The sequence below is a fragment of the Brachyhypopomus gauderio genome, unplaced genomic scaffold (genome assembly GCF_052324685.1).
Source record: "Brachyhypopomus gauderio isolate BG-103 unplaced genomic scaffold, BGAUD_0.2 sc161, whole genome shotgun sequence".
Classification (NCBI taxonomy): domain Eukaryota; kingdom Metazoa; phylum Chordata; class Actinopteri; order Gymnotiformes; family Hypopomidae; genus Brachyhypopomus; species Brachyhypopomus gauderio.
In genome coordinates, this window is record NW_027506982.1 from 145,229 (window position 1) to 217,317 (window position 72,089).

Consider the following 72,089-nt stretch of genomic DNA (forward strand, 5'->3'; position numbering starts at 1 on the left):
TTTACGTTGTGTATTTTTACATTAAAAATCAACAAAGTTTGTCATATATACAAGTATAGAGAATATAGCAGTATGGTCTGCAGTATGGTCTGTTTATAATTTGTTCTTAAATTGTACAGGAAAATAGAATCATATCTGCATAGCATGGAAAGGGAGATTTTGCAGAACACAGCAATTTCAGCTATTGCACAGGTAGGCTCCTGCAGATTAAAAGTCAGATTTTATCTAACATATTATTGAGTCTGTGAGGCATGTTTATCTTTAAATGTGAATTCATCTATCTATTAACTTTTGTATTAAACTTGTTACTTAGCTACATTTGAACAAACATTTATCTTGCCCTGCATGTTTTATTTGGTCTTTCACCTCTTTCAGGAACATGTGTCACACTCACTGGTGGAAGAATGGAATTCTGTCTCCACAGATACACAGGTAGTCTTTAGTTTCTGTTGATGTAATCCTTGTTTGTACTTTGTTATTTCTTAAAGTGTGTATAATAGCCTTTAAAACAATTGAGCCTTCTTTCTTCTAGGATTATTTGTTAGACCACCCAGATAGTACAGGACAGACTCTTTCCACAGAAACACAGGTAGACGTTTTCTTCCCAGATACAGCTGGCTATATTTGAACATGTATTTCTTCCAGTTATTAAATGTTGTTCTCACCGCTTCTAGGATGAGGGCCCTGTGCCACACTTACCAGAGACTACAGGACACTGCACCTGCTTAACAGTACAGGTAAGTGAGCATTTTCCACTAGACATTCATTCAGTAAATGTTAAACAAAAGAGGCTTGAAATATGTCACATTACAAGTAATTTATATAAAACATATTGTTGTTTATCTAGATGCAATGCTATTATATATAACTGTTTCTTTTAAACATTTAATTTTTTTCAGGATCATATGTCACACTCCCTGGTGGAAGAAGGAGCTTCCATTTTCACAGAAACACAGGTAGACTTTTTCTTTTCAGATAGCAGCTGTGTTACGACCCGTGACGCCACAAAGGTGAACTCAGGGGTCGCACATATGCTGTTACTATGTTCTGTGTTGTGCTGGCCAGAGAACCCACATAAGAATAGTAAGACACGGAAGCCAAGGTTGGAGGGATCAAGACTCAGTGTATTGCACGTATGCAAGTAACAGCTCAAAGCGCAATACACAACCCTTCAGCCCTGGGCAATGGGCTAGGAGCGGTGATGAAATAAACCAAACCAAACAAAACACCTATACTAAACCTTATCTCCCAACAACCCATCACATACAACATACAAAACCACTCCACACTAACCTGCTATACACATACAATAAACACATCACCGCCGCTTACCTGAGGTGTCTAGACAAGAGTTCAACTACGTGATGTTAAATGTAGGAGTGCACTCATCTACTCTTGCCCAGCCCAGAGCAGACAAAAGAGTAACAACCAATCACCTCTTCTCAATGCAACAAAAACAAAGAAAGAGACTAACAAACAAAGGAAGTGTGCATAAAATCAAACAAAAGCACAGCAGCATGGCTCTCCTCCTGCTCTCTCCTCTCTCCTGGTCCTCGTCTGCTTTTATCCATTAGTCCTGATTGTAAGCCCCGCCTCCACTCAGGCAAGCCTGCAAAATAAGAGTCATGCATGCAAAGCAAACAACCCTTACCAGAAGGGCGTACCAGATCTTGGCACGTAACAAGCTGGCTATGTTAGAACATGTATTTCTTGCAGATATTACATGGTATTACTTCCTCTTCTAGAATGAGGGCCCTGTGTCACACTTACCAGACACTGATGAACAATGCACCTCCTGCAGCTCAGACAACTGCAAGGTAAGTGAGCAGTTGTCTGAGCATTCATTAATTTATCTTTTCTTAAATTTAATAGATTAGAAACTACTGCTTAAATGTTTAGAATCAGAATCTGATGCAGTTTTATTGCCATTGTCAATGAAAACAGGTTTCACGGACTAGGAATTTGCAGGTGCAGCAAAATTAAGTACACATAAATAAATACTCTAAAAATATAAAATATAGATAGAAAAAATAAAAATAAAAGACATGTACAACAGTGCAAATGGAGTAATACAATGCAAGTAAAGTGACCAAGGCAGAGTTATGAAGTGTTAAAGTTACATGATGATTATGTAGTGTTCATGAGTCCAATGGCAGAGGGGAAAAACTGTTCTTGTGGCGGGAGGTTCTGGTCCGAATGGACCGAAGCCTCCTGCCTGAGGGGAGTGGGTCAAATAGTCCATGTGCGGGGTGAGAAGGGTCTGCTATAATCCTATCCGCTCTCCTAGGTCAACTAGCTGCACCGATTTTTAGTTCAGAATTAACGAAACTAGAAATATTTTCACATTCACATATTTTTCTTTTTTGTTAATGTTATTAATCATTTTGATAGTATTTCATTCTTTATTTCTAAAATTTTATGGCAAAACTGGCAAACTGCATTGTCAGGAGATCATGATTTTGAACTGTGGCAAAGTCCGAGTCTGTGGGGGAATTGGAAAAATCTTAAATTATTTAAACAGTTACCGGTAATAAAGAAGCAACCACATTAATCATTTTTAAGTAAGCTCACTTGTAATGGTTGCCCAAACAGAGATGCAGTACTAAACATGAGTTGGAAAAGCTTTTGACTAAATTTTCTTCAAGCTGTAATAATTTTATAAAGCTATCCAGCAGTGTGCCTTAAAATATTGAGTTTACCTGTATTATATAATACATGCATGGAATTTAGTGGTGAAATCATATAAAGTTTTAGGTATCCCTGTACATTTGTAGATTTCAGATGCCATTAAATCTGTGTTATGTTTTTTAGTAATATATATATTAGCTTAAGTAAATTAATACTAGTTACCATAGTAGTTTAAATTGCAAGCAAGAACTGGGTACTGCCATAAATTTTGTATTGTAATTTTTAAGTGACAAATTATGATTAATCATGCTGTTACTTTCTTCCCATAGGAGGGAATACAGCCAACATCAGAGCAAGTAGCAATGGACGGATATATGGGCCCCCCAGTTGTTCCTGTTGAAGATGTTAGTTGGCTGACCATCCTTGCATTTTCCCTGAAACACAATGTCACAGGTGCATTAATGGAGGATCTTTTAAAACTGTTAAAGTTACATAGTCAAGGTTCTGTTTCTATCCCTGCAAGCAAGTATATGTTAGAGAAGCCTTTTACTGATTTTCTAGACAAACCTGAGTATCATCATTATTGTGGCGTATGTGCCAACTATCTTGGGTCTTCATTGTCAAAAGAAAATGAATTGAAATGTGAGTACTGTTCATCATCCAAAACTGTGAGACAAAGAGAATGGTGAGTTTTTCATCTATGTATCATTGAAGGATCAACTGAAGGATCTTTTGGAGAATCAAAATGTGCAGTACTATTCCAGTGAGCATAGCAGTCATACCATCTCTGATATTACAGATGGAGAAATGTACAAGAATTTGAAATGTACAAGAAATTTCCCTATCATTTAATTGCGATGGTGTGCCCGTTTTCCGGTCATCTAGATTTAGCATTTGGCCTTTACTGTGCTCAGTGAACGAGATACCCCCAGAAGAGAGGGACAAACATGTCCTTCTGTGTGGATTGTGGTTTGGCTCATCAAAACCCAATATGACCAGCTTCTTCAAGCCTTTTGTTGAAGAATGCAACAGTCTTGCACAAACTGGTGTTCAGTGGCAGGATCCAAATGATCAGCTGGTTAAAACTGTTAGAGCCTTTCCATTATGTGCCATCTGTGATGCTGTTGCACGACCATTACTCCAAAACTTAAAGCAGTTTAATGGGGAGTATGGTTGTGGGCATTGTCTTCATCCTGGTATGCAGTTACGAAAAGGCAATGGGACTGCACGAGTCTACCCTTGTTTGGAACAGCTGCCAGATAGCAGAGATCATAATACAACTGTAGAGATAGCAGAGATAGCTCAGATCGAAGAACAAATCATATTAGGCATTAAAGGTCCATCAGCAATTGCAGATTTACGTCATTTTGACATAATAAATGGAGTGGTTCCTGATTACATGCATTGTGTGTTGCTTGGAGTGTGTAGACAGATCTCTGCATTGTGGTTTGATTCCAAAAATTCCACTCACCCATGGTACATTGGTTTAAACACTGCAAGAATAGATGCAAATCTTATGTCAATTAAGCCTCCAAGCACTATTTCTAGAGTCCCACGATCAGTCTTGGAACGAAAATTTTGGAAGGCTCACGAATGGCAAAACTGGCTTTTGTATTACAGTGTGCCAGTCTTGAAGGGGATACTACCAAACAAATATCTCAGTCATTGGGCTTTACTGGTGGAGGGCATTAGCATTTTGCTTGGCTCAGAGATTACACAAGAACAAATTGACCACGCTCATGAAGCTCTCATGCTCTTTGTTGGATCCATTCAGAGTTTGTATGGCATAGATCAGATGTCATTCAATGTGCATTCACTCCTGCATTTGAGCCAGAGTGTAGAGAATTTGGGTCCACTGTGGGCCCATTCTGCATTCATGTTTGAAAACTTTAATGGCTATTTGCTCAAACAAGTAAAAAGTTCAAATGCAGTGCCTCAGCAGATCTGCAAAAGAGTAACATGGTCTCGTAAATTACCATGCATAGCTAAACGCTATTTATCAGATGACTCCCCTGAAGTGAAAGCTTTCTACACAGAAATGACTTCCATTAGACACAATGTAAGAAACTGTGCTAGATTTGATAGGGTGACTGCTCTTGGAGTGCCAAAGATGAGGTTGGTGTCTGAAAATGACCTTTGTGCTCTACATGCAGTACATGAGGTACCAGCAAACTCAGTTGGGAGTTACTATAACAGAATATCTGTCAATGGAGAAATCATTCACAGCTTAACCTACACAAAGAGCAAGAAAAGAAACAACTCCATTGTAATCTTGAAAGATGGTAGTATTTTCAAGATTTCACATTTCCTCTGTGTCAGTGACAACCAACAGCACCTCTATGCAATTGGCAAATTTGGTAATAGTACAGTACAGAATTTGGTTAAAGGACACACAGTCAGGATATCATTGTCCTTTATGAAGTCTGTACATTTTCCTACCGGATTTGAAAGAGCCATTGACACCAATTATATTGTGAGACCATGTGTTTACATTAACTCTGAAAAGTCAGGGCCTATTGTGTGTAGCCAGATCAAGACCTATTATAGTAAGTGAACAAAGCTGAACAAAGCTTCCCCATTTGGTTAAACCTTTAATGACATAGGTCTTGTCATTATAAAATGATGTGATGATGTTCTACAATTTTACAGCAGGCCTACTTTCAGGACCAGTAACAGCTGCCAGTTTACAGTATATATATGAACTTTTCACACATATTTTTGTTTCTTTGTTTTTATCTACATGATGTCTGTAAATATCAGTAAAAAAGTTTGGATTTTAAGAACTAATGTGTCAAAATGCACATAAATAATAAAGAATAATAATATCCTGTGAATGTCATCTTGTTCAAATACACAGTAATAAATAGTTTGTTCTTTGACTCATTGTATTGTTTTTTCATGAATTTCTGTAAGATTAAAAATATTAGAATTTATTTATTATTATGTGACCTTGGGGTGGAGGAGGGGGTGGAGTGTGGATGGGGTCATAAATGCCTTGGCACCTTCATATACTTTTATTACATGAAGCTGAATCAGACAACGTTTGTGTAAACTCAGGGTACATTGATAGAGATCATTTACAATGTAGCTTAGGAAGACATATGCTACATTCATATCTCATCACGCTAGTTTTGTTGTTATCCATCCATGTTCATTCTATATGATTTTACTCTAACTTTGTAAAATCTTGCATTGTCAAGGACATATGTTGGGCAATATATTGATTTAATACAGATTGTACATGTATGTATGACATATATGTCTCACAGTATGTTAAATTAATATGCATTGTATATGGATTTTTAGTGTCATACACTAAACTTATATGATTCAGGAAAAAAACATAAGAATCATATGTGTTTTTTGAAAAACTTTTCCATATGGGACGGCGCACAGAAAACAAACACAAGCACACAACGTGCAGACTATAGACAACGACGAGCACAGGACACTGCGCGAGCGCACATTAAATAGACAAACCACAGTAGCCCCACGTAATCACGAGACAATTCACAGGTGAGACTTATTAATCACACAACAAAACCCTAACCACGTATATACACTGACGCAGACAAAGCACGTGGATAACGTTGACACACGCCCAAAAGGGAGGGGCCGGGGTCCTCAACGTGACAATAAGCAGTGTGATATTTGAAGGGCTGGCTGTTATGTGACAGTATGGGTGACCAGCACAGAACCGTGTGTCCTCAGGTGTAATTAACTATAAAACATTAGTCTCGTATGTAATATGGGAATACTCCCTCATTCGTATTTAATTTATTCAGGTTTCCCCTTTGGTTTGGTCCCGCATATATTTAGTATCAGCTGTATCTTTGTGTCTTTGGCGATTACGTTGAGTATTTATCTTAGATGTAAGTAAGGCTTGTTGTGGGTCATTTTGTATGATTAAGCCTATTATATCTGTTTCTGTTCCATCATGCATTGTTTGCATATTGTATATAAGTTCTCCTTGTGTCTGGTCGGTAAAGTTTAGTGATTGTGCATGGATATTTTCTCGTCCTGAGATTACTTGTGTTTTACTTCTGAGTTAAATTTCTCAATTTCGCACCCTCCCCTAGTCTTAGACTATACTTTGTAGGTTCATAGATTGTCATTGTTTGAGTGTTGAAGGCCAACCTTTAGTCTAAAACTACACTTTAGGGATCATAAACCAAGTCCGGTTGTTAATAAGTTCGTGTGTCGTTTATTGTGTTGAATAAGTTGGGTTCGCTATGCTGACGGTCTTTAAATGGTTGCTGGGTTTGTCCTGTTAATGTCAGTTGTTTCTCTGTATCCCATATATATATTGGCTATAAGTCATCGCTTCAATTTCTTCCTTCGTTGTTTAACAAATAGCATAGTATGTGCTTTGTCTGAGGTGTTCTAGTTTTGACTGTAAGTGGATGTATTTAATTTCCTCATAATTTCTTATATCTAAACGCTAGGTTATGTCATTTAGTATTGAAATTAAGATTGTTTGTACACAGTATGGGTGTTGTCCCTCCTCTGTATTTAGTAACTAAGTAATCAATCTTAGTTGGACGTCTTGAGAAATGCCTCAGCGCGTGCACCTGTTGCGTAGGGACAGTGTGGCTAGACAAGCAGACTAGCGAGCAAAAAGTAAAATTTCATTCGTGTATTTGCCTCCGCCTCTTAACCGAGAATTGTTACATCGCCGCAAAATAGACCAACTGGCTAAAGTGCGCACGTTTAACTCGTAAAATTATAGATTGCGCATACAGATTCTAGAGCTAACGGTCCTTGAGGAAATGACGGAGTAGATCGGCAGACTGCAAACCGGCAGAAGGCGGAAGCGTTGGAACATGGCGGCAGGCTGCTGCTAACAAACTTATCAATTATTATCTTTATTATCCGCTAGCTTAATTTAAGACAACTAAAAAAAAAAAACAATAATATATATATATATATTAATAATCATCTCTGTGTTTTTTTTTTCTCTCTTACTTAATACATATATACGGAGCCCGTAAGGTGACATCATGTAAAAAAATAATAACGCGTGGCCACGCCTTACTAACGCGTGGCCACGACTTACTAACGCGTGCGGACGACTTACTAACGCGTGGCCACGATTTACTAACGCGTGCGAACGCCTTACTAACGCGTGGCCATGACTTACTAACGCGTGCGAACGCCTTACTAACGCGTGCGAACGAGATAATTAACGCGTGCGAACGAGATAATTAACGCGTGCGAACGAGATAATTAAGTATTACTTTATATAAAGCCAGGTTTATCTTCCTTGGGCAGTCAGTTAGTGTACATCCCCTCCTTGGCAGTCAGTTCACGAACAACCCTGGGATCTACTTGTTTTGCTGTGAAAAAATTAACTTTGTTGCCGCGCGTGAAAGGCGACATTAGTATCTCGTTCCCACGCCTTAATGATCTCGTTCCCACGCGTTAATTATCTCGTTCCCACGCCTTAAATATCTCGTTCGCACGCGTTAGTAAGTCGTGGCCACGCGTTAGTAAGTCGTTCGCACGCGTTATTTTATTTTTTACATGATGTCACCTTACGGGCTCCGTACATATAGGCGAAACCAACCACTCAGACAGAAAAGAACCACACCAGCAACTGGAACTGGAGATTAAATACATCATTACTTAAAGAACAAGATTTCATTAATTATTTCAAAAAAGAATGGGCAACATATTTAGAATATAACAATCTACCAGGAACCTCACCGTGTGTTCTTTGGGAAGCAGGGAAGGCAGTAATGCGGGGGAAAATAATATCCTACTGCACACATAAGAAAAAAACAAAAAAACAAAGGTCTGCCTCACCACAAGAACACACACTGAACAAGCTGAGAAAACTCAAACTGGAATTAAATGAAATAATAGATAAAAAGACACAATTTTTACTGCAAAGACTGCGTTGGCAAAATTTTGAACATGGCAATAAATCCGGAAAATTCCTTGCTAATCAGTTAAAGCTTAATAAGGAAAAAACAACTATCTCCTCTATTAAGAACTCAATAGGTAGCATTATTCACGACCCACAACAAATAAATAAAGCTTTTGAAGAGTTTTATAAAGCTTTATATACATCACAGATTAGTCCATCTGATTCAGCTATTGAAGAATTTATTAATAATATAAATCTGGATTCACCACTTGCTCTGCCCGAATTACATGAAGCCCTACAGCAGCTACCAAATAACAAAGCTCCAGGACCAGATGGATTTCCGGTAGAATTCTACAAAGAATTATGGTCTGTGCTAGAACCAACCTTTTTTAGAATGGTAAATCTTGGTAAAAATGGTAAAAATGGTGAAAATTTTGGGTTATACCGGCAGACCTACTTCCCGTCTAGCGTTTACCGGGTAATTCCACTGTGTCTGTGAGGAGTTTTTTGCTAAATAAAAATGAATGTCGGCGCGAGCGTTTTTCAGAAACACGAGGGGGGTGCTTCAGAGCATTGTTCGGTACCACTTTGCTCTGTTTCATCTCGGTACAACTCGGTGGTGAGTTTTCATTCTTTTCCTGAGGACGAGACGCTTCGGAAGAAATGGCTCGTCAAGATCCGCCGGGAAAACTTTGCCGTCACGAAGCACACTAAAGTGTGCAGCACTCACTTTACGGAGAGTGATTTTGTTGTGGGCACTAGCCGGAGACGTTTAAAGAAAGGCTCGGTACCGGGCGTGTTCGAGTGGAACCGGCATACTCAAACCAACCCGCGACTCAGTGTTTGGGAAAGAAGAGAAAGGCCATGTAACGTGAGCTCTCTGGATGACGGCTCGGCGGCGGAGTTACTGGACGTGTCATTACAACATCATGATTACGATGCGACGCCAAAACCCGGAGCCGTAGATCTTCTCATTATGAAAAATAAGGAACTTGAAGAACAACTGCAGCAACTAAAGGCAAAACTGGAGGATCTCTCTGTCAAACAACGCTTTGGTCTGCAACGATTTGTTGGAACAGACGACGACATTCGTTTTTATACGAGGTGAGTTAATTATTTACTATTAGCAAATTTCCTATGTTAAAATGGCCATTTATCTCAAGAGTTATTATTATTATAGAATTATTATTGATTGCATTTTGCACCAGGTGTTTGGAGCAGGGAAAAAAAACCTTAAAGTACAGGCTTAGGATTATAAAACACTGATTTAGCTAACTTGTAGCTGTGTTTGATTAGATCATGACCCAAATAGCTCCCCACTCATTGTGTAGTGCACTAAATAGAATACAAAATTCGTTTTATTTACAGGCAGTTAATGTACTTTAAGTTTAGCAGGCGAACGTGCAGCAGTTGCTTCAGTCCTAAAATATATCCCTGGTGTATTCAATGCACTATTTGGATGTTGAAAAGACTGGCTAAAATTCACTTCATGTCATTATTTTGGTACTAACAAATACTTGCATTTTCTTAAATCAGGTATTTCACCCTTGCTATCCATGTTGACAGTTCATGTTTTTTCTCCCTCACCCAGCTCTTAACACACCCTTACAATGTTTATCCGTAAGAACAATATGGTAGAGGTGTGTTGAGAACTGGATTAGGGAAACACATGCACATGTCTGGTGGAGTGCAAGGACCGACTTAGGAATCAGTGTTAGTTATATATATATATTTTTTTACCACACACTAGATTTGCCACATATGACCATCTAATGGCCTTCTGGAGTCTTATTGAGCCATCAACATCCAAAATGCTTCGTGTTGGTCAGGCCAGTGGAGGCTCCCACTTGAGTGCCCTTGAGGAAGCGTTGTCAAGACCCACTGTAAGTACAGCTGTTTTTATTTTTCTTTCTCATATTTAATGTGTCATCTATACATGCCAGTCAGAATATTATGACCACCTCCATGTAAATCAAGTCTTTGTGGATGTTCTCAGTTGCACTGATCATATAGGTGAACTTTAGGGTGGTAGATCTCCAGGACCAGGATCGAGCACCCCTGATCTACAGTATCAGACTGTAGTCAGTACCTTTTTGTATACTTTATTGACCCTATTTAAACACTACAGAGCAGCTATTATTCAGGATTGGATCAGATAAAGCTTGATCCAATGTACATTTTTAAACACTGCTTGCTAAAAAAAGTCCACTAACCCAGTGTTTCTCCAAACCTGGTCCTGTGCATTCCCTGAACATGAGTGCTTTCACTACTTTAACACCCCTTGCAACTTGAAGTGTGCTGGGAGCAGCGAAGACACTAAAATGTAAAGGACAGGGCGTCTACAGGATCAGGATTGCACTTACCAATAATTTACAGCCAAAGGTATGTGTGCAGTGCTCTGTGAACACTGATGAATATCTAGATGACTTAGAAACTGTGCACAGACAGATCAGTTATTGTCTCTGACTTTACACCTACAAGGTGGACCCACATAGTAGGTATGCCTAGTAAAGTGGAAAGTGTGTGGACAAAGCCACATTACCACACCACTACCACATCAGGGTCACGACAGTGCTGGCAACGCTCACCCAAACAATAGCTGCTATTTACTGTAGAACAGGGCAAAATCTGGTTAATAAAGTATACAGAGAAAGAGACAGATTACAGTCTGATTATTGTATAACTACAAAGTGCTATATGATCTGATTCTATATAACCTAATTAACTGAAAACATCCACAAAGAGTATGGTTACAAGGGGGGTTCATAATGTGACCGGACTGTGTATATTATTTTAATCTTTTAAAAATATAATTTGTGTATGTTTTCTTTGTTTTTGCCCAATCCAGAAGCTAACACCAATTGATGAGCTGTTCCTCTTTCTGATGTACTTGTCGGTTGGCCTAAAACAGAGGGATCTTGGGCACAGATTTTTTATTCACCGCACCACTGTGAGCCGGATCATCATTACGTGGGCCAACTTCCTTTACACCCTGCTGGGAGCCGTGTGTATCTGGATGCCACCCGAAGTCATCAAGGCTCACCTGCCCAAGGAGTTCTCAAGGTACCCAGACACACAGGTAGTGATTGACTGCACAGAGCTTCGCTGCCAGACTCCATCATCTTTACTGCTGCAAAGTGAAGTATTTTCAACATACAAGTCCCACTGCACTTTCAAAGGTATGTTGGGGATGGCACCACATGGAGCTGTGACATTTGTATCAGCACTTTACCAGGGGTCTATCAGTGACAAGGAAATCTTCAGGCAGTCAGGCATCACATCTCTACTGACACCTGACATGGCCATTATGGTAGACAAGGGATTCCTTGTTGATGACCTGGTTCCTTGTAAAGTACACAGGCCTGCTTTCCTGCACAAGAGAACACAGATGCTAGAAGATGATGTGAGAGAGACCCAGCATATTGCACGTCTAAGGGTACATGTGGAGAGGATGATTAGACGAATTAAAGAAAACAAACTATTTGACACTGTAATACCACTCTCCATCACAGGAAGTATCAATCAAATTTTTACTGTGGCATGTCTTCTCTCCAACTACCAGAATGGTCCTCTTGTCAAGAAATGGGCCTCGGATGGTGGAAAGGGCTGTATGAGTACAGAATAGATAACATTTGCTCTTTCCCAAGGATACTTTTTACATTCATGTACAGGGCTTTTTGTTATCATTTTAGAAATGTTACCGAATTTCCCCTGATGTTTCCCTGCTGCAATTAAGGCTTTCATGATTTGAAGTAGGTTTACTAAATAAGGAAAAACAGCAGGGCAATGGTACTCCAGGACCAATGTTGGAAACCTGTGATAAATATTTAAGGGTGCATATGCATGTTATCCATGTATTTACTTTTCATGTACACTTCCTGCAGTTTGAACTATGACCACTTACTTTTTGTAAATAGTTACTTCACATCTAATGGGCTTCACTTTTAATGTTTAATATTTAATATAAATTTTTCACTTGTTTGTACTTAAGCTTGAGGAAATGTAAAACAATGACAAAGTGAAGGAAAATAAATACTTTTATTTTGAAACAAAGTACTTGTGATTTGTCTATCGAGTTGTTTTTTTAAAATATCAGAACTGTGCCAATGACATTCAAATGTTTTTCTATTCTACAGATCCTTATCAGGGTTATAAGAACATTTTAAACAAATACAACAATATATACAAACTGAATTTATAGACATCTGGGCATGTATATGTAAAAAGGTGTATGTCCACCTTTTGTTTAATGGTGTTAATTACCTCTGCATCTTTCAATATGCGCTGCACCACCATGTCCTCCTCAGCAAAAACAACAAAGTCACACCAGTCCATTCCGGTGATGAGCATCTGTCCCTGGATCTGCCAGTAGTAGTTATGATGACGCTTCAGCTGCAGTGTGCCGTGCTTTGCTTCTAGGTAAGAGCAGTCAACATAACTTTTGACATTAGGGCACTTTACCTCAACAAGGCCGTACTGTGGGTTTTCAGTGGGGTCATACACAAGACCATCAGGAGAGGAGCCCATCCAAGGTGCATCTGGGTGAACCACAAATCCACAAGGGTAGACGTTGACATGTCTGGTCTGGCTGTATTCTTGAAGAGCAGCTGGCTCCATAGCAATTCCTCTTCTCATAGCAGAGGTTTGATAAGATCCTTTCAGGATCCTGTCAGCCAGATGCTCCCCTGAACTTTGTCCTCTAATGGAACAAATTTCCCGGAAACGTGAGGAAGTTAAACGTGGCTTTCTAAGCTGATGCCATTCTCCACATTCACTTTGCTTTCTGGTTGCGCACTCAACTTTATGTGCCATTTCCCATGTCATGGTAAGATACTTGAGGTGGAGCTGTTCTTTTTCACTGCAAACAAACATGCAGTCTGAAGATGCCAGTCTGTAAACAACCAAAGGAACAGCTGGAGGCAGAGGTGCATCATGGCAGGGAGCAATGTAATCTTTAGCCACTGGCTGCTGGTAAGACAGGACTACCAGCTTGCACCATTCCAAATGCACTCTCAACCAGTGGATGGTCTTGGGAGATGCCCATCGTAGTTATCAATGGTGCAGTTTGAGGAGGAAAATCTCTGTAAACCTCAGACACACGGAGGACAGAGAGGTCTGGCAGATCTCCACACACTGCTTTGTAAAGTGTGCTCCTGTGAAAAAAGAGCGAGAGTTTTAAATTCACTCCTTATCAATTTAGATTTACAAATATTATTAATTTGCCATCTCATTCTTACCGTACACCCTCAAAAACAGCTCTTTGCTTAGGTCTTGCTGAGAGAACTGCCATTTTATCCACAGGCCCTGGCTTCACACCCTGTTTAAGATACATATCTAATGTAAGTGCTTCTCAACCCTGGTACTGAAAGCCTATGATCTAAACATTTTAGTGTTTTATCTGCTCCTAACACACCAGATTCAGCTAACCACCTAAGAAGCCAGTCCTTCTTGGGCTAACGTAGGTGTGTTAGAGCAGGGAACATTTACAGAGCAGAGGATCCTAATGATCAGAGTTATATCTACAGAGATCACTATTTATTTATACTCATACTGCTAATGTGCATGGTTGAATAACTCAACCTGTACTGTGGTATTTTATATTCATTTGTATGTTACTGTAATGATGCATACTAACGTTTGTTTATGCAAAACAGGACTTCCGTTATGGTGAGTAGGTATAATTATTGGCCACTTTAGTTTGCACAATACTTTTCAGGAAAGAAAAAAAGATCATTCAATTTCTCTGCATAGATTGATTGTCTTAACTCCACTCATCTATGGCCCAGACCACCCCTGAGGAGATATTATATGGGTGGTGGATCACTGTCAGCAGTGCAGTGACGTATGTGCTTTTTATTTTTAAAATCAATTACATTTTGCAGTCTTAATATCCCATATGATGTCTTTGTAATTTAAAATAATTAGTATATGACTGCATTCTGTGTTTATTGACATTTTTCATAGCACCCTACATTTTTACACAAATGTACAAAGTTTAGAATATTATTACTTACCAAAGTTCTTGGCTTGTGCCATTGCTGCTCACTCTCTGTGCAGCTCAGGACAGGAGGAACAGCAGGAACTCTTAGTTGTGAATAATGTGCAGTTTGATAAAGCAATGCCACCACATGATTGCACAAAGTTGTCCCAGCAACACATGAGCAGGAGCAATGAAGCAGTGAAACTGGTCTCGAATCATCTAAACAAATCTGCAAAAATACAAAATGTAGCAAATACAATGAAAAACAGTATCAAGTGCAATTTAATTAAAAAAATAATAAAATCAGCCAGGAAAGGCTATATAATTAGAATACACTGTCACTAATAGTCTACAGTGTTGCCTAATGTGGCCCTCATTTGACATCAACAATTTACTAGCTTCAATAGTATGTACAATAAAGTAAATCAGGAAACATCTGAACAAATATAGTTTCTGGGGGTTTTGCTTTTAACATTAACTTTTCCTGACATTAAGTCATACTCACATTGCCAGGTAACATTACTCAAAACATTACTCATGCATTTTCACCAACCAAATGTTTTTAATCCCCATAAACATAAATCTAAAAACAACATTCATAGCATTTAGCTTCTAAAGCACTGTCACCCTACACTCAAGCTGTGTGGCTTCTCCGACTTCTTCATTGACCTAAAACAGGTCGCCCTCACACATATCTCTCCTGTCACCTGATCTTTGTTCGACACTAAAATGCAAATAAAAGAACAGACTTAATCACAGTATGTGCTTAATAGTCAAGTGAGATAACTCAGTCCTGAGACAGGTTAAACGGCAGTTTAAACCGCTGTTTAACCTAGTCATGGCCAGGCTAAACAAAGGAATCTGCCGGGTTTGTATTTATCTTGAGTTTAATCTGTTAGGAAGTTTAGTGTTCAGACACGACCAGCTAGCTAATACACACACACATAATGCTAATGTTAACACTACGTGTAGCTGTGTGCTAGCGCTAACAGAACACTCACCTTCGTAGTTGTCAATATAACTAGATATGTACATCTTGAAACCTTTCTCTTTCTTGCTCGAAGAAGCCACGGCATGTGTTTTGACGATCCGATGAACATCATTGACCGTCATCCGAGGGAGGTCTTGCAAACACCGCGTGTAAAATGTCATTGTTGATGTGTCTCTGCAGTCGCGCCTGAGATAACCGGAAATGATACTGCCGGTATATGCGAATGCGGAAGCGTTACGTGCACAGAGCCAATTCAAAATGATCACGTACTGTCCCCAGACATGAATTCTGCTAACATTAGCGTACTTCTTAAGCCAGGCAAAGACCCTACACTTCCTTCCAGCTATCGCCCCATTTCACTCATAAATGTAGATCTTAAAATTATTTGCAAAACACTTGCCGGAAGATTAGAGAAAATCACCCCACTTATAATACATCCAGATCAAACAGGTTTTATCAAGGGTAGACAATCGGCCAACAATACACGCAGACTAATAAACATAATAGACTACTGCACAGTTAACAAATTAGAATCTACCATTGTATCTTTAGATGCAGAAAAAGCATTTGACCGGGTAAACTGGAAATATTTATTAGCAGTTCTACACAAATTTGGATTTGGCTCATCCTTCATAAACTGGATCAAAACCTTACATAGCTCTCCCAATGCACGAGTTAGGACAAACGATATCACTTCACAAAGCTTCACTCTGCAGAGGGGCACCAGGCAGGGCTGCCCACTATCACCCTCACTTTTCATTCTCTTCATTGAGCCATTAGCAGCAGCAATTAGACAAAATGCTAATATTACAGGAATTAACACAGGAACCACAAACCATAAGATAAGTCTTTACGCAGATGATGTATTACTTTTCCTACAGAACACACAAGCTTCTCTTCCAAATACAATCAAACTTATAGACAGCTTCTCTTCTATATCAGAATATTCCATTAACTGGGGTAAGTCAACAGTTTTGCCTATAAATTGTAGTTTTCAGAATACGACCACCACTCCACTACAATCAGGTAATATTAGATACTTAGGCATACATATTTCCGCTAAACTTTCAGATTTAGTGCAGTTAAATCATATCCATCTGTTAAAAACAATAGAAAATGATCTCGCACGTTGGAATGCTTTACCTATATCACTCATGGGGAAAATCGCTACCATTAAAATGATGGTTCTACTAAAAGTCAACTATTTATTCTCACTAATCCCAAATAAACCCTCTGCTGCTTGGTTTAAATCCTTAGACTCAAACATCTCAAAATTCCTATGGAAAAACAAGCCACCAAGAATAAGTCTGAAAACCTTGCAAAAGCCAAAACTCAATGGTGGCTTAGAAATACCAAATTTTTATAATTATTTCTTAGCCAATAGATTACAGTACATTTTTAAATGGATCAAATACGACTTAATAGACAGCCCATGGTTGGACCTAGAACAAGCATTCTGTAGGAAAATAAAACTCTCAGACCTACCTTACATTAGCTCCAATATTAAGCGTCAAGACTGTTTTAAAAGCCTTAATATAAAAACTTTACTGACAGCCTGGTGGGAATTTCTAAAACTAACTCGGTCCCCACTCATCCCATGCAAACTAACACCCATTTGGAACAATCCAGACATTTGTCAGTATAAATAAGTACTTAATTTCACATCATGGCATGATAAGGGAATAGAAAATTTAGAACATGTTATTAAAGATGGGTACTTTGTCACATTTCAGGAACTTATATCAGAATATGGAATAAGCAACAGTAGATTTCTTGAATATCAACAATTGAAATAATCATTCAACAGAGATTCAACCGCAATCAACTGAATCTAGAAATATCAGTATGGGTAACTGAATTTTTAAATCTATATACTCCTAAATTATTATCAAAACTATATAAATTATTGTTAAAATTTGATGACTCAATTTCCCTTCCGATAGCCAAATGGGAACAAGATCTCTCTATTAACCCTTATATGGTCCAAGGGTCTGTGGGACCCATTTTTAAAAAATCAGCTTAAAAAAATTCTACAATTTTTTTTTTTTCAAACTGAGATTCATTGGTCCTTGGCTCATTTTCTGTGAGCAACATAAATCAGAAAATATTTTCAATGACCACCCCCCCGTACCCCCCCCTTCACATTTGTATTACATACAGGGTCCAGGGTCCACTGGGCCCTGGGCTAGTCAAAGTGGGCAATCAACATTGGGTTGGGTAGTTGATAGTCGTCTGTATGACTTTAAAGGATATACAAACAAAGGACAGAGGAGTTTGGCATGCAAAGGTGAGCAACCATCAACACTTTTGATGGTTGTCACATCAGGGGTTGATTGCATATTGTCAGACAGCAGACGAAGAATCTCTATAGAGACAAAGGGGTGAGATCTGAAAGAAGCATCTTTTCTCTCAGCCCTCATTATCCCTCCCTCCTCTCTGGACCTGTGTGTGTGTGTGTGTGTGTGTGTGTGTGTGTGTGTGTGTGTGTGTGTGTGTGTGTGTCTATGTGTGTGTGAGTGTGTGTTTCATCCAATCATGGGGACATGATGCTATAAATGCTAAAAATGCTATAAAAGATGGCAAAGCAATTCTCAGTTCAGACTGCCTTACAGCTGCTATTGGAAGAGACAGAGGATTTTGATGGTGATTCAGAAGAAGAAATTTCAGGATCACATTTCTGAAATATCAGAGTCTGATAGTGATAATGAAAAGGAGGATGAGCAGCAGCCAGCTCCGTTAGCACCAGCCCGTCAGCAGCTAGCCATAGGACCAGCCTGTCAGCCAGCATGATTTATGATTCATTTCCTTATTGTGTTACATTTTAATAAAAAAGTAACTAATAAATAAATGAGAGCAAACTAATTTAACATATGTATTGTTTATTTTACTTGCAATTGGGCTAAATCTGCTGATTATTTTAACAAAAAATGCAATGGGTCCCCCACGCCCAGCTGGACCCCAAGAAGGTAGACCACGCCCGGATCTCATCAGGGTTAATCCAGATCAACACTTTTGGACAGATATATGTACAAATATTTTCAAAATAAGTAAAAACCCCAACTTACAACTTATACAATACAAAGTCCTTCATAGAACACACTATACAGGACAAAGGATGTTCCAAATGGGCCTAGCACAGTCAAACATATGCACCCACTGTACAGCCAATATAATTGATCACTATATGCATGCTATATGGGACTGTAGGCCTGTCCAGGAATTCTGGCAGAAGGTATGTGTAGACTTGTCCACGTGGTTTAAATGCTGCATCCCAACTTCACCCAGACTGTGCATCCTAGGAGACGTCAGTGAATTGGCTATGGAGGCAAACTCATCACACATAGTTCTTACTGCTCTATGCATCGCCAAGAAAACCATTCTCATGAACTGGAAAGCAAAAAAGGACCTGCATATTACTCATTACAAAAATTTAGTACTCGATCACATCTGTCTAGAGAGAATATCTGCTTCCTCTAAAGACCAGTTGGAGGAATTTAATTCTTTTTGGTTCCCACTGATCAGTTCCATTAGCTAGTTGGGGTGGTTGGCTGGGGCATCGGTCCCCGGGTGGCCTAGTTGGTGGCCGGGGGTCGACTCCGGGGGACTGCTCGTGCCGGCCACTTTCTGGGCGGGAGGGCCGGGACTGCCGACCTGGGATGTTCGTGTGCCTGTCCTGGCTGGCGGTGGGGGGGGGGGGGGGGGGGTGTGCTCGGGTGGCGCTGCCTCTGGTCTCTGGGGTGTGGGGCTGGGGGTGTGGGGGGAGCAGGTGCTGGCCCTTAGGGGGGTGGCCGACCTCCCCTGCGGAGCTAGGTGGCGGGACCCGGGCGCACCGCTGGGTGGGGTGTGTCGGTTGGCCTTGTGTCGGGGTGTCTGGTCTGGGCCTTGGGGCTCTGAGGTGCCTGGGTGGTGGGGGTGGGGCGGTGGCTGGTTGGGGGTATCTGGGGGGGCTGGGTTCTGGACTCAGACCAGCATATCTTCACCGTGTGGATGTCTGTTGTTGTATGATCATTGTGCGATAGGTATGGTGGGGGGTGCCTGCATGGGTGAGATGTGCACATGGCACAAGATGTGCGGGTGTATATGCGTGTGGAGATGTATATATGGTATGAATGTGTGTGGGTGTACATATGGGAGGAATATGTGTGGAGATGGATATATGGTATGAACGTGTGTGGGGGTATACGTGTGTGAGAGTATGTGTTTAGGATGCCTACCCTCGGCGGTGGGGGTGGTGGGGGCCGGGATTGGATATGGTGACGGGGTGGGATGTCCCCCCCAGTCTCCCCGGGTTGGCCGCTCCCTGCCTCAGGTTGGGGCAGCGAATCAATCAATCAATCAATCAAAGTTTATTTGTATAGCGCTTTTAACAACTCAAGTTGTCGCAAAGCAGCTTTACAGGGTTTACAAGGTTAACAATACTATGGGTCCAGAACCCTAATGAGCAAGCCAAAGGCGACAGTGGCGAGGAAAAACTCCCTATGATGGTGGGGAATAGGAAGAAACCTCGGGAGAACCAAGACTCAAAAGGGAACCCATCCTCCATTGGGCGGACCGTTAACACACAAATACACAAGTCACACATAATTCACACAATCAGACTAGGTAAAAGGTAGAATTGAATAAATATATACATATAAAATTAACCTTTCTTGAGAAGCCATCAATCCCTCCAAAAATGACAAGACCATATCTGTTGAACCATAAAAAAAATCTGTGTAATTTTGTTTCTGATGCAAAACAAGAATGTTGAGAAAATGTGAAATGTATTGACGTCCTGTATTTAACCAACATTTTACACATGTAAACAGAATCTAAACATCAACTGTGTACATTACCTGATCAGTTTATGATTTGTGTCGATATGCACCAAGTGCAGTGGACCCTGAACAGAATATGTCCTTCTTGCAACACATCCCATCCTAGTCATTCTTGATAGTACACCAACAGGGTCTACACCAGTGGTTCCCAAAGTGGGGGGCGCGCCCCCTAGGTGGGGCGCGGAGCTATTGCAGGGGGGGCGCGGAGCTTGAAAGTAAAACGTGCACATGTGTCAATATTAGGGATGCACCGATTCCGATATTAATATCTGAAAAAATTCTAGATCGGGTATCGGTGACAATGTGACCGATCCATAAAAACAGATCTATTCAGTCTAGTTCTATGCTTATATTGCTTGCTTTTCGGAGTTAGTTCAACCTTAATACTCGTGCTGGTGGTATTCCACTTAGTCCGTTTATTTGCTGGTTGACCAAAATAAACCTGGGCTCCAGCAATACTTCACTGTTCATACATGAACTGGTGAGTTGTCCAAATCTCATTTAATGCGTTACTTACAGAAATGAAATAAAGAGCAGTGGTCTGACTCGGCAGAAAGCTAAAAAACAACAATATTCCATACGCGCACGCAACTCGCTCCCTTAAAGAGACAGTACACATATTTCTGGCCGTTACATGCTTTGTGCTCTGCGTGATGTCTGCGCTTGCAAACTAGCCGCATATGTATTGCTGTTTCTCTTATTTCATCTCCTTATTTATTTTAAATTATATTTAGAATTCTTGAACCATTTAAAAGGTTTCTTGCAGTTTATTTTTTTCATGTTTGACCAAAGTTGTGAACCTATTGTTTTTGTAAGTTTTCAACATATCCCTAGTCAATATGGGGGGGGGGGTGTAGGGGGGGCGCAAAAATATTCTCATCTACTAAAGGGGGGCACGGCAGAAAAAGTTTGGGAACCACTGGTCTACACGATGCATGCATGAAAACACCCTTTTCCACTGGACACGGTGACCCATGGCCTGCAAGATACCCTTCATCATTCTGTAACCAACATGTGGTGACCTGGCCTTGACTGACCTCACCAAACTGTCTAGTTGTTCATCGGTAAGATCACTGTACGTTTGCTTTACGGAAAGGCCATTCTCATCCATCCGCCGTTTCAGTGTCTTTTTAGATACACCCAGAAGTTCTGCGATGTGCGACACTGGGAGGGATATCTGTACTAGGTGTTTTAGTTGCTGAGGAGGTACACAATATTTTGGCCGACCCATATGTCCTTGCAACACTGGCACTTGAGGGACATGATTACCATTGTCCATTACACTGAGAAGCATTGACAGCTCAGTCAAAGAACTTACGATATCCTCTGGCATCTCAACCTGGCCCAACAACGATCTAAAAATAATCATCTCCTGGTTGATGACAAACTGTAAATAATCCAAATCTAGGGGCAGTCTTTGCATGACCCAGGAAACATTAGTCAGTAGTCTCTGAAAAAAGTCCCTTTTCAACTGCATCTACAACAAAAACAGAATTGTACATTACTGTACTGGTTTGAAACAAAAAATATCAAACACATTAGAAGCAATAAGCTAAGTTATTACTTATTATATATGCAAAGTGGGTAAACGTGAAAGACACTGACCATAACATAACTTGCTCAGAACCAGAGTACCAGAATAAAACTGTACTGTTGAGGGAAGATTGTGTTGTGTATGTTATACTTCTTAAAATCATCCCACTGTATGATGTGTATATCATTACATTAAATAATATAATCTCATCTCATCTTCTGAAGAGTTTGGTGTTGTCTCAGAATTAACGTTTAACAGGTATGCATAGAAACCAAAAGCGCACTTATTAGGCTCTGTGCAGCTGCAGCGACTGCTGAATTACGGTCGACATTCTGGCAGACAAAATGTTTACTAACTAACACAACACATTAAAAGCAAACACGTACGCTGAACAAGTGTAAGGAGTGTAGAAGTCATGAACACTAGCAACTAACAGGCTGAAGTAAGTTAGTGCCTAGCCCTATGCTTAATTTCTATCTTTGGCACCAATTCCCCGATCCAAACCTACATTGGCAAGTGTTTTATTTATATCCGCATGTCACAAAATAACTTTAAGATTGTCTGTTCAAAAATGACCTAACACTACTTTACCTGTGTGCTGGATCCAGCACCGTGTCCTGGTGGAGCAGACGCCATGGCGAGGAGTCACCGCGCTGCGTTCAAAACAGTGACGAGCGCGAAGTGCTAGGTGCAAAGCTGGAAACATTAGTCTGAACAATCATCACAGTGTATCTAAGTTATTAACATAAATCCTTTCCAGACAGTCTCGCTTAACAGGACTCTTTCATTGCTGCATTTATTTCAATATAAAGTGTAAAAGACTGTCATTTTTTGATCAGGCAACATTGTGGAAGGCTCTCAGGAATGATTTGCTGTGCTGTCACTCGTTTGGCCACGCCCCTATCCGTTAATACCACGCCCCTCACGTTAGATCGGGGCCAAAAGTCTGAACTGAAAAGAAGATCTGAAACTGAAAAAAACAGCTTCGAAACTTGAAAAAAATATGTGAAAGTGAAAAAAAAGATCCGAAACTCAAAAAAATAAGATCTGAATCTGACAAAAAAAGTCTGAAATCTGAAATACATTAAACCTCAAATATCAAAATATACAGCAACCTGAAACTTGAAAAAAAAAATAATTTATTCAAAATAAATACAGAATTGAATCAAAATTGTATTTAAACTGAAACAACATTTGCTTCACTTATTTTTATTTTGAATCGATTGTGGTATTTTTCGATGTTCAGGCTCAACACTATAACTTTCAGTTTCAGATCTCATTTTCAAATGAACAAAACATTTGTCCCCAATTTAACACCATAGGATTGGAGCTGGAAGGCTATTCCATAATTGAGGGGCTTTAAAAGAGAAAGCTCTGCCTCCGGCTGTAGTTTTACTAATTTTTGGAACTAGGAGAGTTCATTTTGGGAGCGCAAAGGGCGAGATGGGTTGTAGTAATCAATGAGTTCACTCAGATATTGTGGGGCAAGACCATTTAACGCCTTATAGGTTAACAGGAGAACATTAAATTCAATGCGATATTTAATCGGCAGCCAGTGTAGTGCGGCGAGAGTGGGACTAATATGATCGAATTTCCTAGCCTTGGTTAGGACTCTAGCTGCGGCATTTTGTACAAGTTGTAGCTTCTTTATGGACTGTTTAGAGCATCCAATTAGAAGACTATTACAGTAGTCCAATCTCGACGAGACAAAAGCATGAACTAGCTTCTCTGCATCAGCTAATGAAAGTAAGTGTCTCAGCTTGGCAATATTACGTAAATGGAAAAAGGCAGCCTTAGTGACATTGCATACATGTGTGTCAAATAAAAGATCAGAATCAATAGTGACACCTAAACTTTTTGCAGTAGATTTTGGTGTTACTGAAAAACCATCTAGGGTAAGGGGAATATCAGCCCAATTGCTTCTAACAGCTTTAGGCCCAAGAATCAGTACCTCAGTCTTGTCAGAATTTAGTTTAAGAAAATTAGACGCCATCCAGTTTTTAATATCCTGGACGCAGTTCTCAATCTTGAGAGTTGTGGTGGTATCATCTAGATTAGAAGATATATACAACTGAGTATCATCTGCGTAGCAATGGAAGCTAATACCATGCCTACGAATGATAGTGCCCAGTGGTAGCATATATAATGAGAATAATATGGGGCCCAGTACAGATCCTTGTGGGACACCATACTTTACTTTGGAATGCTCAGAGCATTCGTTATTTACTAGCACAAATTGGTAACGATCTGTCAGGTAGGACCTGAACCAGGAGAGTGCTTGACCTCTTATGCCAATGAGTGTCTCCAGTCTATTAAGTAGAATATTATGATCAATGGTGTCAAAAGCAGCACTGAGGTCTAGCAGTATGAGAAACGAAATGTGTCCTTTATCAGAGGATATTAAGAGATCATTCAGTACTTTAGTTAGTGCTGTTTCAGTGCTGTGATGAGCTCTAAATCCAGACTGAAGGAAAAGAGTTGTGAAGAAACTACTTTCTCTAAAATTTTGGATATGAATGATAGATTAGAAATTGGCCTATAGTTGGACAGTTCTTGGGGGTTAAGACCAGGTTTTTTAATTAGCGGCTTGATGACTGCAAGTTTAAATGAACTGGGAACGTAGCCCAGGCTCAGAGAATAATTTATTATAGTAAGCAACGATTCTACATTGCTGTGCAGTAATTCTTTAAGTAGATGTGTTGGTACAGCATCTAGTATGCATGTGGAGGGTTTAGCAGATTTCACCAGTGAAATAAGCTCCTCACGACCAATTGGGGAGAAGGACTCTAACAGGGTATCAGAGCTGACCAGACAGCTGTCAAGGTGCATTGGCATGTTGACAGGCTCTGAGATAGCACTACTAATGTTTTCCCTAATTTTATCAATCTTATCATTAAAGAATTTCATAAAATTGTTACTGCTACACTCTAGTGGAATAAGAGAATTGTTTAGTTCATGACTCCTCGTAAGGCTGGAAACAGTTTTAAAAAGGAGTCCTGAATTGTTTTTATGTTTTTCTATTAAGGCCGATAAGTATAAGGACTTTGCCGTATGGAGGGCATGCTTATATTCAATAAGGCTGCTTTTCCATGATAGTCTATACACTTCTAACTTCATATTTCGCCATTTACGTTCCAGGATCCGCGCGGCTCGTTTGAGGCTACGCGTGTGCTCATTGTACCATGGCGCTATTCTTCTCTCCGTGGCTCTCTTATATCGTAGTGGTGCAACTTTGTCTAAAGCTGTACGAAGGGAAGTCTCGACATGCTCGGTGAAACGCTCTAGTCCTTCCGGAGCTACAAGTGGATCAGTGTTTGTCAGACCCGGTAAAATATCAGTGAGCGCGGCTATGGTGCTGGGTGTTATAGCTCGTTTAATTTGATAGCGGGGTGGCCAATGAACACAGTCAGTTAAACACAACTCGTACGTTATGAGGCTGTGGTCAGAAACAGCCTCACTCTGAGGAAGAATTGCTAAACTGGATATGTCAATACCAAATGACAAGACCAAGTCTAAAGTATGACTACAGTTATGCGTAGGACCCACCACATTCTGAGTGATACCCATTGAATCAAGAATTGCTTGAAAATGAATGCTAAAAGAGTCACACAGATTTTCAAAATGGATATTAAAATCACCCACTATAATCACCTTATCGGCTGATAGCACTACATGAGACAGGGTGTCTGAAAACTCCTGCAAGAACTCAGAGTATGAACCAGGGGGGCGGTAAATAGTAATTAACATAAACGACTGTGACACTTTGTTGCTTGTTAAATTTGAAACATTTGATACAGTGAGGATGAGGTGTTCAAAAGAATTAAACTTGAAGCCAAATTTTTGAGAAATGCCTATATCCGAGTCATATATTGTGGCGACCCCACCTCCTCGACCATTTGGACGGGGGTTATGGACATATCTATAGCCAGAGGGAGAAGCTTCATTTAGGGCCATATAGTCGTCTGGTCGGGTCCAGGTTTCCGTCAAGCAAAGCATGCATAGATCATGATTGGTAATCATTTCATTAACAAGCAATGCTTTAGATGACAGGGATCTAATATTTAGTAGTCCTAGTTTCAGATTTAAACTGCTCTCTGAGGGAGCATAGTTGAATTTAACATTGATAAAATTTTGTCTACTAACTTCACGAGAATTATTTTTTGGTACTCGAGGAACAGACACCGTTTCAATCTGGTGTGACCTAGGTGACGTCTCTTTGCAGCTCGCAGACAGTCGGTTTAGCCTGTTTGTCTGCTGCCTGGCCTCGGCTCTGGTTTGTCAATCCCCATTAACTACACCTACACTACCACTATTAAGCCTACGAGAAATGAGAGCAGCACCCTCCCAAGATGGGTGAATGCCGTCTCGCTTCAAAAGGACAGGCCTGCCCTCAAAACGTGACCAATTATCTATATAACCCACTTTGTTATCTGAGCACCATTTAGACATCCAGCGGTGCAACGCCCATAACCTGCTGTAGGTTTCAGCGCCACGCCGAACTGGAATGGGACCAGAGCATATTACGGCATCTGACATCGTCCCCGCTAACTCGCACACCTCTTTAACATTATCCTTGGTGATCTCAGACTGTCTCAATCCCACATCATTGGTGCCGACGTGTATAACTATCTTAGAATATTTACGTTTAGCCAGCACCTTAAGATTAGCCCTGATGTCAGGCGCTCTAGCCCCCGGGATACACTTGACTATGGCCGCTGGTGTCTCTAAACTAGTCGCTACGTTCACGTGTCTGAGCTGTGAATCTCCTATCACCAGAGCTCTTTTAACAGGTCGCTCAGTCGGTGTATTACTGAGTGGGGCAAACCTGTTTGACACGGGAACCTGAGAAGGACGGTGCTCAGCCCTACGGTTATGCCGCCGAGACGTCACCCATTCGCCCCGCTGCGAGGGCTCTAATGCCGGAGCTGAGGGCTCGCTAGCTACAGCTGTGCAACCCGGGCCTGCTACGCTAGCTGCTGTAGCTGGTACAAACTCTCTAGGACTTTCTAAAGCCCGGATGCGCTCCTCTAAAAGCGAAATCTTCTCCGTCATACTAATAACTAACCTACACTTCACACAAATATAATTATTATTATCACTACTGACGGAAGAAGAGTAGCTATACATGCCACACTCAACACAAGCAACAAGCAACTCAGACATGATGAAATACTTAGCTTCGGTTAGGATGTCAAAATGTCGAAGATGTTTCCAGTCGAAGAGAGTAGTCAACTGTCTTGATAGTGGAAGCACTACCTGTAATAGTTGTCTAGGGAGGCAAAAAGTAAAGATTAGTACGTAAACAGATTATCACACTTTAGAGAAACAATCAAAATTCGCTCCGCAACAGCGTCGGCAGGAAGCAGCGTCGGCAGGCGAAGCTCGGTACCTAATGAGCCAGCTAGCAAGCAGGCTCTCCTCTTCCAGAGAATTAAACTTGAAGCCAAATTTTTGAGAAATGCCTATATCCGAGTCATATATTGTGGCGACCCCACCTCCTCGACCATTTGGACGGGGGTTATGGACATATCTATAGCCAGAGGGAGAAGCTTCATTTAGGGCCATATAGTCGTCTGGTCGGGTCCAGGTTTCCGTCAAGCAAAGCATGCATAGATCATGATTGGTAATCATTTCATTAACAAGCAATGCTTTAGATGACAGGGATCTAATATTTAGTAGTCCTAGTTTCAGATTTAAACTGCTCTCTGAGGGAGCATAGTTGAATTTAACATTGATAAAATTTTGTCTACTAACTTCACGAGAATTATTTTTTGGTACTCGAGGAACAGACACCGTTTCAATCTGGTGTGACCTAGGTGATGTCTCTTTGCAGCTCGCAGACAGTCGGTTTAGCCTGTTTGTCTGCTGCCTGGCCTCGGCTCTGGTTTGTCAATCCCCATTAACTACACCTACACTACCACTATTAAGCCTACGAGAAATGAGAGCAGCACCCTCCCAAGATGGGTGAATGCCGTCTCGCTTCAAAAGGACAGGCCTGCCCTCAAAACGTGACCAATTATCTATATAACCCACTTTGTTATCTGAGCACCATTTAGACATCCAGCGGTGCAACGCCCATAACCTGCTGTAGGTTTCAGCGCCACGCCGAACTGGAATGGGACCAGAGCATATTACGGCATCTGACATCGTCCCCGCTAACTCGCACACCTCTTTAACATTATCCTTGGTGATCTCAGACTGTCTCAATCCCACATCATTGGTGCCGACGTGTATAACTATCTTAGAATATTTACGTTTAGCCAGCACCTTAAGATTAGCCCTGATGTCAGGCGCTCTAGCCCCCGGGATACACTTGACTATGGCCGCTGGTGTCTCTAAACTAGTCGCTACGTTCACGTGTCTGAGCTGTGAATCTCCTATCACCAGAGCTCTTTTAACAGGTCGCTCAGTCGGTGTATTACTGAGTGGGGCAAACCTGTTTGACACGGGAACCTGAGAAGGACGGTGCTCAGCCCTACGGTTATGCCGCCGAGACGTCACCCATTCGCCCCGCTGCGAGGGCTCTAATGCCGGAGCTGAGGGCTCGCTAGCTACAGCTGTGCAACCCGGGCCTGCTACGCTAGCTGCTGTAGCTGGTACAAACTCTCTAGGACTTTCTAAAGCCCGGATGCGCTCCTCTAAAAGCGAAATCTTCTCCGTCATACTAATAACTAACCTACACTTCACACAAATATAATTATTATTATCACTACTGACGGAAGAAGAGTAGCTATACATGCCACACTCAACACAAGCAACAAGCAACTCAGACATGATGAAATACTTAGCTTCGGTTAGGATGTCAAAATGTCGAAGATGTTTCCAGTCGAAGAGAGTAGTCAACTGTCTTGATAGTGGAAGCACTACCTGTAATAGTTGTCTAGGGAGGCAAAAAGTAAAGATTAGTACGTAAACAGATTATCACACTTTAGAGAAACAATCAAAATTCGCTCCGCAACAGCGTCGGCAGGCGAAGCTCGGTACCTAATGAGCCAGCTAGCAAGCAGGCTCTCCTCTTCCAGAGGACCATTTCCTCTGGACCTACGCATTTACACCCACCCACCCCCCCCACACACACACACACACAGTCCTTTTACATTTTGGATCCTGGGGGACAGGCACGTACCCAGAGGTTGGCGAGGTGGGCCTGCTGCCATGGTTCACCCGTCTCCTCACCACTGTCTGTCCCTCAGTTTTTACTGCACTTTAGACATTGAGGGCCTTTGAGGGGACGGTGTGAACACGCATTGTCCAGTGGCCCAGGCCCTTGCCCACGTTTGTCCCAGCACCTGTCCCCTCAATTTTAACTGCACCATAGTATCACACACTACCACACATGCATATACACCAACACTTACACACAACACAGTACTGGGGGTGGAGGGGTGGGAAGGCCTTCCTTCACCCGTTTCCTGCTCCCTGCTGGGGGCGTCCTGGGGCTGCTGCCGGTCCTTGCTGGTCCGGCCATTTGCCCCCGCCGCAGAGAGGGTGTTAGTTTGGATGAATGTGTGTTTTTGTCCTTGTCTCTGTTGGTATAGGTAGATGAGTACGTGTTGGGTGGGGGGATATGGGGACGTGTGTATCCATTGGGGTGAATGTGTGAGTACATATGTGGGGGTATATATGTCCGCAAAAGTGTATATGGGTGTGGGTGAACGTGTGTGGGAATGTATGTTGAGGTGAATGTACATGTGTGTGTAGGTGTAGATATGTGAGGGTCTACATATGAGGGTGAGGATGGGTGTAGGTGTATACATGGTAAGGGTGTATATAAAGGGTAGTGTGCAGGTATGTAGGGGGTGAATGTAAGTAAGAGTGTATGTGTGGGGCCGGTTGGTTCTGGGTCTGGGGCTTATTGTGCCCGGTCCTCTCCCGGCTGCTCCCCTGTGATTACTGCTCTACTCCAGAGGAGGGGTGCCTTGGGGTTCCGGGGCCTGGATTGGTGCTCCGGCGTGGGGGTGGTTGGCCCGCTCCCCTGGGCGGTTGTGGTCCGGGGCAGCGCGGAACTCCTCGGCGGGATGGGGGCCCTGCCGGGTGGGGGATGGTTCCCCGGGGTGCGTGGCGCTGGGGCTTTGTTACTGGCCCATGGCGGGGGGGCTCTGTTTCCTCTGGTTCCCCTGGACCTGCACTCCTTGGCTGGGGGGGCGCTGTCCGGGGTCTCCCTTTCCCACCCGGGCTGGGGCGGGCGTGTGGGGGTCACCGGGAAGTGCGGTCCTGGGACTCCACAGCTCCTGGGGGGGCCGTGGGCGGGTGGGATTCCCGGGCCTTTCTCTGCCTACCTCTGGCCTCTGTGGGGAAGTTGTCGCAGCTCTCTACCCTCGCTGGCAAGTACATTCTGTACATTTATCCTATGTTGCACTTTTGTGTTTCACATAAACACACATTCATACATACATATACATCAGTCATTTGTGCTGTATGTCTTGGGTACACTTTCTGCTCTACTTTGCAGTGGTCATTTGAGCTGGTTGGTTTTTTTTTTTTTATATATATATCTTTTTTTTATATATATATATATATATGCGTGTGTATATATATGTATATATTTGTATATATGTATGTATGTTTTTTTTTCTTCCCCGCCCTTCTCTTTTCTCTTTTTCTCTCTCTCCCTTCTTTTCTTTCTATATTCTATCCTCTCATGGTCCACCTAAACCCAATAATTGTCATCACTTTATTATACAGAATTGTTATTATTTGATCTATTATTTGGTATTAAAACAAAGTTGTCCTCCAAAGATGGGGGGGTGGAGGTGGGCCAAAAAAAATAAAAATAAAATAACTCGTAAAATTATCAAACGCTGAGAAGATTTAGCTCTGTGACACATGTACAAATACTGTTTGGGGGTTGTTCATAACCAACTAGAAGGAGTTGGGTCTACACAACAGATATTCAGGAAGATACACCACAGCCACCGTATGAGTTAAACTCGGTAATGCCCACTAACTAAGTTATCCAGGAATTAATGTAAAAACAGGAATCGTACAAATAGATAAAATCGAAGACGTGGAGTTTAAAACGCGCGAGTTACCCGTGACACTGGATATTAGTATTTAAGGCTAAAAAAGGGAACGCATGCCGTGGGGTGAAGTGTAAACTGCATTTTAAAAGAGACTTGGATGGAGTAGTTATAAATAGCACACACATACAGCGAAGTGACTTGAGTGAGGTAGACATGCCAGTGAAACGGAGAGGTATTTGGATAGCTAAAACTGGACAAGCTGACAGCAGCTAGAGAGCTTGGCTCTGGGACACTTAGAGGAGTGGTGGTAATTATAAAAATAATAAAAATAAATCCTTGAAATTGTTTACACTGTGGGCCTTGAAAATATAATCTAGGAAAGTAGCGTCTCACCCCCAAGCTCATACGCCTGCCAAAGCACAAGCGGCTCACCTCCAAGCTCATACAAAGCACCAAACGTGATACTTCACGAAAAACTTGGTTACAAACAAGCAGACTGTATATGTTACCGATCCTACAACAAACAGCGGAAATTTTGTAGACTCGTGTTTCAAAAGGTACAATTCAAGCGCACGTAGAGACGACAGTTTCTCAAATGAGTCCCGTCAAACAATAAAAATAAATAAAATAGTTTGAACCTCTTTGTATATTGTTTGAAGCTCTTTGTATATTTACTACACTATATAATATTTGTTACACTTTCTGTTTCCGCGTTTGAATTCGCGTTTGAAAAGCTAAGAAATTATATGGCGCAATTATATAAATGTTGTGATCTAAACAGCAGACTGGAAAAAGAGAGGAAAAGACAGGAAGAACAAATTCATGTGCTGTAAAACAACTTTATTTTGATCAAACATGGATGTCTATTCCGGGTTTCTTGAAGTGGAATGTCAAGAAAGTTGAGGGTGTCTTGAAGTTGAGGGTGTACTCGCCAGATGCACTTGCCGCATGCAACACATGCGTTGATGCTGTGGAGAACAATTCAAAGTACACCTTACATTTTGAATAAAATCTTTCAGAAGACAAAAATACGTAACATATGTGGTGTTACGTATGTAGGCCTACTTATCAACGTACCTTCATGTAGTTGTAGCCAACAGTTGCTACACAGCCAGGGTGTACTCGCCGCATGCAACGGGCCACCGGCGTGTTCCTGCACGCACTGTGTATGCACGCACCTTCATGATGTCTGTCAACGGCGCACTGCAAAGAACAAAGTACATGTTATATTTTGAACGAATTCATTCTTGTGTACCAGCCAGGGACCCTCTTTCTTACATTTGTGGCAGGTTCATCGTTCATCGCTGCCAAGGTCAACGGGCCACCGGCGTGTTCCTGCGCGCACTGTGTATGCACGCACAGACGTACATGTTATATTTAGAATGAATTCATTCATGTATAAATTGATTCTGTGAAAATATCACAGGCATGGGTCATAACAGAACGGGAATCCAATTCCAGCAACCATGAGAAAAATAACCAGCAACCACCACGAGAAATAAACAGAGGACTAACACGGAAACAGACATGAAATGGCAGGAGATGCGGGGCAGACCGTGACACCGGGTTTCATGATGTGCGACTGTGGAACAGAAAGAGAAGAGATTTTTGGTTATGTTCAAATAATAGTGTGTGTGTGTATATATGTGTGTGTGTGATTGGTTGTCTGTAATGTAGCTGTGTTAACAATTGTAAAGCGCCTTGGGTATTTAGATAAGGCGCTATATAAATTGAAACATTCATTCATTCATATATATATATAAATATACTTATCGACGTACCTTCATGTAGTTTTAGGTACACAGTTGCCACACAGCCAGGGACACTCTGCCCTACACTTGCGACAGGTGTACTTGCCGCATGCAGCGCACGGGGTTATGCTGTGGTTCCGGTTGCAGTTTGTCTGCACCTGACACGTAGTCTTCTTTCCAGGAGCAGGCGAAGGACGTGGCGTTCTCTTCAACTCCTTTTTCTGTAGGAAACGAAGACGGAGTTCCTCAGCAAGAGCACACATAAAAACTCTCCTACTCTCTGTGGACCCCGTACATGCCGTGTACAAAACATGCGCGTTCATCGCTGCCAGGTCAAGTATGTTATAAAACGGGCAACGGGCAACTGCAACGGGCCACCGGCATGTTCCTGCGCGCACTGTGTATGCATGTGCCTTCTGGTCCATGATGTCAACGGCGCACTGCAAAGAACAAATACAAAGAAGTACATGTTATATTTTGAATAAATTCATTCATGTATGATAAATTGATTTATCAATGCCAACACATGCATACCTTCGTCCGGTTGTAGTCCGTCACAGTGTTTGGCTTCCTTTTGCGGTCGTCTGCAATCTCCACGTGCGTGTGCATAGTGCTCAGAACGCAAACTGTTTTGTTGGGCTTGGAGGCATACACCGTCAGAAGCGCATCATCGGATCTGTACACCTCCATTGACAACTTCTCATGTCCCTTGGCGTTTTTGGCTTCCAAAGGAACTTCTCGGCGAATCTTGTTCATTGTCCCAAGCAGAGTCGTGTTACATTCCAGCAGCTTCTTAGCCAGGGAAAGAGATGTGAAAAAATTGTCTGTGGCTACAGTTCTGCCCTTGCCCAGGTATGGCTTCATAAGCTTCATCACCACATTCTCGGACACTCTTTCCCCCTTGGGACGATCGGGGTCCTTTCCAAGTTATGGAATGGCGTTGCACATGTACTTTGTGTTCAACTCAGAAGCAACCCAAAACTTTATTCCAAACTTGTCTGGCTTTGAGGCAATGTACTGGGTGAATGGACAGCGAACCTTGGTCGGAAACAGCTGCTCGTCGACTGTCAGTTCCTTGCCTGGGGTATAGCACAAAATGCAGTTGTTCACAAATCGCTGCCAGATGTCCGAGATCGCAGCAAATCTGTCGTTCTTTGCACGCTCCGCACGGGTGTCCTTATTATCAAAGCGCAAGTACCGCATGATTTCTTCGTAGCGGTCCCGTGCCATTGTCTCCTGGATCGAAGGCACAGCGAACATTGCCGACCAACAGTCCGACATCGCTCCAACTGGACAGAGGACTGCTCGTAGAAATAGGATTGCTACGAATGCCATGAACTCGCTGACCGACAAACTCCAGCTGCTGTCTGTTCTGCGGGCTTCATGGACAGTGCAGTCTGTGATGATTCGCAGCATCTCCATGTTGAGCAAACACAGAAAACTCTGCAGTCTGCTTGTGATCCTACGCTGTATTAGTAAAAGTAAACAAATGACGCTAGGTAAATTACACGTACTAAATATCATTCAAACACAAGCAGAAACACTGGAAAGAAATATGAAGTTACTATACCTTTGCATGCTCTGTAGGCCCGGACGGCTCAACGAATGTTGAATTAGGCGAACAGCTGCTGACACGAGAGCGTGCGATGCCAACCTTCTCCCAAACAGTTCCATCTTTTGCCCGTACAGTTGGTGCAGGTGTGGTGTCAGCCTGTGTCCGTCTCTTCCTTGGAGGGCTCTGTTGTACCTCATCTGATGTACTGCTTCTTTCTTCATCGGATGAATCGCTGGTCAAAAAACAGGAGGGTCCTTCTCCCGCATCGGACTCACAGCAGTCCTCGTTGGTCAGCAAAACCGCAACTTCTTGACCGGTGAACGTCCTCTGTCTTGCCATGGTGTTTTGCGTCGTCTCCACACAGGATAGTAGTGAAAATGTAAGTCGCCTGCCTTTGGGTTTCAGCTTTTATCATGACTCTGAAGAACACACCCACAACAGCGCATACTAATTATACTTTATTATAATAGGTGGCGCTTCACACATAACGCCGAAACCGAAACCGGGCTAATCCCATGCATACACGGGAACAATAAAAGGTGATTGGACCCGTGATAATGGTTCACAGCAATCCGTGAATATCAGTCAAACACAAGCATAAACACTGCAAAAAAATATTATGTTACTTACTATGCTGTATCAATCAAATTCAATCAATCAAATTTTATTTATATAGCATATATAAAATAGGATGGGGTACATGTAACTTTGTTATCAAAGCCGTCTTGACAGGTTTATTGCCCCCCAATAAAACTTTATGACCCCAATAAATTTTTATGACCCCTCCCCCTTATCGTGTTCTGTACATAGTGGGGATGAGATCTAATAGTAATTGTTTTTTATCAGGAGTCCCTAAATGCTCCTCTTTGAAGTAGTGTGTGTGTGTGTGTGTGTGTGTGTGTGTGTGTGTGTGTGTGTGAGGGCACGTGTCTATGTGTGTGTGTGTGTGTGTGTGAGGGCCTGTGTGGGATGCCGGAGCGTCTGAGTGGGGCAGCGTGGCAAGGAGGGTGTTGTGAATGGGGAGATCACCGTCTCCATTGTGCTTTAAACTATGTTTGTGTGTGATAGGTAAGAGCGTGGATAGCCCCCCCCTAAACAATTGACTCCCACCAATCTAATGTATTAGGGATCATCCTGTGTCTGTAACCAGATAGTGATCCTGTCTTTGATGCGTGTGTGTGTGTGTCCAGGTGTGTGTGTGAGTGAGGGCGCGTGCCTAGGTATGTGAGGGCACGTGCCTATGTGTGTGTGTGTGTGTGTGTGTGTGTGTGTGTGTGAGAGCATGTGCCTAGGTGTGTGTGCTATCCAAAATCATATGGTCTTTTGAAGTATGAGCTGTGTGTCCCAAACCAGAGTGTCTCTAATTTAAATTAGTTGATTTTTATCAGAAACATATGGCTGTAGAGAGTCGTTTGATCAGGACCATCGTGAGACCCCTTTATCTAAATTAGTTTAGATGGTCTGAGCCATCTAACGCAATTACCATTTCAATCACCTGTCTGCACCGACTTCACACAGATAGTGTCTTCCATGGAAAATATTTTAGAGAAATAAAGTTTAATTACCTTAAAATATTTACAGCCTAAAACGTCCTGTGGTTCATAGCTGATATGGGTGTAGAGAGCCGTTTGATCAGGACCTTAGTGAGACCCCTTTATCTAAATTAGTTTAGATGGTCTGAGTCATCTTAACGCAATTACCGTTGCAATCACCTGTCTGCATCAACTTCACACAGATAGTGTCTTCCATGGAAAATAAATATATTTTAGATAAGTAAAAAGTTTAATTGTCTTAAAATATTTACAACCTAGAAAAGTCTCGTGGATCGGCCGTTATCTTAATCAACTGAGTTCATGCAGTTTAATTCATGGGGGAGTGGCTTCTCGCGAACAAAGCAGATTTTTTTACGCGGGATTTCCCCCGTAAAACCTGCGTGGCTTTTCTGTATAAATTCGTTACTAAAAAGCAAAGAGAAGTGTATCTTTTTTCCTGCGTTGCCGAGAACGAAAAAGCGCAAGAAAACCATGGCATCTAACAGCGTTAACGGTAAGAAAGATTTTCACTATTTACTTTTATTTTCATTGTAGATGGTCTGATTAATCTTTTTTAAATTTGCAAACAACATTTTATTTATCAATAACCAACCTCTTCCTAAATGCTATGTTTCTCACTGTTGTAATATATTGTTGCAGGGGGCGATGATCGTATGGTGTCAGAAGTTGCTCGCGATGCAGCGGGTGAAAGTAAGTATTTTATTTAGCATTTACTTTTTAAACGTTTACTTAAAAAAAGATTTTAAACGTTTACTTTTTAAAAAGATTTTAGAAGTTCTTTTCAACTTTTCAACTGTTCGTGAAGGGGGTAGTGGGGGGGTGTGGCGTGTGTATCGCCCCAGAATGCAATGCGGGGGGCTGGGTGATAGGCGGGGTTTTGGGGGGTGCCTTAAGCCTGGTTTATACTCGACGCGCCGCGAGCGGCGCGAGGGTCCGCGCGGCGAAAATGACGTAATCGCTGTGGCTCCGCCCGTGCGCGAGGGCCTCGCGCGCTGTCGCGGCGCGAGGTCGTGCACCTCTAGAATTTTGTAACTTCGCGCGCGCGCCGCGCTTCAGCGCGATGGACAAAGTCATGTTTGCCGGGTTCATACGCCTATACAAGGTGGAATTAATGCACTTGTACGTCACTTTAAAGGTCCATTTCAATATTTCCCAGCACGTTAAACTTAATTAATTTAAATATTTATACATATACTCGAAATGAATCGAAATAATTCGCTTTTTTATCACATTATTTAATGGTTGTTTATTTTCAAAACGCCCAATCTTAACGTCTTCACGTTCTCTCATGTTTCGTCCTGGAATTACAAGAGGCTCGTATTTGTTAACGTAATTTCAACATTTTAATGTACTTTAGCCTAAATTCCAGCACTTTTCAAACCTGAAACACAAAGCAACATTAAAATGCGTCAGGTAAATGTTCATTCCCTTTTTTTTGAGGGGTGTTTCTTTATACTACCACATATAGTTTCGGACAACATTTCAAAGTCATATTTATGTTTGATGCCTGGTGTATATATACGGTCTCTGGTCAGGTAAAATGTTCTTTCACCGGTTTTGCAGGGGTTTTTTATTCTCCACTGCCACCTATCGCCACCTATCGTTTCGGAGAACACTGCAGCGACGTTCGCGAAAGTATAAACGCCTACACCGCTCGTGCAGGGTCGCGCGAGGTGGGCAGGGCCGGGCGCTACAGTCACTCGCGAAAGTATAAACCAGGCTTAAGTGTGATTTAAACTCGACGCGCGTTTCTCTTCAAAACAGCTCTATGCAATTGCCCGTGTTCCTGCGGACCGCTTTCAAGACGTCGTAAGTTAATTTACACATCGCAAAAAATGTACTTAGTTTTTTCGATTACTGAGAGCATTTTGTATTTTATTTACAGCTATAGTGTTTGGAGAATCTAGCGTGGTGAGGCCGGTGGCAATAGTGACGCCCAGAATTCGTTTAACCCTGCAAGTACCTAGTAAGTAAAGAGAAAATAATTATTTTTAATTATCAGTGATTTGTGTTGTTAACTGTAATGAACATTTTACATATTTTCTTCATTAGATACGCCTGTTGAAGAAGAACCATCCGACGAGGGTAATATTTCGGATATTAATATCGATCCCGAGCAGGAGGGTTACGGGGCTCCGGATAATATCGAGGAATACGACGCAGGGTACACGCCTCCCGGTAAGATTTTTAAAATACAAAAAACTAATTTTATTTTACCTTTTACGTGGAATAATCGAAACTCATTTCTTTTATGTTTTGTTTTCAGCATCGGACTCCGAAGACGGATATACTGACGAAGAAACCGAGTCACCCTACGTGATTCTTTTGGGGAGTGTAGAGGAGTACCCTACCGAACTTTTTATTCAATTCATGCAAGCCAAGGACGCAGTGGTTTTCGCTTTGGAGGACCTGGGTTTTAGTGAACGGAACGGACCATCTGAAGCGTTATCGGGGGAGCTACACCGCAGTTTGTTCGCAACTATACGCCTTGTTCAGGAGTTTTGGCGCATCATTGATCACATTCACACGCGGTAGGCTCGAGCTTATTACCTCTTGTGTTTGTTTTTTCTGAGTTTTTTTTATTTTAATCTTATCCTTGTTAGCAACATGTCTGAAGAATCCAACTATGTAAATACCGATTTAATCAATGTTGTAAATGAATTACCGAATGTAATACTGCCTGCTACAAACCACCGGGGTTTTGATGAGCCGCATAGCGTGCCTGATGAGTTGGATCTAATCAACCAGAGTTTGCTCAGTTTACAGAATAGTGTTGTAAATGCACCGTTTGATGTCTTTGACGAAATAAATCAGAATTTGATGACGATGGATGTTGAGAACAATATTGTTTCTAGTTGTGATTTTTCTTTGGGTCAAAGTTTAAATGTTGACGCTGATGAGGGTTGTTCTAATTGGACAGCAACCAGGTCTTTGCATGGTACACTAAATGAGCCCGCTAACTGCACAGAAATATTGTCGGATACACCCGTAGCTATTAGCCCCAGTTATAATGAGGCAGATTCCTTCGTCGAGGAGCTGTCAGATATTTTAAATGATATTGACGGGGTACCGGCTGATCTCTCCAGCGATAACAGCTTGTTTGACCAAATTGAGCGTATGTTTGATAGTATTGAGGAGGCCGAGTTGATTAGCAACGAGCCTAACGCTCAGCAGAGTGGGTGTGGCTCTAGTTCAGCAGATTCTGACACCCGTATGGTGAAGAGACCGCGTTTTAATAACACCGAGCTTCGTAGAGCTATACATTTTTCAGCTCTGCTACAAAACGTTGATAGCTTTGCTGAATTTTTTGTAATGGTTTTGGAACAGCTAGAGGGGTTGTTGGCCGAAGCTAACCCCTTAATTTCTGCCTGTGATGCGATTACTGTAGCAATACGTGGTGATACGATCGATGTGGGGTCACGTGTACCTGTAGTCAATGGCAGGGTAGAAATGGATCATTTTCTGGCATTATTTGAAAATGCAATTCAAAGTAAAGTTGAAATATTATCGGATGATACATTAGAAATCGTTATTCAAATTGTTCATGCCCCCAGAGGCGGAGCCGGAAGGAAGCGTAAATTAGCTGATCTGCTGGAATCAGAAATTGTTTGTAAAAAGTTTAAAGAGTTGTATGTTTTCCATAACCGGAATAACTTGTGTTTTGCATTATGTGTAGTGCAGTTATTGAATCCAGAAATGAACATTGTAGACGTGGAGGCGTCTGCTAACAATTTACAGCGTGATGTCGGTCTAACTGCTGAGCATATGGTTAGTTTTGCTGATATACCTTTGTTTGAACAGCATCTGGGGTGTAAAATTGTGGTTCTGTATCGTGACAGGTCAAAGAAAGGATACAGTTTTTTTCAAACCAGCGAGTTACCTCATGATAGAACGATCTTCATATATCTGCAAAATAATCATTATTACGGTGTAAAGAATGTCAAGGCCTTGTTGGGTAGTGAATATTTTTGTAAATTCTGCTATGCTACATACAGTCGTAAAATAGGTCATAAATGTGTTTACCACTGTAATGTTTGTCTTGACGCTGAATGCTACAAACGTAGTGAGGATAAGTTAACTCGATGCATGGACTGTCAAAGGTTGTGTAGGTCACGTTATTGTTATGACGCGCACAAACGACAGACGGGTTCTGTGGAGGGTAGTAGCTTGTGTAGCAGAGCGTTTTACTGCCGTAACTGTAACAAGGTGTTTGACATACCATTATCAGGCCGCATGAAACATAAGTGTGCGGAGCCGCGTTGTAAGCTCTGTGGCGAGACAATTGATTCGTCACATGATCACCAGTGCTTCATTCAACCACTGCCTGTGAAAGAGCCTAGTGAAAAGCTCATCTTTTATGATTTCGAATGCCACCAAGAAACGGGTAAACATGTCGCTAACTTCATCTGCTGTATGGATTTTAAAGGAGATACGTGGACTGCTGCTGGAGAGGATTGTGTGAAGCATTTCTTCACTAGGTTTAGAAATAAGAAATTTTCAGGGTACACGTTCGTAGCTCATAATGCTAAAGGGTACGACTCGTATTTGTTGCTCAACTATCTCGTCAAGCAGGGGGTTACTCCCACCATCATTGCGCAGGGCAGCAAGGTGATGTGCTTTACCGATGATGCATTCAATCAGAGGTTTATTGACAGCCTGTGTTTTCTGCCTATGAGGCTGGCAGCCATGCCGCGTGCGATGGGGTTCGCGACAGAAATCAAAGGGCATTTTCCCCACAGATTTAATATTCCTGAAAATCAAGGGTATGTGGGGCCTTACCCCGCCCCCGAATTCTACGATGTTGACAACATGATGAGGAAAGACAGAGACGAGTTTTACCGTTGGTATGAGACTGTAAAAGATGGTGTCTTTGATTTTGCTAAAGAGATAGAATTGTACTGTGTAAACGACGTGAAGATTTTGAGAAATGCATGCATGATCTTCAGACGGGAAATCTTAGAAAACTCAAACGTTGATCCGTTTAGCTGCATCACTATAGCTAGCGTGTGTTTAAAAATTTTCAGAACTCTCTTTTTAGCTAGGAACACCGTAGCCATTCCTCCTTTGGACCTGTATATAAATAGACAGAAGACGTTTTCTACACCCGCTATTCAGTGGCTAGAATTCTTAATGCGCAGCCAGAACATTCACATACAACACGCTCTCAATGGCGGTGAAGTATGGTTCGGCAGATACGCGGTAGATGGTTATTATGAGGCAGGAGATGGGTCAGGAAATGTCTTTGAATTCTTAGGATGTTTTTATCACGGATGTTCAAAGTGTTTCGCGCCACACGCCCAACATCCCTTATACAAAGACATGTCTTACGGGGAGGTGAGAGAGAGAACACAGGACAGAATCCAATACCTGAAACACACCCATAAGGTACAGGTGACTGTATTGTGGGAGCATGAGTGGTTGGAAATGAGAAAATCTGATGATGATGTGAAATGCTTTCTGAAATCATTCGACATGCCAGAACGGCTGAACCCACGTGATGCGCTGTTTGGTGGGAGGACGAACGCACTCCACCTCCACTATGTGGCACAGCCGGGCGAGAAGATCGAGTATTACGATTTCACCTCACTTTATCCGTTTGTGAATAAGACAAAAACATATCCCGTGGGGCACCCAACGATCATTTTTAAAGACTTTGAACCGTTGGAGAATTACTTTGGCATTTTCAGAATCAAAGTGCTTCCCCCTAGAGGTCTGTGGATGCCTGTCCTGCCATTCCGTGTGGGGGGGAAGTTGTTGTTTCCTCTCTGTAGAGAATGCGCGATCGCAGGGATGTCAAATTGCCAGCACAGTGATGCTGAACGGGCTCTAACCGGTACGTGGTCGAGCATAGAAGTTTTGAAAGCTCTGGAGCTGGGGTATACAGTTATCAGAATTTTTGAAGTGTGGCACTTCCCAGCAAGCTCTTCAGAACTCTTTTCGGGGTACATCAAGATGTTTTTAAAAACAAAACAGGAGAGCTCAGGCTACCCGGCATGGGTCAAGAACGGTGATGACGAACGCGAGTACATACGTCTGTACAGCCAGCGTGAAGGCATCGTGTTGCAGCCTGAAAATATTACCCAAAACCCTGCTAAGAGATCTGTGGCGAAGCTGGCTCTGAATTCTCTTTGGGGTAAGCTATGCCAGAGAGCTGACAGATTAAACACTACCCTTGTTTCAGAGCCTGAAGCATTTTTACAGTTCATGTTCTCTGAAATGTATAATGTCAGCAACTTCACATTTGTGACAGACGATGTGGCGATGGTTCAGTGGCGATATGCCGATCAGAGATGTTTGGATCCTGGTAATTCAAATGTTTTTATAGGTCTTTTTACCACTGCCTATGCCCGGTTGGAGCTCTATAATGTAATGGAGAAGCTTCAGAGGCGCGTGCTGTACACAGACACTGACTCTATCGTTTTTGTCTCTCGCGATGGTGACTGTAAACCTATGCTCGGAGATTTCTTAGGCAATCTTACTAGCGAGTTGGCAGATGGTGATCATATTGTGGAGTTTGTGAGCGGCGGTCCAAAGACCTACGGGTACCGCACGGCTCAAGGCCAGACGGTGTTGAAAGTTAAGGGGATCACATTAAATTACAACACCAGTAAAATAGTTAACCTGAAATCTCTTACGGATCTGGTTGATACGCATGTTAAAGATCCGAGTCAATCAAAAGAGCTCATGACATCACGAAACCAGATATGGCGAGATAAAAACGGTTTTCACTTAAGAAATAAACCATTATTGAAAAGATTCAGAGTCGTGTATGATAAGCGCGTGCTTCTGTCTGATTTCTCCACTGTGCCTTATGGTTTTTGACATCTCTAGCGGTCCTCAGTGTGTGGTAGGCGTGTTTAACTATTTAAGGCAGGTGGTAGGGAGAAACCCCGGTGTGTTTAATATATTTTTATTTTAATTATTTTTAATTATTTTTAATTGTTATTGTTCTCTTTTCTGTACATTATTGTGTATATCTGTAAATATGAATCACTGTGATGGTTTTGATGTTAGGTTACAACATCCTTTTTCATGCATTGTAAGTGGGCCTAGCAATAGCGGGAAATCTTTTTTTATTAAAACATTGTTAGATAATTGTGCTGTGACATGTACACATGTTCCTGATAACATTGTTTGGTGTTACAGTTGCTGGCAGCCGCTGTATGATGATTTGCTGAAAAAATTAAATATTAATTTCATCGAAGGTATTCCAGCATCTCTGTGTGACGATGCGCTATTCCCTGTTGAGAAGATTAACTGGTTAATTATTGATGATCTGATGGAAACGGCGTCGAAAACTCCTGAGATTCAGAGGGCGTTTACAAAGTATATTCATCACAGGAATTTAAGTGTACTTTATCTGGTGCAAAATTTGTTTTATCAAGGAAAGGCGACAAGAACTATTAGTTTAAACACTAATTATATGGTTCTTTTTAAAAATCCGAGGGATAAACTCCAAATTAGTATACTGGCGCGACAGATGTACCCGAATAACACCAAATATTTTATGGAATGTTTTCTTGACGCCACGTGCCGACCATACGGGTATTTATTTATTGATCTCAAAGCGCCAACCCCAGAAGAGCTACGTCTCAGATCCGGTTTGTTCTCCTGGGAGAACCCCGCCGTTTATATCGCTAAGAAAAAAAAAACATCTAAGATCTAAATCATGTCTGCTAGATTAAGGAAGCAACTCCCTGCGCTAAAAACCCTTTATCACGCGACGCAGAAGCAGAGACGCGATATTCTTCACTCGGCATCTGACGAGCTCATTTTATGCCTATGCGAAATAGCTTTCAATCTCTTGAAGGGGAAGATTCCTCTAACATCTCAACAGTATAGAAAATTTAAAACCAAGAAAAAGATTATTAAACTATTTGCTAATAAAAAAGGATCAATTATCAACAAGCGCCGGGCCGTTAACCAGACTGGGGGTTTTCTTCTGCCGCTATTAAGCGTCGCCATTCCGTTCATAAGTAGTTTACTGACATCCCAAGGTTAAATAATGGAGACCGCGGAAAAAATGTATCTGGTATCTTCGCAGCAGATTGAGAAAATTAAAAATGCATCCTCAGGAAAAGAAGGTATCAAGCAGGCGGTTGAAAATGAGATTGATGTTGCTATTCGCCGTATTCTAACGAGAACAGATCTTGACGGGTATGAAAAAGCGAAATTATATGCCTCCACGCTTCAAAGATATCTAAATATCGCTAAGCAAAACGATTCAGAGACCTTACGTCTAACATTGATCAAACCTCAGGAGACGAGCGGTGCTGATGTGCATACCGTCGCCGCCCCAGTTAGCGAGGATCGTGGCGGTGAGGGTTTGGTAGCAGAGATTATTAATAACGTGTCCGGCAGGAATAAACAAAAGGCTGCATACGTTATGGATAAATTTTCAAAGTCAGCGGGTCTCACTGCATGGAATGAAAATGGCGAGTTTATTTTCAAGGGCAATACCGTTGAGGGGTCGCATATGTTAGACCTGATAAAGAATTTAACCTCTTCACATAGCGTTGCGGATGAAAAGAGACCTCTAGGATGGGGCGAGTTTCTACAAGCCGCAGCGATCTTAAATCTCCCTGTTTCAGCCATCCCTAATGTTGAAGTGCGGCGTAAAATTTCTATATTAAAGACTAAAAATAGACGTGGTACACCAGCATTTACAATCACCACTCCACCGCCTAAGCGCCCGACAACGTCTGAGATTTTTAAACCGCCATCTTTAGACAGTTCATCGTGGCTTTCTTATTAATTCATGTAAAGAATGACTCTGTAATGTTTTATTATGCTTTTTATTCTAATAAAATTCATTTATTACATAATCAGTTGAGTATTTTTTTATAATTGGTACACATATTACGTGAGTTAACACCTTGTATGCATGCGGTTGTACATGTCTTTTTGTTTAATCGGGGGTAAATTTTTTTCACATAAGAGACAACCATGGCATCATTTCTTTTCAAATCATCATTATACATAGATACAATTTCAGTAAACGATTTTCCTTTAGCTCTGTTAAGTAAGAAAAACACGCAGTGTTGCCCACAACACATAGAATCATCACTCTGAACCTGCACAGAGTTATATTTGACCTCATCGCAGTTTTTATGCAGAAAACTGTTAATGCTGTGAGGGAAAAGCGGGTAGCTTGGAGAGTTACCGTATGAATCAAAAAATTCTCCAGAATGATCCTCATTCAGGTAAATGGCTAGCCAATGCTCGCCAGGCATATGACTCGGGTGTGTGTTGACTATAATTAAACATGGGAAATTAAGTTTATAGGTCGGTAATTGATCAGCGGGTACAACACCGTAAAAACTTCTGCTCACGCCGCGACAGCTTCTCATGAGAAGCGTTAGTTGATTTGTATTCATCACTGATAATCAATTAGCACATTCCTACGGTTATTAATTTCAATAACGGCGTCGAATGCAGCGTAAACTATCAGCGTCACGGTACGGGGCAGCGGCTGACGGAACCTAAGTTCCAGACGTAAATTTCCAGATTTTATCAATGACAGATGAGATCCACAGTTCTCATCAGGAGCCAGATTAAATGCGAATAGTGTATACCCGTTGGCATATTCTTGTCTATTTATAGCCAAAGCCTGATCTTTCAAATGCTTGCCAGAAGCCTGTACAAGTGAGTGATATTCTCGGGCAATATTACCGTTAAGGAAATTCGGCTGGAAAGGTTTTGATGGGATTTGTACACCATCGATATACAGAGCAGCAAACTCTGTGTCATAATGTTTAAAATTAAATGGGTTTTTCACATAACTCCCGCTAAAGGCGTCATTGTCACACATAGCAAAAATTATACTTTTAGGTAAAGGACCTAGGAACAGATTTTCTTGGGCACATACACGGCTTCCTACAGGTAGGCTAAATGACTTCATACATACACGCTCTATAGGGAATTTTGCGGTGGTGTTTAAAAGAGCACGTGCGTGTCCCAGTTTTACAGCGGGTGAAACGGCCACTTTCTTCACAAAAAGAGATGCTGATAAAAGTTTTATGGTATAATTCATATTCCCTTCTCTCATGAGACAGAATTCATCTTTACTACGGATCATTTTAACCCGGATATCCACCCCATTCAGTAAAAGCTTCTCCTGGAAGAAAATATCTGAATGTATGGGCCCTATCATATCGAATGTATTGCTACGAGCGCTAAACTCAGCTCTTTCTTTAAGTCCCTCATTACGACCGCTCGGTGCTGAAACATCTAATTGTCCACGTGTGTCTTTTGCAAACAAGCCGGCTGTGAACTGTGTACGTAGAGCTCCCATACCGTAATTCAACAGACACTCAAACATTGCTCTGTATGGATATGTGTTGCTAGACTGCGTTATTAGTCTATCGCCGAGCATAACGTCCACTTGCGAAAATAAGGATGCCACCGGGTAGTTAACGCAGCCTACCTCAGCGCCCGGATCAATATCTGAGCCGTTATCGTTAGTGATCTTGCATCTCAAATAAATGTATGAATTATTTAGATCAATGTAATCAGAGCCATTCCCGGCGATAAAAAATTCTATAGGTGTGGAATCCGTCAACGCTGACAGAGGGGGTATCTCTACAATGGTGTATTTTTCAATGCTTGTTTGTGTGTACGGTAGCGCGAAAATATCTAGCTCACTCTTCACACACTCGGCTGAAAGACCGTGTAAAAACGCCATATTTTAAAATATATCACCCCTCTTTCTCTTCTTCTGTCCCGATGATGATGATGATGATGAGCAGCGGTTCTTACTCCTGCGCCTACATGAATTAGTACTGGCATTCGGTTTAGAAGCCGCGCGTTTTTTAATCTGGGGGGCGTGTCGTCGTCCAGGAGGTCTTTTCCTCTTCGAAAGAGATGCGAGTCCTGACCCCTCCTGACTAGGGGGGCGTGTCTGATAGTTCATGACGTTAGAAACTACATCACCCACAATGCCTTTCGCCGCAGTTTTAAGGTGTGGTTTTGCAATATCGAATCCGCGTTTAATAATGGGTAGTGCTCTTCTGAATAATCCTCTAAGCACGCCCCCTAGCCCTTTCCCGTACATGACTGGACTTCCGCTAAAGCCTGGCAGGCCACTACCTGCCTGCTGAGCATAATAATCGATATAGCTTTGCGCGTCAGCGTAGTCGTTATCGTACATTCTCACAGACCAAAAGAATGTTTAACAGGTCTAAAATGAAGTTTAACTACAAACTTCCCGTATCTGAACGGTATATGAACGTTTTGATCGTTTTTAACTTCAACAATTATGTCACTTATCAGATGTTTGCTGACAGCTACGTAGTGTGGCCTGTCAAACGTGAATGTGACGATCTCGTTATTATCCCCCGTTATATGTACCATCCTCAGAAGAGGCACGAAGCTATCGCCCACTCTCTGGTATTGCACCACGTCTGAATACACAAATAGACTGTACAGCCCTGCACGAATATCTGCGGGAAATGGAGCTTCAGGTTTTTGAAAAGATAGCGCGACGTCGTCACGCATACCTAACATTCGGGCCAGCTTACCCGCAGTATTAATAAAATATGGTTTCTCAGTAGCCATAGTTATTTTCCCCCTCATCGAGCTACATTTTAAAACCACTGCTATGTCGTGTTTCTTCATAGCTCTGTTCATTTCGTGGATGAGTGTTTCTATTTTACCATAATATCCTGAAGGGATTTGACACTTGAAATAAGCGCTGTCAGACGCGACATCTTGCGATCTTAATTCCACATTAAACGTGTTTTCATGCTCCCCCAACGAAGCCCAGGTGTGCGGGTACTGCACCTCAACCATTGCTACCTCCCACGCGCCCGAAAGTTCCAACGGCATAGCGAACTTGGTCGTGTAACGTGAAATCATATTATCCGGATAAACGCTAGCAGACGCGTTACTCGGGAGAGTGACATAAAATCCTTGCTCGAGCATGTTTGATTAAAAATGAGCCCGATGCACGCGTATAACGGTCTTTATCGCCGTGTGATATCCAACACGTCCTTAGCAGGAACCCAAGAATTCAATTTATCAGGCCAACCGACCCATTTGATAAGACAGTATTTAATCCCCTTACGTCTGCGCGTTTGTAATATTCGCTCTACTTTAAAAGCCTTATCCTTATTAAAAATAATCTTCTGTATCTCCTGCTCGTAAAATACCCCTTCCAAAATTTCTCCGTCATAATCCTTTAACCTATATACATGGGGGTCTCTAGGTAATCTCTCGTAAATAGTGAATATTTCGTCTGTATATGTTTGTTCATACCCTTTTTCAAACGGATGTTTAACTCGCGAAATTCTAACGGTGTCACCCACGTTAAAAGCGAAAGCACGTCTTTTTTTACCTTTAGGAAAACAATACAGCGTTTTAAACACACTGAATGCGTTGGTTTCGTTCACGTCGGATGGTTTCATCTTAATACTCGAATGATAAGTATTATTATAGGAATGAACCAGATCCTGAATAACGTCGATGTATTTTCGCGTGTTAAAACTTGTGAAATATCTCCACATACGCGTTTTCAGTGTACGGTTAAACCGCTCACACACGCTGGCTTTCACCCCAGTACCGGTTGCAAAGTGCGTAATTTTAAACTTTGTCATCAGAGCTTCAAAGTTTTTATTAAAAAATTCTTTACCACGGTCAGTTTGAAGCTTTCCCGGTTTTCTTCCTTCGTTTAAAATTGAATTGAATGCCTTGGTTACCTCGACAGCACTCTTATTTTTAATTACGCGAACCCACGCATATTTTGATAAGATGTCGATGCATGTTATCATGAATTTCATACCGTTATTATGCTCAGATAAAGCAGCCATATCGACCAGATCGGTCTGCCATTGCGCATCGATATCGAGAACAAACACTCTGTTTGTTTTAAATTTAGTCTTAACCGGCTTATGTAGCGTGTAAGAATCCTGTTCCATTAACCATCTTTTAACTCGCTTACCGTCAACGCGTTTACCAATTTTAGCAATAACGGATCTTCTCAGATTTTCAACCCCCCCATAAGACCCGGGCAAAGCGGGTTCGTAGTATATTTTTTTAAACACCCGCTCAGTCATGGTGCTTATCTAAATAGACAATGACCACAATGTTGCCAAAATCATTCATTTATTGAAATCACACACGTAGAAAATACACATTTAAAAATCACACACGTAGAAAATACACATTTTTTAAATTCACTCAAATTTCTGGTCGTAATAACATTAGCGATTTTAGGCAAAGAGCTCCAGACATGGTTACCGGAGTTATTCAGAGTCTCGTGAACCCGCCAAAAGTCAGTTACGTCTGCATACAATTCTGCAGTACAGATCGCGTGATTTTTTTCGCGAACGTCTCTCAACGAGTCGGAAATGTTTCTCTCGCCGCTCAGGTCAGCAACAAAAGTTTCCGCAGCTCCACGTAGCTTCTGCGCTGACGGGATCGCTTTCACCCCGCAAAGCTTCAGCGCGCGAGCGATGACTTTTTCGAACCATGGTTTAAAGAGCCGGGTGAATAGCTTTGGCGCGTTGTTTGCCAGGTAGTAGTCCTCTGGATCCTGCAGGCATGCATGTTGACGCTGGCTAGGATGGTCTATCGCGCAGCCGTGGCAGGTTTCTTTCAGGTCAGTTGCAATAATCTGACCCAGCAGTTCCCCGGTTACGGCACGAACGATGTTCAGGATCGGAGCGGTGATGCAGCCGTCTGTGCAGTCAGCGACTCCAGAATCGTTCAAAGACAGCCGCTCGTACGCGTCCACAAGCGCAGCCATTTCAGCATCATCTTTTGGGTCAAAGTCCTGGGATTGCGCCTTAAAAATGTTGAAAGCCATAGCGAAAATAAGCGATGAGAGCGTAGCCTTTAGCAATGCCTTTAGCGACGCTCGGGGTGCCGTTTTTAAAACCCTGCGCGAGGGAGAGTTCGTAGGCGGAGCTGTGGGTGGGTCGGGGCGGAGTAAGCGCTCATTGGTCGTCTTCGGTAGAGGGGCGTGGTATGTTCGCTTCAAACACGTCAGAAAGATTTCTCCGAATATCGCCGAAATTATTAATATTTTCTGCATAACAAAAAAGACTGTGTACTTTGTAGAAAAAACTTTGGAGGTCATACCAATTGCACACCCCGTAATCAACCATTATAGCATCTCCTTCAGAACTCTCAGCCGCATAGCAACGTAAATTCATTTCTACGCCGCAAACCGATGTGGCTTTAATTGTGAATGTCCGTCCTTCACTTACCCAGCAATGCGTCGAATCGCAGTGATTTGGCAAATTATAATTTTCATAAGCATACTCATGTTGAGAACACCATTTTCTAAAAAAATGCCAACTAGCCTGGTCAAAAGTTAACATCTGATCCACATGAGTCCACATCAGATCGTCCTGCGACGTTGCTATGAAAAGCTTCACACAGCGCGTCTCATTATCCACTATTGAGCCAGCCACACGTCCGTCAGACAGAGTCCAGATCACAGTTATCGACGAATCAATTCTTGAGATAAATTCGACAGATTTTCGCGGTGCTCCTGGACAGCATGCCATTTTTAACTCTCTGGTTGTAATAGCGTACACTCTGCATTCTCCGAGTCCCCTTTAAATACGTTTAAAGCGGTTTGGAGGGGGGGTGGTCTACCCGCATGAACTCAGTTGATTAAGATAACGGCCGATCCACGAGACTTTTCTAGGTTGTAAATATTTTAAGACAATTAAACTTTTTACTTATCTAAAATATATTTATTTTCCATGGAAGACACTATCTGTGTGAAGTTGATGCAGACAGGTGATTGCAACGGTAATTGCGTTAAGATGACTCAGACCATCTAAACTAATTTAGATAAAGGGGTCTCACTAAGGTCCTGATCAAACGGCTCTCTACACCCATATCAGCTATGAACCACAGGACGTTTTAGGCTGTAAATATTTTAAGGTAATTAAACTTTTTATTTCTCTAAAATATTTTCCATGGAAGACACTATCTGTGTGAAGTCGGTGCAGACAGGTGATTGAAATGGTAATTGCGTTAGATGGCTCAGACCATCTAAACTAATTTAGATAAAGGGGTCTCACGATGGTCCTGATCAAACGACTCTCTACAGCCATATGTTTCTGATAAAAATCAACTAATTTAAATTAGAGACACTCTGGTTTGGGACACACAGCTCATACTTCAAAAGACCATATGATTTTGGATAGCACACACACCTAGGCACATGCTCTCACACACACACACACACACACACACACATAGGCACGTGCCCTCACATACCTAGGCACGCGCCCTCACTCACACACACACCTGGACACACACACACACGCATCAAAGACAGGATCACTATCTGGTTACAGACACAGGATGATCCCTAATACATTAGATTGGTGGGAGTCAATTGTTTAGGGGGGGCTATCCACGCTCTTACCTATCACACACAAACATAGTTTAAAGCACAATGGAGACGGTGATCTCCCCATTCACAACACCCTCCTTGCCACGCTGCCCCACTCAGACGCTCCGGCATCCCACACAGGCCCTCACACACACACACACATAGATACGTGCCCTCTCACACACACACACACACACACACACACACACACACACACACACACACACACTACTTCAAAGAGGAGCATTTAGGGACTCCTGATAAAAAACAATTACTATTAGATCTCATCCCCACTATGTACAGTACACGATAAGGGGGAGGGGTCATAAAAATTTATTGGGGTCATAAAGTTTTATTGGGGGGCAATAAACCTGTCAAGACGGCTTTGATAAGAAAGTTACATGTACCCCATCCTATTTTATATATTATAGCGCTTTTTACAACAGTTGTTGTCACAAAGCAGCTTTACAAGTGCCGAGTCCTAGCCCCCAGTGAGCAAGCCAAAGGCGACAGTGGCAAGGAAAAACTCCCTAGTTTTTTGCATGAGGAAGAAACCTTGAGAGGAACCAAGACTCAGGGGGGGAGCCCATCCTCCTCTGGCCGACACCGGTCACCATGACAACAACAACAATATAGACAGAATGTAGACAGAATGTAAAAGATGCAATAATGTCCATTTAGACCGAAAAAGATGTAATAATGTCCATCATGGTGTAGGCATCCGGTTAGGCAGGAGGTGGCCGGCCAGGATGGATCGCTTGTCTCTCCTCATCTCATTATTCCTCAAGCAGGCGGGCAGCCATGTGGAGAAATGAAACAGGGAAAATTAGCTCTGTATGAGGACATATACAGGACAGGAAAAATTATAAACATTTCTGGAGTGTGGCAGCAACTCCGGCACTAAGTTAAATTATTACAGCCTAGCTAAAAAAAAGAGGCAGAACCAGAAGGTAACATAGGCTTGGGGGCATTCTGAGACAATGGCATCCGTCCACTGTACTGTCAACAAACTTGAGTGACCACGAGCAGTGACAGGATGACAGCACCAGCACCCCAGTCTACCATAAAACCCTTCGTCTATGAACCCCTGGATCTGTACCTTTATCTAAGGGGGATATTAATTATCAAACGCTAGACTAAATAAGTGGATTTTCAACCTAGATTTAAAGATTGTGACTGTGTCAGAGTCCCGGACACATTTAGGAAGATTATTCCAAAGCTGGGGGGCCTTATAAGAAAAGGCTCTTCCCCCCGCTGTTTATCCGCGCTGTTTTTTAGTTACTGTTGTTATTTTGTTTCTTTCTCTCGTCTTACTACGGTTGAGTTTTTATTTTTCACGCGTTGTATTTTCCGTGTTGTTTTTTGTTTCTATTTACTCCGTGCCCTCACGGTTTTGGTTTCTATTCTCTTGCGCTTTGAGTCTCCCGCGGTGTTTTGTTTGTTTGTTCTGGGTCGTTTCCGTCTCGCTAATACATGTGACGAGTGTCAAACGTCTTGATCTTGCGAACCGGCACTTGGGTCCACCCTTCTCTATATTAACGCTCCTATGCTCACCGCGTTACACACGCCTTGCATACGAGCTACATTGTGTCCAGTCTTCCCCGGCATTCGGTAAAAACCAAAATGAACCCATATTTTTGCCTTAAATGAAGACCGGACAGGTTGAATATCTCTTTCCTCCATCTGTTTTGAACCTTTTCCGTGCACGAGTGTGTCCCAGAATCTGCAGCGTAAAGTCTCGCGTAATTTTGTAATTACGTAACGCGAGACTTCACCACGACTTAGAATCGATTTTGGGACATTTAAAATCGATTCTGAATCGTAGTAAATGAGAATCGACTTTTGATATATGAATCGATTTTTTGGCACACCTCTAATTATATATATATATATATATATATATATATATATATATATATATATATATATATATATATATATATTAGGCCTGTGTTGAAAAAATAAATTTTCCGATTCAGAATCGATTCGCATATGATGATCTTATTATCGATTCGTACGTCCAAAGATCGATTTTTTTGTGAACTTTTACCCCCGCCTAGTCACTGAATTCACGCAGGCATGCTCGGTCTAACTGTAAAACGACATGGCGTCGGACAGTGCCGGTAACGACGATAGTCAAATCAGAAATCTAAAAACAGAAGGACAGTTTTTACAGTTAGTCCGTGTCACTGACCATTTACCCAGTGTTTTTACAGTTTAAAAAAAGTTTTAAATGTTCTTGTAACGTTGGGCGCAAGGCGATGGACGAGACAGAATCCTTTGCACTTTCCAAATCGTTACGTTTATTACATTTACCGAAGCGCAGACAGCGCACATAAAACACGTTTACATAGAACATGTGTGACTCAAACAACGACGAGCACAGGATGCTGCGCGAGCGCAAATTAAATAGACAAACCACATCAACCCCACGTGATTACGAGACGAGCCAAAGGTGAGGACTATCACAAGACGCACCCGCACCCACGGAGATACACCGACGTAGACGATTAGACGCAGACGACGGTAACGGAGGGGTCGGGGACCGTAACGTAAGAGTTCTGTTCTTATGTTCTCACTTTAAAGAAAAATACACGTTTACATTTTATACTTTCAGTTTATTAAGTGTGAGCACTTTTAAAATAAAAATGCATTTGGTAGCAACAGCTTATGGGTGAATTCTTAATTATTTAAATCATAATAATAATAATGCACTGGTTAGTGTCCCAGTAGGAGCCCATTGTTGCAGATATAGACACCTCAAAGATGTCCTCTGTTTATTGTCCTGGATTACCTTTCTTGAAGGTAGATTTATGATGACCCTTTTCACCAGTCTTCCAGCCATCAGTAACTACCAACTACCAGTAACTATTTGCTGATTAATATCGATATAATACTAGTTTTAACATGTTGCTTCTGTACACAGTCAGGAAACAGCTCAAATACATTTTTAATAACACTAAACCCCGAATTGGATCGAATCGGATCGAATCGATTAAATTGGATTAAATCGAAAAAAATCGATTCTTAATCTTCAGAATCGGAATCGGATCGATTCTTGGAATTTGAATCAATACCCAACCCTAATATATATATATATATATATATAGGGCACCTTCCGTCTCCAGGGGTGATGCTCATCAGCCCGTCCAAGCAGGGGTTTGGCCTTCACGGGAGGGACGACAGGGGTGCAGGAATAATAGATGTGCAGGGGCGATAGAAGAGTAGAAAGAGAGGGATGAAAAAAAGCAGTGTAGACCAGAGAGGCTCTTAAAACACAGCAAAGGCCAGACAACCCTTCACAGATTTTGGCAAGACAAAAGTTGTCGCCCACAGAAAGTAAGGTGAAAATCAAACAAATTCACTTAATTTACAAATATATGCTTCATAACACTGGTGAATGACGTTGTGGTGCAATTAGAGCCACATTTAATATTTTGTGTGACTTCCACGAGCTTGAAGGACCGCATCCAGCACCACCCACCCAGCCCAGCCCGAGTCTTTACTCCTTCTCCACCTGCCTCAATCACTCACTGATCTCCTGCACCACCCGCCCAGCCCAGCTTGAGCCTTTACTCTTCCTCCACCTGCCTCCATCACTCACTCATCTCCTCCTCCACCTACCTCCATCACACTCATCTCCTTCTCCACCCACCTCCATCACACTCATCTCCTTCTTCACCCACCTCCATCACTCACTCTTCTCCTGCTTCATTCTCTTGCTCTCCAGCAGACCCACGTTGAGTCTCGACTCCGTGTACTCTCGACTGAGGTCGTCACAGGAGGCGTGCCGCTTCAGAGGGTTCCTCGACGCCTGCACATTCTGTGCTGGACACGCTGCACGCTTATGCTGCACCATCTCAGAGGTCAGTCTGGAAAGCACCCAGATCAAAGGTCAGGAAACAAATGCTGCTTGCAGGGTGCAGCCAGACTACATCTGCAGTCTCGGGGATGAAAATCAGGTTTGGTGATCAGCCAACATGTTATTCTGGTATATTTCTAATGCTTAGTTTACTTCTGCTAATACAGTAGCATCTAACATAATAGCTTATGTCAACATCCTAAATAACGATGCTCAATGTAAAGTTGAAAGTTCAAAGTTGCCACCTTCCCATTTGCCTAAGTTAGTATTTTTTACTCTGGCCTTACTTGGGCATCTGAGCTCCAAAGATGGTGTCAACATCATCATCGATCTCCTCTTTGCTAGCAACGTTCACAAGCTCCTCTGTGTGTTTGTCAAACTTATCAAAGCAGTTGTCATCCATGGTCGTGACCTCCTTAACTGACTTCTAAGTGACTGCAAGCGTGCTCTCCTGAAGTCCATCCACTGGGTGTCAAAGATAGAGGAAACAATTGAAGAGGTTATAAGGTGAAGATTTGCGCAGGTAGTTTTAGCACAGCAGTGCACACACAGGGGGCAGCTGGACCGGACCTGCTCACCTTTACTGTTCGGCCGACCCAGGAAGGACTCCAACCTCTCGTCTGACTCCACTTTCATGTCCTGCTTGACCTCAATCTCTGAATAGGCATTAAACATAAGGGAAATATTCCAGAATGTGATAAGACAAAGCACAAATGAATTATGATTAGAAGCACATTATTTACAGTTCTTTGGTTTGTTTTGAAAAAGCCCTAGCAGCAAACGACATCTGATGGTGTTTTTTTGCCATTTTGCTATGTTCATATCAGAGAGGTCATGGGTGCATAACACACAAACATTGCATTGCAGCTAAATGTGCTGTAACAAAAAGAACCTATTTATGGTCAAAATAAATAAATAGCAACCCTTTTTAATTCACCAAATTATTTTCTGTAATATATGTCAGATTTTACATGATGTAAATGCTATTATGCAGTGCGTGTGTGTGTGTGTGTGTGTGTGTATTTCCTTATCTTTCTGGGGTTTAGAAATGGCGTTCTTGTTTTTAACAGGACACAGTACTGGATTTTCACACAATGAAATGCCATATATAGTTATATTCTTTACATTTTTGCTTGGAGGTAATACTAGCTAATCTTTAACACATGGCAGGAAATTCAGAACTGTCCTGTTCTATTGACGGAAAGTGGGATTTATCATTTAATTCAAGCCAATTGAATCATAGTTTTGCTGTAGGGAGATCTGGGAGATGATATGTATTAAAAATAAATAAAAAAAAAACCCCAAAACATAAGAAATATATGCATTGCACATTGTCTGACCTTTCTTGACCATACGTCCAGCCACGGTGAACTGGGTGGAGTCAATGGCAGCTGACCTTTGACCTTACAGACATTATCTTGAGCTGTGATAAGTTGCCTGCGGTCCTGTGTGGACATTTGCATGTGTTCGGCCCTCTGGACCTCTGAAGAAGAGCAGCAAACAAAGACAAACTTACCACAAAATCTCATAGTTCAAAGACTCATTCATGTTCACATTCAGCAATGATGACCTTTGCAAATTGATTTCATTTAGGATGAAAAACAAAGAAACAATCCTTGCTTTGCTGTCTTCCTTCCAATGCTTTTAAACCTTTCATGTGCAAAGACAGAGCCCTGTGCACCACATCTAGTGCCATCGTTGTGTGCATGTGTGTGTCTGCTGGTGGGCACCTATATTATGTATTAGGGGTGGGAATCGTTTACTATGTCACGATTCGATTCCGATTTTGGGGGCCACGATTCGATTCAAAATTGATTTTCGATTCAAAAAAACAATTTGATTTATAAAAATGTCTGCTTCAGTCTATAAAATCTGCATGATTTACAACAGTGTGCTTTGCAAGACAGAATGACAAATACAGAAAATTAAGTGTCTTTCACATTTAAATTAACATAAATAAAGTGCTTTGGTAAAATAAAATGGTTTTTGTTGTGTTACCAAAATTCTTGAGCTTCATTTTGCGAGCTATCAGGGCTGGATTGGATGTAGTTCCCCCAGCCGTCGCTAGGGGCACCAGAGTCAGTCCCAGACTAAACCGGCGTAACCGTACGTTCTCAGACAGTCTCTGCTTTCTCTGTGATTGCTTATCGTTTAATGGTCTCGCCACCTCTCTCTGTTATGCTTTCTCTTTACTTATTCGAGTATCTATCTCCTGTGTCGCTTCCTGACCCATCTCAAGTTTTCCCAATCCTGTATTTCTTCCTATCCGTTTTGCCTTTATTTTTGGGAAGGGTTTTATTTTGCTGCGGCGTTTTTTGCCAGTTACTTCTGCTGGTGTCCTTGGTTTCGTTTTCGCGTTGCATTTATCCGCGCTGTTTTTTAGTTACTGTTGTTATTTTGTTTCTTTCTCTCGTCTTACTACGGTTGAGTTTTTATTTTTCACGCGTTGTATCTTCCGTGTTATTTTTTGTTTCTATTTACTCAGTGCCCTCACGGTTTTGGTTTCTATTCTCTTGCGCGTTGAGTCTCCCGCGGTGTTTTGTTTGTTTGTTCTGGGTCGTTTCCGTCTCGCTAATACATGTGACAAGTGTCAAACGTCTTGATCTTGCGAACCGGCACTTGGGTCCACCCTTCTCTATATTAACGCTCCTATGCTCACCGCGTTACACACGCCTTGCATACGAGCTACATTGTGTCCAGTCTTCCCCGGCATTCGGTAAAAACCAAAATGAACCCATATTTTTGCCTTAAATGAAGACCGGACAGGTTGAATATCTCTTTCCTCCATCTGTTTTGAACCTTTTCCGTGCACGAGTGTGTCCCAGAATCTGCAGCGTAAAGTCTCGCGTAATTTTGTAATTACGTAACGCGAGACTTCACCACGACTTAGAATCGATTTTGGGACATTTAAAATCGATTCTGAATCGTAGTAAATGAGAATCGACTTTTGATATATGAATCGATTTTTTGGCACACCTCTAATTATATATATATATATATATATATATATATATATATATTAGGCCTGTGTTGAAAAAATCGATTTTCCGATTCAGAATCGATTCGCATATGATGATCTGATTATCGATTCGTACGTCCAAAGATCGATTTTTTAGTGAACTTTTACCCCCGCCTAGTCACTGAATTCACGCAGGCGTGCTCGGTCTAACTAACTGTAAAACGACATGGCGTCGGACAGTGCCGGTAACGACGATAGTCAAATCGGAAATCTAAAAACAGAAGGACAGTTTTTACAGTTAGTACGTGTCACTGACCGTTTACCCAGTGTTTTTACAGTTTAAAAAAAGTTTTAAATGTTCTTGTAACGTTGGGCGCAAGGCGATGGACGAGACAGAATCCTTTGCACTTTCCAAATCGTTACGTTTATTACATTTACCGAAGCGCAGACAGCGCACATAAAACACGTTTACATAGAACATGTGTGACTCAAACAACGACGAGCACAGGATGCTGCGCGAGCGCAAATTAAATAGACAAACCACATCAACCCCACGTGATTACGAGACGAGCCAAAGGTGAGGACTATCACAAGACGCACCCGCACCCACGGAGATACACCGACGTAGACGATTAGACGCAGACGACGTTAACGGAGGGGTCGGGGACCGTAACGTGAGAGTTCTGTTCTTATGTTCTCACTTTAAAGAAAAATACACGTTTACATTTTATACTTTCAGTTTATTAAGTGTGAGCACTTTTAAAATAAAAATGCATTTGGTAGCAACAGCTTATGGGTGAATTCTTAATTATTTAAATCATAATAATAATGCACTGGTTAGTGTCCCAGTAGGAGCCCATTGTTGCAGATATAGACACCTCAAAGATGTCCTCTGTTTATTGTCCTGGATTACCTTTCTTGAAGGTAGATTTATGATGACCCTTTTCACCAGTCTTCCAGCCATCAGTAACTACCAACTACCAGTAACTATTTGCTGATTAATATCGATATAATACTAGTTTTAACATGTTGCTTCTGTACACAGTCAGGAAACAGCTCAAATACATTTTTAATAACACTAAACCCCGAATTGGATCGAATCGGATCGAATTGATTAAATTGGATTAAATCGAAAAAAATCGATTCTTAATCTTCAGAATCGGAATCGGATCGATTCTTGGAATTTGAATCAATACCCAACCCTAATATATAAATAGGGCACCTTCCGTCTCCAGGGGTGATGCTCATCAGGCCGTCCAAGCAGGGGTTTGGCCTTCACGGGAGGGACGACAGGGGTGCAGGAATAATAGATGTGCAGGGGCGATAGAAGAGTAGAAAGAGAGGGATGAAAAAAAGCAGTGTAGACCAGAGAGGCTCTTAAAACACAGCAAAGGCCAGACAACCCTTCACAGATTTTTGGCAAGACAAAAGTTGTCGCCCACAGAAAGTAAGGTGAAAATCAAACAAATTCACTTAATTTACAAATATATGCTTCATAACACTGGTGAATGACGTTGTGGTGCAATTAGAGCCACATTTAATATTTTGTGTGACTTCCACGAGCTTGAAGGACCGCATCCAGCACCACCCACCCAGCCCAGCCCGAGTCTTTACTCCTTCTCCACCTGCCTCAATCACTCACTGATCTCCTGCACCACCCGCCCAGCCCAGCTTGAGCCTTTACTCTTCCTCCACCTGCCTCCATCACTCACTCATCTCCTCCTCCACCTACCTCCATCACACTCATCTCCTTCTCCACCCACCTCCATCACACTCATCTCCTTCTTCACCCACCTCCATCACTCACTCTTCTCCTGCTTCATTCTCTTGCTCTCCAGCAGACCCACGTTGAGTCTCGACTCCGTGTACTCTCGACTGAGGTCGTCACAGGAGGCGTGCCGCTTCAGAGGGTTCCTCGACGCCTGCACATTCTGTGCTGGACACGCTGCACGCTTATGCTGCACCATCTCAGAGGTCAGTCTGGAAAGCACCCAGATCAAAGGTCAGGAAACAAATGCTGCTTGCAGGGTGCAGCCAGACTACATCTGCAGTCTCGGGGATGAAAATCAGGTTTGGTGATCAGCCAACATGTTATTCTGGTATATTTCTAATGCTTAGTTTACTTCTGCTAATACAGTAGCATCTAACATAATAGCTTATGTCAACATCCTAAATAACGATGCTCAATGTAAAGTTGAAAGTTCAAAGTTGCCACCTTCCCATTTGCCTAAGTTAGTATTTTTTACTCTGGCCTTACTTGGGCATCTGAGCTCCAAAGATGGTGTCAACATCATCATCGATCTCCTCTTTGCTAGCAACGTTCACAAGCTCCTCTGTGTGTTTGTCAAACTTATCAAAGCAGTTGTCATCCATGGTCGTGACCTCCTTAACTGACTTCTAAGTGACTGCAAGCGTGCTCTCCTGAAGTCCATCCACTGGGTGTCAAAGATAGAGGAAACAATTGAAGAGGTTATAAGGTGAAGATTTGCGCAGGTAGTTTTAGCACAGCAGTGCACACACAGGGGGCAGCTGGACCGGACCTGCTCACCTTTACTGTTCGGCCGACCCAGGAAGGACTCCAACCTCTCGTCTGACTCCACTTTCATGTCCTGCTTGACCTCAATCTCTGAATAGGCATTAAACATAAGGGAAATATTCCAGAATGTGATAAGACAAAGCACAAATGAATTATGATTAGAAGCACATTATTTACAGTTCTTTGGTTTGTTTTGAAAAAGCCCTAGCAGCAAACGACATCTGATGGTGTTTTTTTGCCATTTTGCTATGTTCATATCAGAGAGGTCATGGGTGCATAACACACAAACATTGCATTGCAGCTAAATGTGCTGTAACAAAAAGAACCTATTTATGGTCAAAATAAATAAATAGCAACCCTTTTTAATTCACCAAATTATTTTCTGTAATATATGTCAGATTTTACATGATGTAAATGCTATTATGCAGTGCGTGTGTGTGTGTGTGTGTGTGTGTATTTCCTTATCTTTCTGGGGTTTAGAAATGGCGTTCTTGTTTTTAACAGGACACAGTACTGGATTTTCACACAATGAAATGCCATATATAGTTATATTCTTTACATTTTTGCTTGGAGGTAATACTAGCTAATCTTTAACACATGGCAGGAAATTCAGAACTGTCCTGTTCTATTGACGGAAAGTGGGATTTATCATTTAATTCAAGCCAATTGAATCATAGTTTTGCTGTAGGGAGATCTGGGAGATGATATGTATTAAAAATAAAATAAAAAAAAACCCCAAAACATAAGAAATATATGCATTGCACATTGTCTGACCTTTCTTGACCATACGTCCAGCCACGGTGAACTGGGTGGAGTCAATGGCAGCTGACCTTTGACCTTACAGACATTATCTTGAGCTGTGATAAGTTGCCTGCGGTCCTGTGTGGACATTTGCATGTGTTCGGCCCTCTGGACCTCTGAAGAAGAGCAGCAAACAAAGACAAACTTACCACAAAATCTCATAGTTCAAAGACTCATTCATGTTCACATTCAGCAATGATGACCTTTGCAAATTGATTTCATTTAGGATGAAAAACAAAGAAACAATCCTTGCTTTGCTGTCTTCCTTCCAATGCTTTTAAACCTTTCATGTGCAAAGACAGAGCCCTGTGCACCACATCTAGTGCCATCGTTGTGTGCATGTGTGTGTCTGCTGGTGGGCACCTATATTATGTATTAGGGGTGGGAATCGTTTACTATGTCACGATTCGATTCCGATTTTGGGGGCCACGATTCGATTCAAAATTGATTTTCGATTCAAAAAAACAATTTGATTTATAAAAATGTCTGCTTCAGTCTATAAAATCTGCATGATTTACAACAGTGTGCTTTGCAAGACAGAATGACAAATACAGAAAATTAAGTGTCTTTCACATTTAAATTAACATAAATAAAGTGCTTTGGTAAAATAAAATGGTTTTTGTTGTGTTACCAAAATTCTTGAGCTTCATTTTGCGAGCTATCAGGGCTGGATTGGATGTAGTTCCCCCAGCCGTCGCTAGGGGCACCAGAGTCAGTCCCAGACTAAACCGGCGTAACCGTACGTTCTCAGACAGTCTCTGCTTTCTCTGTGATTGCTTATCGTTTAATGGTCTCGCCACCTCTCTCTGTTATGCTTTCTCTTTACTTATTCGAGTATCTATCTCCTGTGTCGCTTCCTGACCCATCTCAAGTTTTCCCAATCCTGTATTTCTTCCTATCCGTTTTGCCTTTATTTTTGGGAAGGGTTTTATTTTGCTGCGGCGTTTTTTGCCAGTTACTTCTGCTGGTGTCCTTGGTTTCGTTTTCGCGTTGCATTTATCCGCGCTGTTTTTTAGTTACTGTTGTTATTTTGTTTCTTTCTCTCGTCTTACTACGGTTGAGTTTTTATTTTTCACGCGTTGTATCTTCCGTGTTATTTTTTGTTTCTATTTACTCAGTGCCCTCACGGTTTTGGTTTCTATTCTCTTGCGCGTTGAGTCTCCCGCGGTGTTTTGTTTGTTTGTTCTGGGTCGTTTCCGTCTCGCTAATACATGTGACAAGTGTCAAACGTCTTGATCTTGCGAACCGGCACTTGGGTCCACCCTTCTCTATATTAACGCTCCTATGCTCACCGCGTTACACACGCCTTGCATACGAGCTACATTGTGTCCAGTCTTCCCCGGCATTCGGTAAAAACCAAAATGAACCCATATTTTTGCCTTAAATGAAGACCGGACAGGTTGAATATCTCTTTCCTCCATCTGTTTTGAACCTTTTCCGTGCACGAGTGTGTCCCAGAATCTGCAGCGTAAAGTCTCGCGTAATTTTGTAATTACGTAACGCGAGACTTCACCACGACTTAGAATCGATTTTGGGACATTTAAAATCGATTCTGAATCGTAGTAAATGAGAATCGACTTTTGATATATGAATCGATTTTTTGGCACACCTCTAATTATATATATATATATATATATATATATTAGGCCTGTGTTGAAAAAATCGATTTTCCGATTCAGAATCGATTCGCATATGATGATCTGATTATCGATTCGTACGTCCAAAGATCGATTTTTTAGTGAACTTTTACCCCCGCCTAGTCACTGAATTCACGCAGGCGTGCTCGGTCTAACTAACTGTAAAACGACATGGCGTCGGACAGTGCCGGTAACGACGATAGTCAAATCGGAAATCTAAAAACAGAAGGACAGTTTTTACAGTTAGTCCGTGTCACTGACCGTTTACCCAGTGTTTTTACAGTTTAAAAAAAGTTTTAAATGTTCTTGTAACGTTGGGCGCAAGGCGATGGACGAGACAGAATCCTTTGCACTTTCCAAATCGTTACGTTTATTACATTTACCGAAGCGCAGACAGCGCACATAAAACACGTTTACATAGAACATGTGTGACTCAAACAACGACGAGCACAGGATGCTGCGCGAGCGCAAATTAAATAGACAAACCACATCAACCCCACGTGATTACGAGACGAGCCAAAGGTGAGGACTATCACAAGACGCACCCGCACCCACGGAGATACACCGACGTAGACGATTAGACGCAGACGACGTTAACGGAGGGGTCGGGGACCGTAACGTGAGAGTTCTGTTCTTATGTTCTCACTTTAAAGAAAAATACACGTTTACATTTTATACTTTCAGTTTATTAAGTGTGAGCACTTTTAAAATAAAAATGCATTTGGTAGCAACAGCTTATGGGTGAATTCTTAATTATTTAAATCATAATAATAATGCACTGGTTAGTGTCCCAGTAGGAGCCCATTGTTGCAGATATAGACACCTCAAAGATGTCCTCTGTTTATTGTCCTGGATTACCTTTCTTGAAGGTAGATTTATGATGACCCTTTTCACCAGTCTTCCAGCCATCAGTAACTACCAACTACCAGTAACTATTTGCTGATTAATATCGATATAATACTAGTTTTAACATGTTGCTTCTGTACACAGTCAGGAAACAGCTCAAATACATTTTTAATAACACTAAACCCCGAATTGGATCGAATCGGATCGAATTGATTAAATTGGATTAAATCGAAAAAAATCGATTCTTAATCTTCAGAATCGGAATCGGATCGATTCTTGGAATTTGAATCAATACCCAACCCTAATATATATATATATATATATATATATATATATATATATATATATATATATAGGGCACCTTCCGTCTCCAGGGGTGATGCTCATCAGCCCGTCCAAGCAGGGGTTTGGCCTTCACGGGAGGGACGACAGGGGTGCAGGAATAATAGATGTGCAGGGGCGATAGAAGAGTAGAAAGAGAGGGATGAAAAAAAGCAGTGTAGACCAGAGAGGCTCTTAAAACACAGCAAAGGCCAGACAACCCTTCACAGATTTTGGCAAGACAAAAGTTGTCGCCCACAGAAAGTAAGGTGAAAATCAAACAAATTCACTTAATTTACAAATATATGCTTCATAACACTGGTGAATGACGTTGTGGTGCAATTAGAGCCACATTTAATATTTTGTGTGACTTCCACGAGCTTGAAGGACCGCATCCAGCACCACCCACCCAGCCCAGCCCGAGTCTTTACTCCTTCTCCACCTGCCTCAATCACTCACTGATCTCCTGCACCACCCGCCCAGCCCAGCTTGAGCCTTTACTCTTCCTCCACCTGCCTCCATCACTCACTCATCTCCTCCTCCACCTACCTCCATCACACTCATCTCCTTCTCCACCCACCTCCATCACACTCATCTCCTTCTTCACCCACCTCCATCACTCACTCTTCTCCTGCTTCATTCTCTTGCTCTCCAGCAGACCCACGTTGAGTCTCGACTCCGTGTACTCTCGACTGAGGTCGTCACAGGAGGCGTGCCGCTTCAGAGGGTTCCTCGACGCCTGCACATTCTGTGCTGGACACGCTGCACGCTTATGCTGCACCATCTCAGAGGTCAGTCTGGAAAGCACCCAGATCAAAGGTCAGGAAACAAATGCTGCTTGCAGGGTGCAGCCAGACTACATCTGCAGTCTCGGGGATGAAAATCAGGTTTGGTGATCAGCCAACATGTTATTCTGGTATATTTCTAATGCTTAGTTTACTTCTGCTAATACAGTAGCATCTAACATAATAGCTTATGTCAACATCCTAAATAACGATGCTCAATGTAAAGTTGAAAGTTCAAAGTTGCCACCTTCCCATTTGCCTAAGTTAGTATTTTTTACTCTGGCCTTACTTGGGCATCTGAGCTCCAAAGATGGTGTCAACATCATCATCGATCTCCTCTTTGCTAGCAACGTTCACAAGCTCCTCTGTGTGTTTGTCAAACTTATCAAAGCAGTTGTCATCCATGGTCGTGACCTCCTTAACTGACTTCTAAGTGACTGCAAGCGTGCTCTCCTGAAGTCCATCCACTGGGTGTCAAAGATAGAGGAAACAATTGAAGAGGTTATAAGGTGAAGATTTGCGCAGGTAGTTTTAGCACAGCAGTGCACACACAGGGGGCAGCTGGACCGGACCTGCTCACCTTTACTGTTCGGCCGACCCAGGAAGGACTCCAACCTCTCGTCTGACTCCACTTTCATGTCCTGCTTGACCTCAATCTCTGAATAGGCATTAAACATAAGGGAAATATTCCAGAATGTGATAAGACAAAGCACAAATGAATTATGATTAGAAGCACATTATTTACAGTTCTTTGGTTTGTTTTGAAAAAGCCCTAGCAGCAAACGACATCTGATGGTGTTTTTTTGCCATTTTGCTATGTTCATATCAGAGAGGTCATGGGTGCATAACACACAAACATTGCATTGCAGCTAAATGTGCTGTAACAAAAAGAACCTATTTATGGTCAAAATAAATAAATAGCAACCCTTTTTAATTCACCAAATTATTTTCTGTAATATATGTCAGATTTTACATGATGTAAATGCTATTATGCAGTGCGTGTGTGTGTGTGTGTGTGTGTGTATTTCCTTATCTTTCTGGGGTTTAGAAATGGCGTTCTTGTTTTTAACAGGACACAGTACTGGATTTTCACACAATGAAATGCCATATATAGTTATATTCTTTACATTTTTGCTTGGAGGTAATACTAGCTAATCTTTAACACATGGCAGGAAATTCAGAACTGTCCTGTTCTATTGACGGAAAGTGGGATTTATCATTTAATTCAAGCCAATTGAATCATAGTTTTGCTGTAGGGAGATCTGGGAGATGATATGTATTAAAAATAAAATAAAAAAAAACCCCAAAACATAAGAAATATATGCATTGCACATTGTCTGACCTTTCTTGACCATACGTCCAGCCACGGTGAACTGGGTGGAGTCAATGGCAGCTGACCTTTGACCTTACAGACATTATCTTGAGCTGTGATAAGTTGCCTGCGGTCCTGTGTGGACATTTGCATGTGTTCGGCCCTCTGGACCTCTGAAGAAGAGCAGCAAACAAAGACAAACTTACCACAAAATCTCATAGTTCAAAGACTCATTCATGTTCACATTCAGCAATGATGACCTTTGCAAATTGATTTCATTTAGGATGAAAAACAAAGAAACAATCCTTGCTTTGCTGTCTTCCTTCCAATGCTTTTAAACCTTTCATGTGCAAAGACAGAGCCCTGTGCACCACATCTAGTGCCATCGTTGTGTGCATGTGTGTGTCTGCTGGTGGGCACCTATATTATGTATTAGGGGTGGGAATCGTTTACTATGTCACGATTCGATTCCGATTTTGGGGGCCACGATTCGATTCAAAATTGATTTTCGATTCAAAAAAACAATTTGATTTATAAAAATGTCTGCTTCAGTCTATAAAATCTGCATGATTTACAACAGTGTGCTTTGCAAGACAGAATGACAAATACAGAAAATTAAGTGTCTTTCACATTTAAATTAACATAAATAAAGTGCTTTGGTAAAATAAAATGGTTTTTGTTGTGTTACCAAAATTCTTGAGCTTCATTTTGCGAGCTATCAGGGCTGGATTGGATGTAGTTCCCCCAGCCGTCGCTAGGGGCACCAGAGTCAGTCCCAGACTAAACCGGCGTAACCGTACGTTCTCAGACAGTCTCTGCTTTCTCTGTGATTGCTTATCGTTTAATGGTCTCGCCACCTCTCTCTGTTATGCTTTCTCTTTACTTATTCGAGTATCTATCTCCTGTGTCGCTTCCTGACCCATCTCAAGTTTTCCCAATCCTGTATTTCTTCCTATCCGTTTTGCCTTTATTTTTGGGAAGGGTTTTATTTTGCTGCGGCGTTTTTTGCCAGTTACTTCTGCTGGTGTCCTTGGTTTCGTTTTCGCGTTGCATTTATCCGCGCTGTTTTTTAGTTACTGTTGTTATTTTGTTTCTTTCTCTCGTCTTACTACGGTTGAGTTTTTATTTTTCACGCGTTGTATCTTCCGTGTTATTTTTTGTTTCTATTTACTCAGTGCCCTCACGGTTTTGGTTTCTATTCTCTTGCGCGTTGAGTCTCCCGCGGTGTTTTGTTTGTTTGTTCTGGGTCGTTTCCGTCTCGCTAATACATGTGACAAGTGTCAAACGTCTTGATCTTGCGAACCGGCACTTGGGTCCACCCTTCTCTATATTAACGCTCCTATGCTCACCGCGTTACACACGCCTTGCATACGAGCTACATTGTGTCCAGTCTTCCCCGGCATTCGGTAAAAACCAAAATGAACCCATATTTTTGCCTTAAATGAAGACCGGACAGGTTGAATATCTCTTTCCTCCATCTGTTTTGAACCTTTTCCGTGCACGAGTGTGTCCCAGAATCTGCAGCGTAAAGTCTCGCGTAATTTTGTAATTACGTAACGCGAGACTTCACCACGACTTAGAATCGATTTTGGGACATTTAAAATCGATTCTGAATCGTAGTAAATGAGAATCGACTTTTGATATATGAATCGATTTTTTGGCACACCTCTAATTATATATATATATATATATATATATATATATATATATATATATATATATTAGGCCTGTGTTGAAAAAATCGATTTTCCGATTCAGAATCGATTCGCATATGATGATCTGATTATCGATTCGTACGTCCAAAGATCGATTTTTTAGTGAACTTTTACCCCCGCCTAGTCACTGAATTCACGCAGGCGTGCTCGGTCTAACTAACTGTAAAACGACATGGCGTCGGACAGTGCCGGTAACGACGATAGTCAAATCGGAAATCTAAAAACAGAAGGACAGTTTTTACAGTTAGTCCGTGTCACTGACCGTTTACCCAGTGTTTTTACAGTTTAAAAAAAGTTTTAAATGTTCTTGTAACGTTGGGCGCAAGGCGATGGACGAGACAGAATCCTTTGCACTTTCCAAATCGTTACGTTTATTACATTTACCGAAGCGCAGACAGCGCACATAAAACACGTTTACATAGAACATGTGTGACTCAAACAACGACGAGCACAGGATGCTGCGCGAGCGCAAATTAAATAGACAAACCACATCAACCCCACGTGATTACGAGACGAGCCAAAGGTGAGGACTATCACAAGACGCACCCGCACCCACGGAGATACACCGACGTAGACGATTAGACGCAGACGACGTTAACGGAGGGGTCGGGGACCGTAACGTGAGAGTTCTGTTCTTATGTTCTCACTTTAAAGAAAAATACACGTTTACATTTTATACTTTCAGTTTATTAAGTGTGAGCACTTTTAAAATAAAAATGCATTTGGTAGCAACAGCTTATGGGTGAATTCTTAATTATTTAAATCATAATAATAATGCACTGGTTAGTGTCCCAGTAGGAGCCCATTGTTGCAGATATAGACACCTCAAAGATGTCCTCTGTTTATTGTCCTGGATTACCTTTCTTGAAGGTAGATTTATGATGACCCTTTTCACCAGTCTTCCAGCCATCAGTAACTACCAACTACCAGTAACTATTTGCTGATTAATATCGATATAATACTAGTTTTAACATGTTGCTTCTGTACACAGTCAGGAAACAGCTCAAATACATTTTTAATAACACTAAACCCCGAATTGGATCGAATCGGATCGAATTGATTAAATTGGATTAAATCGAAAAAAATCGATTCTTAATCTTCAGAATCGGAATCGGATCGATTCTTGGAATTTGAATCAATACCCAACCCTAATATATATATATATATATATATATATATATATATATATATATATATATATATATATATATATATATATAGGGCACCTTCCGTCTCCAGGGGTGATGCTCATCAGCCCGTCCAAGCAGGGGTTTGGCCTTCACGGGAGGGACGACAGGGGTGCAGGAATAATAGATGTGCAGGGGCGATAGAAGAGTAGAAAGAGAGGGATGAAAAAAAGCAGTGTAGACCAGAGAGGCTCTTAAAACACAGCAAAGGCCAGACAACCCTTCACAGATTTTGGCAAGACAAAAGTTGTCGCCCACAGAAAGTAAGGTGAAAATCAAACAAATTCACTTAATTTACAAATATATGCTTCATAACACTGGTGAATGACGTTGTGGTGCAATTAGAGCCACATTTAATATTTTGTGTGACTTCCACGAGCTTGAAGGACCGCATCCAGCACCACCCACCCAGCCCAGCCCGAGTCTTTACTCCTTCTCCACCTGCCTCAATCACTCACTGATCTCCTGCACCACCCGCCCAGCCCAGCTTGAGCCTTTACTCTTCCTCCACCTGCCTCCATCACTCACTCATCTCCTCCTCCACCTACCTCCATCACACTCATCTCCTTCTCCACCCACCTCCATCACACTCATCTCCTTCTTCACCCACCTCCATCACTCACTCTTCTCCTGCTTCATTCTCTTGCTCTCCAGCAGACCCACGTTGAGTCTCGACTCCGTGTACTCTCGACTGAGGTCGTCACAGGAGGCGTGCCGCTTCAGAGGGTTCCTCGACGCCTGCACATTCTGTGCTGGACACGCTGCACGCTTATGCTGCACCATCTCAGAGGTCAGTCTGGAAAGCACCCAGATCAAAGGTCAGGAAACAAATGCTGCTTGCAGGGTGCAGCCAGACTACATCTGCAGTCTCGGGGATGAAAATCAGGTTTGGTGATCAGCCAACATGTTATTCTGGTATATTTCTAATGCTTAGTTTACTTCTGCTAATACAGTAGCATCTAACATAATAGCTTATGTCAACATCCTAAATAACGATGCTCAATGTAAAGTTGAAAGTTCAAAGTTGCCACCTTCCCATTTGCCTAAGTTAGTATTTTTTACTCTGGCCTTACTTGGGCATCTGAGCTCCAAAGATGGTGTCAACATCATCATCGATCTCCTCTTTGCTAGCAACGTTCACAAGCTCCTCTGTGTGTTTGTCAAACTTATCAAAGCAGTTGTCATCCATGGTCGTGACCTCCTTAACTGACTTCTAAGTGACTGCAAGCGTGCTCTCCTGAAGTCCATCCACTGGGTGTCAAAGATAGAGGAAACAATTGAAGAGGTTATAAGGTGAAGATTTGCGCAGGTAGTTTTAGCACAGCAGTGCACACACAGGGGGCAGCTGGACCGGACCTGCTCACCTTTACTGTTCGGCCGACCCAGGAAGGACTCCAACCTCTCGTCTGACTCCACTTTCATGTCCTGCTTGACCTCAATCTCTGAATAGGCATTAAACATAAGGGAAATATTCCAGAATGTGATAAGACAAAGCACAAATGAATTATGATTAGAAGCACATTATTTACAGTTCTTTGGTTTGTTTTGAAAAAGCCCTAGCAGCAAACGACATCTGATGGTGTTTTTTTGCCATTTTGCTATGTTCATATCAGAGAGGTCATGGGTGCATAACACACAAACATTGCATTGCAGCTAAATGTGCTGTAACAAAAAGAACCTATTTATGGTCAAAATAAATAAATAGCAACCCTTTTTAATTCACCAAATTATTTTCTGTAATATATGTCAGATTTTACATGATGTAAATGCTATTATGCAGTGCGTGTGTGTGTGTGTGTGTGTGTGTGTGTATTTCCTTATCTTTCTGGGGTTTAGAAATGGCGTTCTTGTTTTTAACAGGACACAGTACTGGATTTTCACACAATGAAATGCCATATATAGTTATATTCTTTACATTTTTGCTTGGAGGTAATACTAGCTAATCTTTAACACATGGCAGGAAATTCAGAACTGTCCTGTTCTATTGACGGAAAGTGGGATTTATCATTTAATTCAAGCCAATTGAATCATAGTTTTGCTGTAGGGAGATCTGGGAGATGATATGTATTAAAAATAAATAAAAAAAAAACCCCAAAACATAAGAAATATATGCATTGCACATTGTCTGACCTTTCTTGACCATACGTCCAGCCACGGTGAACTGGGTGGAGTCAATGGCAGCTGACCTTTGACCTTACAGACATTATCTTGAGCTGTGATAAGTTGCCTGCGGTCCTGTGTGGACATTTGCATGTGTTCGGCCCTCTGGACCTCTGAAGAAGAGCAGCAAAGACAAACTTACCACAAAATCTCATAGTTCAAAGACTCATTCATGTTCACATTCAGCAATGATGACCTTTGCAAATTGATTTCATTTAGGATGAAAAACAAAGAAACAATCCTTGCTTTGCTGTCTTCCTTCCAATGCTTTTAAACCTTTCATGTGCAAAGACAGAGCCCTGTGCACCACATCTAGTGCCATCGTTGTGTGCATGTGTGTGTCTGCTGGTGGGCACCTATATTATGTATTAGGGGTGGGAATCGTTTACTATGTCACGATTCGATTCCGATTTTGGGGGCCACGATTCGATTCAAAATTGATTTTCGATTCAAAAAAACAATTTGATTTATAAAAATGTCTGCTTCAGTCTATAAAATCTGCATGATTTACAACAGTGTGCTTTGCAAGACAGAATGACAAATACAGAAAATTAAGTGTCTTTCACATTTAAATTAACATAAATAAAGTGCTTTGGTAAAATAAAATGGTTTTTGTTGTGTTACCAAAATTCTTGAGCTTCATTTTGCGAGCTATCAGGGCTGGATTGGATGTAGTTCCCCCAGCCGTCGCTAGGGGCACCAGAGTCAGTCCCAGACTAAACCGGCGTAACCGTACGTTCTCAGACAGTCTCTGCTTTCTCTGTGATTGCTTATCGTTTAATGGTCTCGCCACCTCTCTCTGTTATGCTTTCTCTTTACTTATTCGAGTATCTATCTCCTGTGTCGCTTCCTGACCCATCTCAAGTTTTCCCAATCCTGTATTTCTTCCTATCCGTTTTGCCTTTATTTTTGGGAAGGGTTTTATTTTGCTGTGGCGTTTTTTGCCAGTTACTTCTGCTGGTGTCCTTGGTTTCG

The 72,089-nt window shown here is 41.8% G+C and overlaps 2 protein-coding genes and 1 long non-coding RNA gene across 4 annotated transcripts; 2 read left to right on the forward strand and 1 right to left on the reverse strand.

The window, feature by feature from the left end:
• The first annotated feature begins 9,017 nt into the window (after window positions 1–9,017).
• LOC143501204 (uncharacterized) lies at window positions 9,018–12,498 on the forward strand. The gene is made up of 3 exons (XM_076994781.1): window positions 9,018–9,601; window positions 10,248–10,380; window positions 11,346–12,498. The coding sequence occupies exons 1-3, from the start codon at window positions 9,018–9,020 to the stop codon at window positions 12,120–12,122; spliced, it is 1,494 nt and encodes a 497-aa protein (XP_076850896.1). The 3' UTR covers window positions 12,123–12,498.
• Window positions 12,499–12,918: 420 nt separating this feature from the next.
• Window positions 12,919–15,649, reverse strand: LOC143501205 (uncharacterized). 2 transcript variants are annotated; one of them, XM_076994782.1, is made up of 5 exons: window positions 15,479–15,649; window positions 15,110–15,201; window positions 14,512–14,706; window positions 13,735–13,814; window positions 12,919–13,650 (listed from the first exon to the last, which is right to left on the reverse strand). In XM_076994782.1, the coding sequence occupies exons 1-5, from the start codon at window positions 15,627–15,629 to the stop codon at window positions 13,452–13,454; spliced, it is 717 nt and encodes a 238-aa protein (XP_076850897.1). In that variant the 5' UTR covers window positions 15,630–15,649; the 3' UTR covers window positions 12,919–13,451. The 2 variants fall into 2 exon arrangements, 1 of the variants encoding a protein (XP_076850897.1); XR_013126849.1 differs by lacking the exon at window positions 15,110–15,201.
• A 21,735-nt stretch (window positions 15,650–37,384) lies between these two features.
• Window positions 37,385–38,842, forward strand: LOC143501203 (uncharacterized). Its single transcript, XR_013126847.1, has 3 exons — window positions 37,385–37,607; window positions 37,694–37,819; window positions 37,908–38,842. It is a non-coding gene; the product is annotated as an uncharacterized LOC143501203 (long non-coding RNA).
• Window positions 38,843–72,089: the final 33,247 nt, after the last annotated feature.

Excerpts from the sequence above, each read along its gene's own strand:
- LOC143501204 (XM_076994781.1), top strand. The coding sequence starts at position 9,018 with ATGAATGTCGGCGCGAGCGTTTTTCAGAAACACGAGGGGGGTGCTTCA. Across the intron at positions 9,602-10,247 it reads GACATTCGTTTTTATACGAG|ATTTGCCACATATGACCATC; the intron begins GTGAGTTAATTA and ends ACCACACACTAG. Across the intron at positions 10,381-11,345 it reads AAGCGTTGTCAAGACCCACT|AAGCTAACACCAATTGATGA; the intron begins GTAAGTACAGCT and ends TGCCCAATCCAG.
- LOC143501205 (XM_076994782.1), bottom strand. The coding sequence starts at position 15,629 with ATGACATTTTACACGCGGTGTTTGCAAGACCTCCCTCGGATGACGGTC. Across the intron at positions 14,707-15,109 it reads AGAAGCCACACAGCTTGAGT|ATTTGTTTAGATGATTCGAG; the intron begins GTAGGGTGACAG and ends GTATTTTTGCAG. Across the intron at positions 13,815-14,511 it reads GGCACAAGCCAAGAACTTTG|GGTGTGAAGCCAGGGCCTGT; the intron begins GTAAGTAATAAT and ends TATCTTAAACAG.